Genomic DNA, 72089 nt, shown 5'->3' with positions numbered 1-72089 from the left:
CCATTTGTTCATGGGAGATATGAGTATCTTCATTTTCTACTCTCCCATCTTTTTCATCATCTTGTGGCACACTTGATGAAGAAGGTGGATCAATGACTTGTACATCATCTTTATCATCTTTAGGCTTGATGTCTCCAACTAGAATGTTCTTCATAGCCTTCCTCAATGGTTCATCACCTACATCATCAAGATTCTCATGTTCTCCTTGGGAGCCGTTAGATTCATCAAATTCCACATCATATGTTTCTTCAACCAAGCCGGTGGCATGATTAAATACTCTATATGCTTTGGACTTTGATGGGTAACCAATAAGAAAACCAATATCACAATGTCTTTGGAACTTCCCTAGGTGTTGCCGCTTCTTGTAGATGTAGCATTTGCAACCAAACACCCTAAAGAAGGAGACGTCCGGCTTCTTCCCATTGAGCAACTTATAAGGTGTCTTGCCAATGAACTTTTGAAGGAATAGGTGGTTGGATGCATAGCATGCAGTGTTGATTGCTTCCGCCATAGAGCTTTGGGGGTGTTATACTCATCAAGCATTGTTCTTGCAAGAGTGATCAATGTCTGGTTCTTCCTCTCAACTACACTACTTTGTTGAGGAGTATATGTTGTGGAGACTTCGTGTTTGATTCCAACTTCATCACAACAGGCTTCTATGTTTGTGTTGTCAAACTCTTTTCCATTGTCACTTCTTATCTTCTTGAGCTTCACTTCAAATTCATTTTGTGCTATCTTGGCAAACTTCTTGAAGCAAGATGCAACTTTGGATTTGTCATGAAGGAAGAATACCCATGTATCCCTTGAATAATCATCAACAATCACAAGACAATAAAGATTTCCTCCTAAGCTCTTGTATGTTGTTGGTCCAAATAAATCCATGTGAAGGAGTTCTAGCACTTTTGTGGTTGACATGAAAGCTTTTGTTGGATAGGTATTTGCAACTTGCTTGATGGCTTGACATGCACTACAAAGCTTGTCCTTCTCAAACTTCACATCCTTCAACCCTCTCACCAAATCATTCTTCATAAGCTTCTTGAGTGAGCTCATCCCAACATGAGCAAGTCTTCTATGCCTAGCCACCCAAGTGTTGTTTTGGTAAATAGGCATGTCTTCAAGTTTGCATCTTCAGAGGTGAAGTCCACTAGATATAGGTTGTTGTATCTAAATCCTTTAAATATCACATGATCATCATCCTTCTTGGATACAACAACCTCCTTCTCGGTAAACAAGCATTGGAAGCCAAGATCACATAATTGTCCAATGGATAGCAAGTTGAAACTCAATGAAGCAACATATAACACATTGGAGATGGAATGATCATTTGATATTGCCACTTTGCCCAATACTTTGACCTTGCCCTTTGAGTTATCTCCAAATGTGATTCTTTCTTGCCCATCTACTTCTTCATCTAGTAAGGTGAACATACGAGGATCACCGGTCATATGTTATGTGCAACCACTATCAATAACCCAATGACTTCCACCGGTCTTGTAGTTCACCTACACACAAGAGATCAAGCTTTAGGAACCCAAACTTGTTGAGGGCCCTTTACCTTCTCAACAAGTGACTTTGCAACCCAAATTTTCTTAGGCCTATTATTATTTGGCGGTGCTAAGAACATCACTTTCATCTTTCCACTAGAATCCTTTCTAAGCATGTAGTGAGCATTGAAGGCAAAGGGTCTAGCATGCTTGGGCAAGGGTTGTGGTGGTGGAGTTTGGCACTCATGAGCAAAGTGGCCTTCTTGTCCACACTCAAAGCATCTCTTTGGCTTTGGCTTTGATTGTTGTTGTTGAGCTTGAGCCTTCTTCTATTTGTTTGCCATGTACCCAATGCCACTTCTATCCATCTTCATGACAGTGTTCATTAGGAGCTCACTTTGAAGATATTTGCCTCTAGTGAACTTGCTCAATCCAATCTTGAGATGCTCTTTTTCCAACTTGAGCTTCTTGTTCTCTTCCTTGAGTGCATCACTACTTTTATCTTCCTTGAGTGCAACCTTGTTTCTTTCTTCCTTGAGTTTCTTGTTTTCTTCTTTTAGCTTCTCATTCTCAAGAATCAAGTTGCCATCATGATCAAGAGTTTCTAACACAATGGTGTTGTGGGTTTTGAACTCTTCAAACTCTTTTTTAGCTTTTCATTATCATGCTTGAGCTTGACATACTCATCATAGTCATTGCACTCAACCACTTGCTTGCCTTTGCCACTAGATCCTTGCTCAATGTTCTGATCAATTAGATCATCACATGATGTAGCTATATCAATCTTAACAACATCATTAGTGGCATCATGTGGCTCATTGGGTAAAAATTCTTAAGCAATAACAAGGGTATCATGATTAACCTTAAGAGTGGTATATTCATCTTTTAGCTTGTTATGGTTAGTGATGAGCTCTTTGTGCACCCACTCAAGTTTATCATGTTTATCTTTGAGCTCTTTCTTAGAAGATTTGAGCTCCTTGAGTTTAGATGACATAGCATCATTTGCTTCTCTAAGTTCAACACTAGCCTTTTCGGCTATCTCACATTTAGCTAAAAGAGAATCATTCTTAATCTCAAGCTTTTCATTTTTAGCTCTAGTCTTTATAATGATCTTAGTGTATTTCTTTAGTAATTTAGCAAGATCATCATAAGTGGGTGACTCATATTCATCATCGCTATCACTATCACTATCATCATTATGAGCATGATCATCACCACTACTATCATCATCATGTGATACCTTGCGTTCACCCTTGGCCATAAGGCATAGGTGTGTAGAGGATGATGGCGGTGGAGGCGGTGAAGATGATAAGTCAATAGCAATGGCGACCACCTTCTCATTGTCACTTTTATCATCGGATGATCCACTAGATGAGTCAATGTCTGTGAGCCAATCACCGACGATGTAAGCCTTTCCACTCTTCTTCTTCTTGTGGAAGTCCTTATTCTTGCCATCTCTCTTCTTGTATGTCTTGTTCTTTTTCTTCTCATCTTTATCTTCATTGCTTGAGTCATCTTTCTTGCCCTTGTTCTTGTTCTTGAACTTGTCTTTCTTGGGCTTTATGCATTGGTGAGCTAGATGACCAAGTTCTCCACAATTGTAGCAATCCATCTTGGAGATTGGTTTCCTTCTAGAGCTTGTGAAGAACTTCTTCTTATTGCCATCAAACTTGATGCCACTCTTGTTGAGCTTCTTTAGCATCTTGGCGGTCTTCTTTATCATGAGAGCAAGACTTTCATCATCAACTTCATCTTCACTTGAGCTCTCATACTCAAGTCTTGCTTTGCCCTTCTCTTGGCTAGCCTTGAATGCTAAATCTTTTTCTTTCTTCTTTGTAGAGGATGAGCCATCTTGAGGTGTGATGTGCATATACATCTCATGAGCATTGATCTTCCCCAAGATTTGTGTCGGTGTAGCGGTGGAAAGATCACCTTGGTGTAGCACAGTCACAATATGCCCATATTTTTCAATGGGGAGGACACTCAAGATCTTTCTTACAACATCGGATGGTTGCATTTGAGTAAGTCCAAGCCCATTGACTTCCTCTACAAAAACATTCAAACATGAATACATTTCATTAGCATATTCTTTAGGAAGCATTTCAAAAGAGTTGATCTTTTTTATGACAAGATGATAGCATTCCTCACGCTCACTCTTAGTTCCGTCATGGAGCGCACAAACGTCCGACCATAGTGCATGGGCGTCTTTGTGGTTCCTCACCCGATTGAACACATCTTTGCAAAGGCCTCTAAAGATGGTGTTTCGAGCCTTTGCATTCCACTTTTTGTAATTCACCTCATCGCCTTGTAGGTTAGTAGCATCCTGAGGTTTTGGGAAGCCTTGTGAGGTGGCTCTAAGTATACCAACATCTAGAGCCTCTAGATACGCCTCCATGCGAATTTTCTAATAAGGAAAGTCATCTCCCTCAAAGATAGGAGGAGGTCCATCCCTGTGAGATATCTTGCTCTAGGTGGTTAAGCCAAAATACATGAGCATGAGGCTCTAATACCAATTGAAAGGATCAAGATGCCCAAGAGAGGGGGTGAATTGGGCTAATTCTAAATTTCTTTGCAATAATTAAGTCATATGGTTAGCCCAATTAACCCCTTGTGCCTAGAAAGTGTTCCTAATTGTTCTACCGCACAAAAGACTTGCAACCTAAGTTCCAATCCTACTCTAGCATGGCAATTCTAAGAATGTAAAGACATGAATTGAATTGCTCAAAGTAAATGCTCAAAGTAAATAGAGAGGAAGGAACGTGGCGATGTTTTGCCAAGGTATCGGAGAGTCACCACTCCCCACTAGTCCTCGTTGGAGCACCCACGCAAGGGTGTAGCTCCCCCTTGATCCGCGCAAGGATCAAGTGCTCTTTATGGGTTGATTCTTCGACACTCCATCGTGGTAAATCACCCACAACTGCTCATAACTTGAGTTGGGTCACCCACAAGCTCTGTCGGGTGATCACTGAACTCCCAATCACCACCAAGCCGTCTAGGTGATGGCGATCACCAAGAGTAACAAGCACGAACTCTCACTTGACCATGACAAGCCTAATAAAAAGGTAGATGCACACTTTGCTACTCTTGATCTTCACTAATGAGGGCTCTCTTTGGGATTCTCAAATCTCAATCACCTCACTAGGACCTTGCTCTTCTTGGCACTCTCTAAGGTGTTTCTCAGCTGTTGGAATTGTTGGTGTGGGACCCACAGGATACCCCGCAAGGAAGGAAGAAGATCTAGTCTAACTAGGATTCTTCCCCTATAATCTTAGTAGTAGTATTATTCTGTAATCCTCCTAGGAACTCTCATTGTAAACCGATTAGGATCCTGACCTCCTAACTATATAAAGGAGGGCAGAGTTCCTAGAGACACGACTTTTATGACATGACACAAGACTTTACAATCAATCCAACGCAAAGGCTAACGCCGACTGGACGTAGGGCTATTACTCGATCAAAGATCGAGGGTCCGAACCAGGATAAATCGACTATCTCTTGCGTTTACCGTCAAGTTCTGCATACGCCGAAGCCCGAACATACTACCTCGGGTACCCCCGTGGCAGGCTGTCGGTGGTGAAACATTGATAGCTGGCGCGCTAGGTAGGGGCTTTCGACGACTTTGCATCTGAGAGCTCGATGGACCTTGACAACATGATCTTCTCGACGGGATCAACCTTCATCTTCGGCTCATGGATCTGCGAGGCAGATGACAAGGGCAAGCTCCAAAGCCATCTCCTCGAAGATTCAAATCACCATGAAGACCATTCTATTTCGGCGACTATGACAGGTCAACTCACTAGAAGATTCACACAACTCGCGATGTTCGATTTGATCCAGATCTCAAGACTTTGCACATCCGACTCAAACTCAGGTTCCGCATCCGAAATGGAGTCTTACCCGAATTCTTCTGAGAAATCGAGTTCTTTTCCGAGGGGGCTTAAGAACGTAGCCTAGGTCTATCAAGACTACAACTCAGGGTGCACTCAAAGTCTTTTGAAGAAGTTGGGTTCTCTTTCGTTTGGACTCCACAACATGGCAACATCTTATCAGACACAGCCCGAAGGATCCATAGATCTGGTGCTTAGAATGCCACTGAAAGGAGCCCAGGAAGGTCTCGTGTTAACTATAACATCTCAAGACTGCATCGTCCACTGGCCAGGTTCTGTTCCTGAGGATAGCAGCACCTAACTAGTCGACAATGCGACAACAACAATTCTACCCTACCAAGGAGACTTAATCTGTGACCTTGAAGCCTCAACTAAAGTTATCAACTACTCTGACAGTGTAGAAACCGATGCCGATAGCGGAGCAATTCATGCATGAGAAGTATTCATGGTTCGCCGTCCTCAATCACCACTGGTCCCTCTAGAAGCGCTCGACATCAGGTCATCAGATGAATCTAAGTCCAATATATCACCATTTACTCAGGGGCACGATGGTGAGACCGATAGTCAGAGGCAAGCCAGAGAGAGAAAGAACAAATTGAAACAAGGACATCAACGCCGTGCTAAGCAGCGCAAGGAAGCTTGGATCAGATATGAGTCAGATCTAGTCGAGTACAATAGAAGAAAATTAGAGCGAGAGGTCAAAGAAGGACGAACGGCGAATACACCCTACGATAAGATCCGAGAAGCACTAGAAGAACTCAGAGCGACTTCACATCCCAATGAAAAACAAGAACAGCTCTGGGACTTTCTCTGATCAACAATCCTAAGGACGACAGCCGATAGAAGGGCCTGCTCAGGACTACCTGCCAGGTCAATATCTCATGAGCAGGAAGATCAAAATCAAAGGAAGTTTGTTTTTGATAGACTTGGACCAAGTGGAAGTCACAACAGAGAAAGTAGAAGAAACCATAGTCAAAACGACCGAGTCGAACAACCAAGAAAGGATAGAAGCAAAGCACCTATTCGGACAGCCACATGAAACTACTCTCACCAAGACAACAGTTGGCAAGAAGGGGGTGCTGAATCAAAATACACAGAAGCCAGAACACATGATAGATTCCCCTGTTTTGCAAACAGACTTGCTTCAATATGACTGCCTCACAAGTTCAAGCCGTCCAACCACTCCAAGTATGATGGCAAGACCAAACCAAGGCAGTGGCTTAGGATTTACTCGCAATCGATTGAATTGGCTAGAGGAGACGATGATATCAAGACCTTGTTCTTTCCCATGGCCCTAGAAACCATGCCCTTCAATGGTTTGACAAATTGAATCCAGGATCAATCAGAAATTGAGAGGACTTGCAAAGAGCTTTCTATGAAAATTTCACAGGTATCATTACACACCCAATCACCCATGTAGAGTTAAAAGGACTCAAGCAGAAATGAGGTGAAAGTCTTAGATATTATTATCGATGATTTGGTGAACTATGAGCTCAAGTACATGACATCACCGAACGAGAAGTGATCGAAGCTTTCTCTCATGGAATCATGGCTAGGTGGCAATTTCAAGATTTCTGCAAAGAAAACCCAAGAAACAATGAAGAATTCAGACAAATAGTAGAAAAAATGATTACTACAGAGGAAAAGACACGAGAAAGGTTCCCGGATAGAAACAACCGAGATAACCCGGACAAGCAAAATCATCGAAACAACAGACATTAGGAAAGAAAACATGGACTAGACAACACCGTAGCAGTGACTGACAAATCAAGGAAGTTTTCCAAGCCCAGAAGGTATGATGACATTGAAAACATGCATTGCATCTTGCACCCCAAAGGAAATCACACCATCGGAGATTGCTACACCTTCAAAGATCGATACACAAGAAAAAGATAGTAAGGAGAATACCAAAGAAGGCAATCAGAAAGAAGAAGAAGACAACCACGAAGACAAGGGATTCCAAAAATCCAGAGGGACAGTAGCAGTAATCTTTGCCAGGGTTCCAGATTCAAGAAGCAAACATTAAGAAAAGCTAGCGTTACGAACCATCATGGCAGCAGAACCGGCTACACCAAGATATCTCAATTGGTCACAGTATCCAATCCAATTTTCAAGAGAAGACCAATGGACTAGAGTAGGAAACGCAGGCCATTACCCACTGGTTCTAGATCCAACCATTGCCGGTATGACTATCACAAAAGTACTAATCGATGGGGGAGCCGGACTCAACATCATTTTTTAGAAACTCTAAGGAAGATGGGACTACAACTTGTCAGGATGATTACGCCAATAAGCACGCCTTTTATGGCATAGTACCTGGCAAGGCAGCAATGCCACTTGGACAAATCACTCTATCGGTTACTTTTGGGACTCCCTCGAACTACCGTATAGAGTTCAGTTTGAAGTTGCAGACTTCGATTCATCATATCACGCAATCCTCGGGCGCCTGGCACTAGCAAAATTCATGGCGATACCGCATTATCCGTACCTGTTGCTTAAGATGCCAGGGCCTAATGGTATCCTTTCTCTTTGGAGTGATTTGAAGCGCGCTTTTGACTATGATGTTCAGGCAATCCAAATTGCAGCAAAAGCACAAGCCGCTGATGGAAGAAAAGAAATAGCCACCGTCGCAGCAGAAATGAGCCCAGAAGAGCTAGAGATACCGGCTAAAAAACCCAGCATCCTCGCACCACCAAAAGAAGCCGACGTCAAGCAAATCGACCTAGACACTGGTGATCCCTCCAAAATGGCAACCATCAGCGCCCACCTCTTGGGAAAATAGGAACTCACGCTCACCAACTTTCTTCGAGACAACAAAGATATCTTCGCTTGGAAGCCGGTCGACATGCCAGGTGTCCCAAGAGAGTTGGCTGAGCATAGAATTGATATCAATGAAGGCCCCAAGCATGTGAAGCAACGACTACGACGATTCTCACCCGACAAGAAGGCAGCAATTAAAAAAGAAATCACAAAGCTAATGGCAGCCGGATTCATCAGAGAAATCCTCTATCTAGATTGGCTAGCAAACCCAATTCTAGTACAGAAAAAGAATACGGACGAGTGGTGCATGTGTGTCGACTATACAGATCTCAACAAACATTGCCCGAAAGATCTGTTCGGGCTACCATGCATTGATCAGATAGTTGATTCAACAGCAGGATCTACCCTATTATCCTTCCTTGATTGCTATTCAGGATATCACCAGATCGCATTAAAGGAACAAGACCAGAGCAAGACATCTTTCATCACTCCATTCGGTGCCTACTGCTACAAGACCATGTCATTTGGACTCAAGAATGCTGGTGCCACTTACCAAAGAGCTATCCAAATGTGCCTTGGCGATTAGATTAGCGAAAACATAGAGGCATACGTGGATGACGTAGTAGTAAAGACAAAGAACCCGGATACACTAATTGAAGACTTAAAGCAAACCTTCGAAAACCTAAAAAGATGGAGGTGGAAATTGAACCCAAACAAGTGTGTATTCGGAGTTCCTTCAGGACAACTATTCAGATTCTTGGTCAGACATCGTGGAATCGAGCTAGCGCCAAGCAAATTCGAGCCATCTCAGAGATGGGCCCTCCTCAAAGTGTCAAAGATGTGCAAAAACTAACAGGCTGCATGGCGGCCCTCAATCATTTCATATCAAGACTGGACGAAAAAGGGTTACCTTTCTTTAAACTGCTAAAGAAGATAGACAAGTTCAAGTGGACAGAAGAAGCCAATGAAGCTTTCAAGAAGCTCAAGGCATACCTCACCTCCTCGCCCATTCTCACACCTCCAAAGAAATACGAAGACATGATGTTGTACATTGCGGCAACTTCTACTATGATCAGCACAGCGATTGTCGTAGAAAGAGAAGAAGAAGGGCATGTATATAAAGTACAATGCCCCGTATACTACATCAGTGAAGTACTGTCAGAATAAAAAATCTGGTACCCGCATGTGTAGAAACTACTCTACGCCCTCCTGATCACTTCACGCAAGCTTCGCCACTATTTTGAAAGCCACAAGATTACCGTGGTGATAGATTTCCCATTTGGAGACATCCTACACAACAGAGACGCAACAGGGTGCATATCTAAGTGGGCAGTTGAACTTGGCGCTCTCAATATCGATTTCACCCCATGAAAGGCAATTAAATCTCAAGCTCTAGCCGATTTTGTTGCCGAGTGGACAGAAATTCAACAACCTATGTCAAATACCATCCTTGATCATTGGAAGATGTACTTTGATGGATCACTCAAGCTAGGCAAAGCCGGTGTAGGCGTTCTCCTCATTTCTCTAGATGGAAAACAACTCAAGTATGTCCTTTAGATATTATGGCAAGCTACAAACAATGAAGCAGAATGCGAAGCCCTCATCCACGGGCTATGAGTGGCAATCACCCTCAGAATCAAGTGTTTACTCATGTACGACGATTCGGCAGTAGTCATCAATCAAGTTAACAAAGATTGGGACTGTACCAAAGAAAACATGGGCGCTTACTGTGCTAAAATACGAAAGCTCGAAAAACATTTTCAAGGATTAGAAATTCTACATGTCCTGCGCGATTCTAATATTGCGGCAGACGTCCTCGCTAAGCTTGGATCGGATAGGGCGAAGGTCCCACCCAGTGTATTCATAGAGGAGTTATCAGCTCCTTCTATCAAATAACCTGGTGAGATAACCCCTGAAGTCTCGGCTAAAGGCACCCAGATTTTGGTAATCACCACTTCATGGACCTAGGTTTTTATTAATTACATCAAAGAGAATAAGTTGCTAGCGGATAAAGAGGAAGCTACCCGAGTTGTTCGTAGAAGCAAGAACTACATCCTAGTAGGGGACAAGCTCTACAGAAGAGCCGCGTCATCAGGAGTACTCCTAAAATGTGTCTCATTTAAAGAGGGCAAAGAGATCCTAGACGAAATACACTCAGGGTGCTATGGAAATCATGCCGTCTCAAGAACACTGGTCGGCAAGGCATTCTGCACCGGGTTCTACTGGCCAACCGCTTTGAAAGACGTAGAAGAACTTGTCAAAAATGTAAAAGTTGGGCACAGGACTGCGGCTTCAGCATAGATTACGCATCTGTCGCACATCCAGAGGCCAACGGATAGGTAGAAAGGGCTAATGGACTCATACTAGCCAGATTAAAACCAAGATTGTATGAAGAACTAGTGGACTATGAATCAAAATGGATTGAAGAATTACCCAAGGTCGTATGGGGGCTACGAACTCAAATAAGCAGAGCCGCCGGATACTCACCTTTCTTCCTAGTTTATGGATCAGAAGCCGTACTACCTGCCGACTTGATCTAGATGTCACCAAGGATAGAACAATATGACGAAGGAGAAGCAGAATACACACGAAGACTAGAACTTGATAGTACAAAAGAAGTCAGAGTAAACGCTACCCTTCAATCAGCAAGATACCTCCAAGGATTAAGATGCCACTACAACAAGAATACCCAGCCTCAATCACTACAAGTCAGAGACCTAGTACTAAGAAGAATACAAAAAACTGATGGACACCACAAACTACTCAGTCCATGGGAAGGTCCTTTTATTGTCACAAAAGTCACCAGACCAGGCACATACAAGTTGATAACTGAAGACGGAAAAGAAGTCAACAATACATGGCACATCAGCCAGCTAAGAAGATTCTACGCATGAAAACAACTCAAGGAAGAATATATATACAAGCCACAAGAGATCAATGTTCATGATCAATAAAGGTGGTGCTCCTCGACAACATATGTACTAGTATGGCTTATCAATGTTCATGATCAATAAAGATGGTTCTTTCTCAACAACATATGTCTTATTATGGTTTTCCCCGAGTTGTTTCCAATGAGCATACCGACCGAGAGCAAAAGAGCTGAAAAGATGCTTGAGCCCGCCGATGAGGGTAGCTAATAAGCTAACACTCGAACCAAAAAAGCAAAATGGCTGAAAATACGCCTGAGCATACCGACCGAGAGCAAAACAGCCGAAAAGATGCTTGAGCCCGTCGATGAGGGTAGCTAATAAGATAACACCCAAACCAAAAAGCAAAATGGCTGAAAATACGCCTGAGCATACCGGCCGAGAGCAAAACAGCCGAAAAGATGCTTGAGCCCGCCGATGAGGGTAGCTAATAAGCTAACACCCGAACCAAAAAAGCAAAATGGCTGAAAATACGCCTGAGCATACCGGCCGAGAGCAAAACAGCCAAAAAAATGCTTGAGCCCGCCAATGAGGGTAGCTAATAAGCTAACACTCGAACCAAAAAGCAAAATGACTGAAAATATGCCTGAGCATACCGGCCAAGAGCAAAAGAGCTGAAAAGATGCTTGAGCCCACCGACGAGGGTAGCTAATAAGCTAACACCCGAACCAAAAAACAAAATGGCTGAAAATATGCCTGAGCATATCGACCAAGAGCAAAAGAACTGAAAAGATGCTTGAGCCCGCCGATGAGGGTAGCTAATAAGCTAACACCCGAACCAAAAAGCAAAACGACTGAAACTAAGCCTGAGCATAAATTAGAGCAATTTCAAGACAAGACCCTCCAGCTCCTTGTTCCAAATAGCAAGAGGCTTGAGGGCTACACTCAGAAGATCCCAAGAAGCGCTACATGGTTTTGCTCAAGAAAGCACTCGGACGACGCTTGTTCCTGCTCGGTAGGACCTAAAGGAACAAGACAAGGCTTCCAGAGCTCAACCATGAAGTGCTCAAGGGCTTGTCGATCCTAGGATGTTTTTGCAACTAGGGAAGGGACCAGATGCTGACCACATCCCAAGTTAAGCCGAAAAGAAGAAGCTAAAGATACTCGAGACCGTCCTAAGTCTTTTTAGTACTAACAAGAACACAAAGTTTGTCAAGACAACGATCTATACCGAGTTGTTTACAAGTCACAGATGAAAGCCAGACAAGCACTCGTCAAATCAAGAAAGTCTACCAAGACAACAATCTACATATACCGAGTTGTTTACACGGCACAAACGAAAGCCAAAAAAGCACTCGACAGATCAAGAAAGTTTGTCAAGACAATGATCTACATATACCGAGTTGTTTACACGGCACAAACGAAAGCCAAAAAAGCACTCGACAGATCAAGAAAATTTGTCAAGACAACGATCTACCTAAACTGGGTTGTTTACAAGACGAAGAAATACAGGCAAAGAAGACATCAATAAAAATAAAGAATCTTCATTCAATCTTCATTCAAAAAGAAGTTTAGTGTTCTATCACAGAAGCTAGAGTACAAAGGTCAATTACATCAAACATTGTCATCAAGAGAAGAAATGTCAATGTTAAGATTATCAACAATCCTCCTGGCTAAATCTTCGACCTCAGGCTCCACCTTCTCAACAGCATCCAGGTATTCTTGACTCTCGGCTTCATCAGCAACCTTGGACAAAGGAAACTCTAGAGAAATAACCCGGACCTGGGCAAGAACATTTCTGGTACATAGTTGGGCGCACCTCTTCATGAACTCCTAGAAACGGGTTGGCACTTGGGGAATAAACTGAGCCCAAGATTGACCATCGTCCGCTAAAGTCTGAAGAAGACCGGCTACTAACCGAAAGGATTTCCACAGAGCATTCCAGTTCTCAGTAGCCGTCGCCAACTTGCCAGACAAGACTTCAACAGTTTTTTGGGCCTGCACAAGATCCCTGTCAGCTCCACGCCTAATCAACTTAGCAAGCATGAGTTCTTCTTCAGCTCGAGTAATTACCTCCTCAGCCTTATTATGGTTAGTACGAACAAGTGTCTTCATCTCCTCGATACCCTCTGAGAGCTTCTTCTTTTCAACTCGGAGAGCTAGACCAGGCAACAAAAAACAAGTCAACAGAAAGGCAAATTTGAATACAAAAGGAAACAAAAAAGAACTTGCAATACCAGTGCACTCTTTCTTTATGGCCTCTACATTTTTCAAGGCCTCCTAGGTAGCTATATCCCTCTGCTTTTCTGCCTCAACCACCCAGGCACGGAGAGCCTTCTCCTCCTTCTGATGCGTTTGATGCTTGGTCTCCAACTCGGCTCGACAGAGGTCAAGCTCTGCCTTTAGGGTACTCACCTCAGAAGACAACTTTTTCTCGGTTTCAGACAAGAAAAAGAAGCCGGTATGATCATGAGAAAAAGACTAAGCAAAAAGAGAGAGAAAAAAAATAAGACATAAGGATAGAAGAAAGACGAACATCCAAAGAAACAACTTTAGAAAAACTTACCTAGAGCTTTTCCCCAAAAGAAGTCACAAAGGTAGACAAGTTTCCCTAGGTAGCGGTCAGCTTTGACAACCGATGAGTAGCATCAAATTGATGCAACACATCATCATCCAAACGCGGAGCACCGGTACCAAGAGAGGCAGAAGGAGAAGCCAGCGCAGTCAAAGGAGGCAAAACCAGGGCCATATCCTAGGAAGCCCCGGCTACCTCCTCAGATGGATCCACTCCCATAGCCACGGTCACCCCTATAGTTAGCAGATCTGAAGCAGCATGATCACCAAGGGGCACCATTTCCCTCACAGCCACCTCACCGACGTACTTTCTGAGTCCTTTGACTCAGTACGTGGGGGCGCACCAGAGGACTGACAAGAGGGTGGCTGAGGAATAAGAGAAGGCGAGGGTCTACAAGATGATAAAAAAACTCAACGATAAGAATATGAGTCAGGAAAAAGAAAATAGAAGCAAAGAAGCATAACAAGGAATCACTCACTCAGCTACCCTCTTCTTCAGAAAACCAATAGAGGACCTAAGAGGGGGAACTATAGCGGCAAAAACATCACTGCCACGCTACGACAAGAGTGGCGCGGTCGATACTGGAGCCCTAGAAGAACTCGAACCCGATGACCGCTTACTACAAGAGAACAAAACCAAAGTCAAAACAAAAAGAGGGGTTCAATAATAGGAAAACAAGAAAACAACTCACCGATGAGTAACAAGGGCGACATCATCATCCTCTTCTTCCTCACTCTCGACCAAGGCCACAATAGCACCAGCTGAAAAAAGACAAAAGTACTCGGTCAAAGATAAAAACAAACAACAAAAGGACAGAGCATATTAATATGCTCACCTAAGAGCATGCTAGCTACAACTAGAGTACCTAGATGAGTACTCGACTGGCGAGACTTCTTGGTAGCAGATGGAGCAGAAGAACTATCCGCTCGCCCCCTCTTTCTGACAATACGAGGAGCTCGAGGAACTAGACGAGGAACATACTCTACATATACATCAAGGTTTGCGGAAGAAACGCCAGGAAATATTGTGGTAGTTTGAAACTTACTGGTCAACGATGCCCCAACAAGACTATCCCCAGCCTCCACATTTGCAGGGCAATCATTAAGGGGAATCGGATCAACAAAATTACACCCCAATTCCTATAAAAGAGAAAAACAACAAGACAAGGAAGATTAAGCAAAAAATGGATACAACAAAAGACACAAAAAAGTACCTGTATAAGAAAAGAACAACTCACAGTAGGGGGCGGGTTGTTAGCACTGTACTCAAGGACAGCGAGCGGGACGACGCTTACTCCTTTCAGCATCTTTTGAAGATGCTCGAGCACCTCCTCATCAGTCAACTCAAGGGCAGGGACCATACGAGAAGGGTCCACCGCCCCAGAGTACTCAAAACCGTAATTTTCTCTCTTCTTTAGAGGTTGAACTCGGCGGCGAAGAAAACTAGAAATAATCCCGAAGCCGGTCAAGCCTTGCTGTTTTAGAGTACAAATCCTCTCAAGAAATAGCTTGATTGCTTGGACCTCAGCCGTCGTCATAGGATTCTTTTCCCATCGGTCATTAACCAAGGGACCAGATCAAAAATGAATGGAAAGAGGAGGAATCAAATTGGCGACATAAAACCAGTCGGCACGCCAATCCCTCACAGAATCAACCAGGTCATAGTCAAAGAATTTGCTCTTAAGACCCTAGCAAAACTGAATCCTACAGCCACCAAGAACATTGGTGTTATCGTGGTGGGGTTGTGGCTTCAGACGAAAGAAGTAACGAAAGAGAGAAAGAGAAGGAGGAATTCCAAGGAAAGTTTCACAAAGATGAACGAAAATAGAAAGATGAAGGACATCATTGGGAGCAAGATGGTTAAGGCTAATCCCAAAATAGCCGAGAAACCGGTGAAGAAAAGCAGAAGGAGGAAGGCAGAGTCTGGCATGGATAAAGGAGACAAAAAGAATAATCTCACCAGGACCTGGAGTAGGGACCCGATGCTCGCCTAGAGCTCTCCAATTAGCAATGTCCTTGCTCTGAATCAGACCATCACTAACAAGCTCATGAAGCTGATCTTCAATCATTGTCGGAGCCAGCCAAATCTTCTGAGCAGCCCTCATGGCCATAAACTCTTGATTCTTAATCACGGAAAGTGATGTCTCCTCATCTACAAAGGCTACTTGGGACTTGCTCGCTGATTTCTTCCTACCCATATACTAGTGGAAGCAATAAAGAACTAGGAGGCAATGATGATTCGAATGGCGGCACTTAGAGGATGGCAACAATGGCGGTGGTGGAAGTTTGAAGACTAGGGTTTCAAGGGAAATTTAGGACAGTAAAGAAAAAGAAGAGGAAAGGCCCTTAAATAGATTTTACACCAGTAAAAACGTGGCCCACCAGACCCATTTTAATATGGCATGGGGACACAATGGTCCATTTACTGACACAGCTAAAATGACAGACGACACAAATCCACACAACGGTACAGTTCAATGGGCAGATTTTAGACTTATCCATCCAGCACCATGGTGGAGTTATCATATTGCTACAAAAAGAACTCATCAACCACAAAGCAAAGAAGGGTTACCTCACAAGGAACGCAACAACCCAGTCCTTATAGAAAGAACTCAGGAATCTCATAAACAACCAGGACATTAGGAGAATAAAGAATGACAACTCAGAAGATAAGATTCTTTCCATTATAAATGGTTTCAAAAATAGAAGATTACACATCTTACAAGACCCAATGAACTCGGTACTACGACAAGCAAGGTAGCAAAGAGGAACTCGGACACGGCTAGGCTCTGGAACGACTACATATTCCAAATTGCTACTCGGTAGAACAAACCGCATTTGGCTACACTGTTTTCCTCAAAGGACGGAAGCAGTGCATCCAAGGTGAAAATCAACAGCACGGCGGGACAACATGGAGCAGAGAAGGCCGGTGAACATCTATCTACCCAAGTCCAATGTGATGCTGGATATGGTGTTGATCTGCACCGGACAGTCTCAGGGCAGGCGACGAGGATCAACCCAGAACTACCAGATGAAAGAACGTATCTCACATCACAAGACTCCCTCCGACTACCACCACGTACTTCCAAGTACAATGCTGTTGTGGGATTAGCCTACCTCTAATCCCTATCACAAGACTCCCTCTAGCTATGGCAAGATACACAAGAATTGCAAAATACGCCAGGAGGCTGCTCTTCTTCACAAACTACCATATTCATGACTATGAAGATTTCACACCACGCAACAGAATGCTCGATGAATCAAAACAGCACACAAGGAGGATATTTATAGGCCAAAGAAGCAGTGCACATGGACCGGGAGCACCAATGGAACAAACCTAACAAAGGACACAGTGAAAAGATAGAATTCAATGAAAGAGGACTCAGGCATGAAGGAGCAGTACTCAAGAACGAGCATATCCAGAAGAATATACCAACACTGTACAACTCATGAACGAACATTATTTACTATCAACCACCACCATACAACTACATCTGACAACAACAGACTACCAGAGAACATGCCAAGAACCTATATCTAAGTTCTTTTTGGATAAAAGAACCCAGCAAGAGGCTCGGGGCACATCACTCAGAGAGTGCACTTTTTCTTTCAAAAAAGCGCATATCACTCAGAAGACTTCCTCAAGACAGCAATTTTTCAAACAAACATAAGATTCAAGACCCTCCAACTTTTTGTTCCAAATAGCAAGAGGCTTGGGGCTGCACTCAGTGAGTGCACTTTTTTCTTCAAAAAAGCGCATATCACTCAGAAGACTTCTTCAAGACAGACCACTTCAAGGCCACACGACAAAAGAACCCGGACATATCTATATCCGAGCTCTTTTTGACAAAGAACCTGGGTATATGCTTAGGAGCCCTTCGACAAAGAATCAGAGCGATTTCAAGAGAAGACCCTCCAGCTCCTTGTGCCAAACAGCAAGAGGCTCAGGGGCTACACCCAAATGGGAGTACTTTTTTCTTCAAAAAGGTACACACCACGTGAAGATCTCACGAAGCGCTACATGGTTTTGCTCAAGAAAGCACTCGAATGATGCTTGTTCCTGCTCGACAAGACCTAAAGGAACAAGACGAGGCTTCCAGAGCTCAACCATGAAGTGCTCAGGGGCTTGTCAGTGCGGGACCCACGGGATATCCCGCAAGGAAGGGAGAAGATCTAGTCTAACTAGGATTCTTCCCCTGTAATCTTAGTAGTAGTATTATTCTGTAATCCTACTAGGAACTCTCATTATAAACCGACTAGGATCCTGACCTCCTGACTATATAAAGGAGGGCAGGGTTCCTAGAGACACAACTTTTACGACACGACACAACACTTTACAATCAATCCAACGCAAAGGCTAACGCCGACTGGACGTAGGGCTATTACTCGATCAAAGATCAAGGGTCCGAACCAGGATAAATCGACTGTCTTTTGGGTTTACCGTCGTGTTCTACATACGCCGAAGCTCGAACATACTATCTTGGGTACCCCCATGGTAGGCTATCGGTGGTGAAACATCGACAGGAATGAGCAAAAGTACCCCCACACACGAGTGGAGGTGGTATTTATAACACCAGCTAAAAAACGAACCGTTATGTGCCTCTACGGGGTGATCGGACGCTCCGGTCATATTGACCGGATGCTCTGGTCAGTATACCCTGAACTCTAGTGTTTACAGTGTGATCGGACGCTGGCCAGCGTCCGGTCAGCACTGACCGAACGCGTCCGGTCATGATTTTCCCTCTCTGGAACCTTACTGGAGTCGACCGAACACTGGCCCTCAGTGTCCAGTACCATGACCTAGCAGCGTCCGGTCACTTCTAGATGCTTTCACCTTGGTCAAATGAACTAACCGGACCCTGAGCTAGCGTCCGGTCACACCGAAGCCAGCGTCCAGTCAGTATTTGACCCTCCATTCACTTCCAACTCTCGAACATATATGAATGAAGTTTGCTCCATTGGATCAAAGGGCTGTTATGGAGCTACCTAGTGCTAGTTTTAACAAGTATGCACCACACCTAACTCACTAGACTCACCTAGGTCAAGCTACCCGTTCATACCCCCCTTAATAGTACAGCCAAAGGAAAAAACAAAGTCCTAAACTACTCTAAGTGTCTCTCCAACTCCAATCAACACTTAGAACTAGTCCATCCTTAACCTTGTCGTCCATCCTTTGAAAACCGAAATGATTTCCATCGTAGGGGCATGACAACCATGATTGCCCAATCGATCTCCATTACCGTGACCTAACTCAATTATTTCTGCAAAACACACGTTAGTCACAGTAATCACATATTGTCATTAATCACCAAAACACAACTAGGGGCCTAGATGCTTTGATGCCCCCTATAGATATAGTCTACCATTGCTTCACAGAGCCTTTTGGCAAGGGCCGAGGGGTCTAGCAGGACACCCAGTGACCTCACTCCTACAGCTAGAGTACTAGATGCTATTATGAGGAGGACCTTGTTTTTGAGGATGGGGTATCATGAGGGCTTGACTCGCATACAGTTATGGCTACTGAACTCTCTGATGCAGTAGACAGTGTTTGACATTTGGGATCTCCTTCTATCAGAGATGGAGGATACTATTGCAGAGGGGGTCAAGGGTCACAGGCAGCTACCATATGCTCACTAGATTACATTCTTGATCCACAGGGCAGTTACTATGAGGCCACCTAAGATGCTGGCAGAGTACAGTGGTGCTACTATAGAGGTTCCTACATAGAACATGACTCAGATGATCCGCCATAGTGCAGTGAGGACACCTAGCCAGTCACACCGTTGTCTAGAGGTACCAGAGACCGTAGCCCAGCAGGATAAGACCATCAGGGGCATAGCAGCTACAGAGGAGGAGGAGCTTGATGCTTAGCAAGAGGGGATGGTTGAGAGCGATCCCAGCAATAGCTTAGATGATGACTACCGAGATATTCCTCAGATGCCTTCTTGATGACATGACCATGAGGTCGGTAGCTCTAGTTCAGCTCCACTTGCACCACAGAAAGATCCTGCTCTACTTGCTATACTTGAGCGGATCAGGCAGGATCAGGCTCGCCAGGCTTAGGAGACCGCTGCTACATTTGCATAGTTTCAGACTCGGCAGGATGAGTTCTAGCGACAACAGCAGGCGATCCAGCAGCAGCAGCAGGCTATACAACAGCAACAGTAGGCCATGCATCAGTAGCAACTTCTCATGCAACAGTAGCTACTTGGGTTTATGTAGCATCTTGTGATAGCTATTGGGGCTCCACCGCCACAGTCTTTGCCCCAGCTTGGTTAGCCTACCACCACTTCTATGACTCCAGCTTTACAGCCTAGTGGGCTTTAGCGTCAGAGATTGCTAGCGTCATAGTTTCCTTCACCTATAGAGCAGGTGTTCTCGTGGGTTGCCGCGCAAGTGCTAGCCCCGTAGTTCACACCTCTTCATACGGGCTTTACTCTGCCTTAGAGTTTGTCAATGCTCACCTCAGTTTCTAGGAGCCTTGGTGCTACATTCAATGAGTTGATAGAGCAGCCTACTTCGCTAGAGCTACATGTCCTAGGTCCTTCCATAGTTACACCTATTATCGGGACTACAGAGACACTCCCTTCGTCAGTTGCATCATCAGAGCAGGCAGCGCCAGTTCTAGATCTAACCCAGACCGCTTCAGCATCGCTTCCAGCTATAGAGGGTCAGATAGCTCAGAGCTCAGGTTCAGATGATGATGGCACACAGTTCTAGCTCGCTCCTCATACCTCAGCTCCCGACTTGTCTACTGTAGCTCCGCCGACTGACTCTTAGGTTTTGGTGTTTAACATCAAAGGGGGAGAGGGATCGAGTATGTTAGTCTAAGGGGGAGCAATACATTTAGGGGGAGTCTATCTATTAGCTTATCTATTACATTTGGAGTTTTATGTGTGATACATTATGCATTCATGTTTACTATTATGCATTGAACTACTTAAGTGTGATCGTAATCGTGATATTAATGTGATCATGATATTTATGTGATATGTGACATGTGTGATCTCTACTTTCAATTATTTATATGTCATATCACTTGTGTTATGCTCATTTGCTTTGCTTCTGTGTTTAACTCCAATGCAAATGAGTTTTATTACTTGTACTCATGCTTATTTCATATCTTTGGAGTATATTATGTTGGCTTAGGTCATATAAGCTTGCCTAAATCTTTTGTTCTTATTGACAAAAGCTTATATGAACCAAGCATGTTAAAAACCTCAACTCTTTCACATACTTGAGGTGGTATTGTCATCAATCACCAAAAAGGGAGAGATTGAAAGCATCTAGGCCCCTAGTTGGGTTTTGGTGATTAATGACAATACGTGATTACTATGACTAACGTGTATTTTGCAGAAACAATTAAGTTAGGTCATGGTAATAGAGATCAATTGGGCAATCATGGTGGTCATGCCCCTACGATGGAAATTGTTTTGGTTTTCAAAGGATGGATGACAAGGTTAAGGATGTAGTAGTTCTAAGTGTTGTTTGGTGTTGAAGAGACACTTAGAGTAGTTTAGGACTTTGTTTTCCTTTGGACGTACTATTAAGGGGGCTATGAACGGGTAGCTTGACCTAGGTGAGTCTAGTGGGTTAGGTGTGGTGCACACTTGCTAAATCTAACACTAGGTAGCTCCTAAAAAGCTCTTAGATCCATTGGAGCAAACTTTATTCATGTATGATTGAGACTTGAAAGTGAATGGAGGGTCAAATACTGACCGGACGCTGGTTTCGGTGTGACCGGACGCTGGCGCAGAGCCTAGTCAGTTCATTTGACCAAGGTGATTTCGTCTGGTGCAACCGGACATTGAGAGGTGAGCGACCGGACGCTGGGTGCCAGCATCCGGTCGACTCTAGTAAGGTTCTAGAGAGGGAAAATCATGACCAGACGTGTCCGGTCACAACTTAAACACTGGATTTCGGGGAGAACTGACCGGAGTGTCCAGTCAACATGACCGGAGCGTCCGGTCACCCCGCAGAGGTACATAATGATTCATTTTTTAGCCATGTGTATAAATACTTCCTCCATTCGTGTGTGGGGGTACTTTTGCTCATTGCAATAGCTGAGAAACACCTTTGAGAGTGCCAAGAAGAGTAAGGTCCTAGTGAGGTGATTGAGATTTGAGAATCCCAAAGAGAGCCCTCATTAGTGAAAGCAAGAGTAGCAAAGTGTGCATCAACCCTTCTCATTAGGCTTGTTGTGGTCAAGTGAGAGTTTGTGCTTATTACTCTTGGTGATCACATCACCTAGATGGCTTGGTGGTGATTGGGAGCTTAGTGATCATCCGGCGGAACTTGTGGATGACCCAACTCAAGTTGTGAGCGGTTGTGGGTGATTCACCATGACAGAGTGTCAAAGAATTAGCCTGTAGAGAGCACTTAATCCTTGCGCGGATCAAGGGGGAGCTACACCCTTGTGCGGGTGCTCCAACGAGGACTAGTGGGGAGTGGCGACTCTCCAATACCTCGGCAAAACATCGCCGCGTTCCTCCTTCTCTCTTTACTTTGAGCGATTCCATTCTTGTCATTTACATTCATAGAATTGCCATGCTAGAGTAGGATTGGAACATAGGTTGCTAAACTTTTGTGCGGTAGATTAATAGAAACACTTTCTAGGTACAAGGGGTTAATTGGGCTAACCGTAGGGTTTAATTATTGCAAAGAAATTTAGAATTAGCTCAATTCACCCCCCTCTTAGGCATCTTTATCCTTTCATCCATGATGGCACAACTAATGTCTGTGAGCAAAAACATTGTCTAGTTTAACAAAATTATGATTGCTTTAAAATGAATGATGATGAGCTTGTTTGTGATATGTATTCACGTTTGAATCTAATTATCAATGAGCTCCATTCAATAGGATTAACGAAGCTAGATGATGCGAACATCGTGAGGAAGATCATCTCTGTGCTACCACAAAAGAAATATGTAAGCATCATCATCATCTTTCACAACATGGAGGACTTGAGCACCATGACCCTAGCCATAGTCATTGGTAAGATAGTGGCATTTGAAATGTCACACAAGATAGGTTAAGAAAAAGCCTCTTCATCAAGCAAAGACAAAGCTCTCACATGTAGTGAGAAAAAGAAGATGAAGGGCAAGCAAGTTGAGACAAGCTTAAGATCAAGCTCCTCAAGTTAAGATGAAGAAAAAGAAGAAGAAGAAGAAGATGACGATGATGAAGAAGATTCAAGTGATGATGATCAATCTTCCTCCTTCACCTCTCACCTTGACGAATAATCAATCAAACTTATCAACAAGGTGGAGAAGATGATCCAAAGACTCAATGTCAAGGGTGTGCCTATCTAAATTCAAGATTTCATCTTCGCAAATCAAAGAAATGAGCAAAGAAAGAGAGTATGCCATGGATACAATGAGTTGGGGCACTTTGTGGAAGTTTGTCCAAACAAGCCCACACCCAAGACAAATAAAAAGGCATGCGGATAAAGCCCTCACATCAATAAAGTCATGTGATGATTCTTCAAGTGAAGAAGAAGACCATCACAAGAGACGAGGGCACAAGCACTCATCATCAAGCACCTCACATGTGTGCCTTATGGCACGAGGTAACAAAAAGTCTATCCCTAGTGATAGTGACAATATTAGTGATAGTGATGGTGAGCTACCTTCTTATGATGAAATTGTGTAAGAAAATCTTAACTTTGCTAAAGTTTGTACTAGTCAACAAAAGAAGCTTGAAAAATTAAAAGAAAAACTAGATAGCGCACAACAAGCTTATGCTACTTTGCTTGAACAATATGAAACTTTTTTCAATCTTAATATGGAGCTATCTACTAAAATTGAGCAACTTGAGACTAGTGCAAACACAAATAATTACACAATCAATGATGAGCAACTTGTAAAGAAAAATGAAAAATTAAAGAAAAAGTTAGCTAGCTCACAAGATGCCTATAAAAGTTTGCTTGCTAAAATGGAAACTATGTGCAAACATTGTGATGAGCTAACTAATAAAGTTGCTAATCTTGAAGCCATCGGTACTACATGTAACACCCTCAATGTTACACTATACAATCTTTTGCTAAAACACTGCATGTGCATCAAATTTACATGATAATGTATGAAATATAATGTGTAAATAAATTCCTGTGACTTGAAACGTTTATCAAAAATGCGAAACGAATGTTATATTTCATGTCGTGTTTTATCGCTTAGAGTTCTAAACGAATTTTTATTGAACAAGAATGCTATAGAACACATATATGAAACTTTAATAAAGTTTGTAGCGCAAACTCGTAGGTGGCGATGAAATACTTGCGGTTGAGAATGGGATTCGCTAGATAGCGGAAATCAAAGTTGACACGAATCCGAACAAAAACTTAGTCATTTTCTTAAGTTAGAGAATGGGTCGATGAAGCTAAGATCGGTAATTTTCGTAGAAGAATCGAGCTAAGTAGTGGCACGGTTTTAGGGTTTGTTTTAGTAGCTTGACATGCCATCTCGAGCGTAAAATAGCTGGTTTAGCAATTGAAGCATTGAGGTGGGTTTTTGGGAAGCGTGCAAGACACGTTGTTGATCGGTGCTAGCGTCTGGCAGCGGTCACCGGGTTTCGGCTTGGCTTGGCGCGTTGCACTAGCCTGCCCCTGGCATGCACGCGTGCACCGCCGGGCGGGTCTGCACCACTGTTGCCATGCCCTGGCACACGCTCGCGCACGCATGCACACCGCGCTAGCGAGCCTGGCTGCTCTGCCCACTGTCGCATCCGCCTGAGCCACGCTGCTCGCCGTCACATCGAGCTGCGCACCCGGTCGCTCTACGCTCTGACTGTCACTGCTGCGCGGTCACTGTTGTCGTTGACCTTTCATGGCTACATGCGCATGCCCTGCCCGCCTGTCCTCACCATCATGTCCGCGCGCGATGCGTCGCCATGCTACTGCCTCCTTGAACTAGCGTCAGTCTCTGTGGCGCGCTATGCCGAGCCGTCGTCGTCTTGCGAGTCATGGCACTATGGTCGCACGTCGTTGTGCTAGACTCGTACGCGCACATGGAGCCATCACCGTCGCGCTGCCGTCCTCTCCCAATTAGAAAATGCACCACGCCAAGCTTCCTGTCCCGTTGCCTTGAATCACGCCGGCCAAGCCGTGCCAGGGCAAACCCACAGAGCTGGCCCATCTCCGTAATTGCGCACGTCTGGAGGTCAAGTTGGAGTCCAGCTTTGCCCTAAGCTTACCACAGTTGCAGCCGTATGGTGTTGGGGCTTCAATTGGAGTTTTCGCCCATCGTCAACCCCTTAAGTCCGAACACCGTCGTCCATCAAATTAGCTTGGCATAGTCCACCTCTTTCAAATTAACTGCGCACCTAGCTAGCTATATTAGTTAGCCAGTGATTGGAGTCATCCCGGTGAGCTTCCATCCTACAGTGAGGTAATGCGGGGCATTCTCCTCGCGGTGGTCTGCCATGGCCATCGAGGCAGGTGCTCGGCTAGTGCGTCGCTCCATGCTCTGTTGTTTCAATTGAGTGGTGCCTTTATGTCGTGTTGACTTGGTTGCCTCGCCTGTGTAACAGTTTTGTAGGTGGAGCAGCAGGTCACCGGGGACGCCATCGCCGCGCTTGCCATGAACCAGAGTCACCCCACGCTCGTGGGCAACCACCTTGCCGAGCCCCACGACTTCGTCCAGTCTACCCTGCACATCTCTGGTGAGGCCCTCTTACTCCTAGGGTAGGTGGTTGAACCGTTTGGGGTCAGAGGTGGACCCAGGATTTCAAAGTTGGGTATGCCCATAGGAAGATTTTTACAATTGACAATTTGACATTTGACAGAACATAACAAAGACAAAAGGGCAAAGCGGGATTTGATTACCTCTGATTCTCTGAAAGGAACAAATCAAATCGGTGATGGCGAGGATGAGCTCGAGCTGCCAGGATTGGTTAGGATGGATGGAGCCATGGAGGCCGTCAGCCTTGGCCGAGGCGGTGAGTGGGCGAGGCCAGACACCGGTGATGCGCCGAGGCGACCGAGAGCAGGCCGGTAGGGGCAGGGGTGCGGGTCCGGCGGAGCCATGCCACCGCGATGGCCGGGGTTCGTGGCAAGGGTGCAGCCATGGCTGCTGCGTAGGGCGAGGCATGGGGGATGGGGCGGAGCGACGCTGCTAGCGGGCTGCCCTAGGGTGTGGCTCGGCCCTCGGATTCGGAGATTCGCTCGCTTCGTCTCCCATTTTCGTGTCTGGAGGAGTCGAGATGAGGTGAAGCCATGAGGGAAACTTGGGGAGTGGGCCATGGGGAGTGGAAACACCAAATGGGCCGTTGGGTGTGGGCTGCTTTGTGTTTGAAATCAAATAAGAAGCAGAGAATAACATAGAGTATCAATTTGAGACTTTAACTGTATTATACATGTATATACATCTACAAACTACTATTTTTTCCCAAAATGTTGGGTATGCCTGGGAATACCCAAGCACAACAGTGGGTCCACCACTGTTTGGGGTCTAGGTCGCCCGAGACACGTTTGCTGCCGTCGGCAAACTATGTTGGAGGCTGCTCCCATGGCCGACGCGCTTGAGTGTAGTAGCGATTCAAATGGTACTTCTACATTGTTGCCCGCAGTCTATAGATGGTTAAAGAGTAGCGGTAGAGGCGTTGGGCTAGGTAAATTCGCCGACAACGGTGTTGCCGCGGCCTAACCCCGCCGCGGCGCATGGCCACATCTACGCGCTGCACCATTTTTAGTGCTTGAGACCTCAATCGATTGAGCTTCGCTCGTAGAGTGCTAGGGAGGTGTTGGTTGAGGCTGAGGAGGCCCGTGCTCGCCGATGTTTGGCCGAAGATGCTATGGCCTTATTTAGTTTCGGCCGGGAATTCAGGTAAGAACAGGGTGCTAGGTGCAAAGGTCGTGACTTAATTAAATAGTGTTTGAGTGAGCTTCGCGAATAGAAAAGAGAACGGAGGCTCTTTAGCAAAAGCATCAGCTCACACACAGGCTCCGCCATGGGCCGCATTGCGTGGGCCACGTTCGCTCGCCGCGTGCGTGGGGCGCGCCGGTGGCTCGCGTTTGTGCGCTGTGGGAGTGGGCCGAGCTGCGAGTAGTGGGTCACGCGGTGAAGTTTAGTTTCTTTCTTTTCCAGTGAATTAACAAATATTTATTCAATTTAGTTTTGCGCTGATCTTGGTAAAATTATAGTAAATTCTATAGGTACCCAAAAATAGCAAAACAAAATTTGTTAGGTTCACAAAAATACTATCTATCTGTTGGTGTAGTTAGTTTACGGTTAGCTGTGATAATAATATGTTTATAAATTCAATTTAGAAAGCTTAGTATTATTTAGCTTAATAGTTGTAGGAATATTTGTGGCAAATTGATGATAGCTTTAGCCATTAAATTTTTATAGTAAGATCATTAGATTATTATATACTCAATGTAATTTTTGTAGCCCTAGAGTAGGTTGATAAATAGAGCAGCTAGTACCCCTTGTTTTATCATATATAGAGTAAATCTATATTAAGAGTAAGAATACCTTTAGTTGCTAAGATAATATATGTCATGCTTCATGCTTGTTAGTGGTAACAATAGATAACTTAGCACCTTAGCCGGTAGGACTAGCTTAGTAGCTTGATAGATGTATTTTATTTTAAGAGCTGCCGTTGCCGTATTACTAAGTGTTGTATCATCATTCCATGCATGTAGATCATGAGTTGATAGAGTTCTTGCCTATGGACGAACAAGACTACGAGGAGGTCATCGAGGAGTACGAGGAGGAGATCCTCGTGCAGGAGGGAGCCTCAGAGCCGTTCGGTGCTGACTTTGTTGACCCACCGCCTGCCCAAGGCAAGCCCCAGTGAATAACCCATATTTTTAATGATCACTGAATATATATATGATGTGCATTTATGTTACAGGCATTTTATGAAAATTATATGTATAAATATACTTACCTAAGAGTCCTACTAGTATAGGTCGATTAGCTGCTATGCTTAGGGTAACGGTAGCGTGAGTAACCTGCCGTTACTCATAATAGGTGATAATTATAATCACTCATGATAAGATGGTGGAAAGGAAAAATGGTGAACGGGCAGGGATATGGTTTAGGTATTGGTGGGTGTAAGAGGTTGTGTCCTGCGGCCAACAGGGCATAGCTTGGTTACACTTTTTCCTGTCTGTGTCGGTTAAGGACCGACCATTGCATAAGTCTCAAGGCACGTCATAGATTTATTAACCTGAGCACATACTTGGGTATGGACGCAGGAAAGACTTGTTGCTCTCTTATCGTGGGCTTCGGCTCTTTCCAGACCAACTGATTGGAGGCAGGGATGGTGGAGGTCCTTGCACCGCACTAAGTCCGAGACTCAGGAGCGGGGGCTTGGAGTCCAAGTTTAGATGGGGACCTGGACCCCGTGATAGGAGGGTGATGGGTTGATCTTGCTTATGCCTGGGGTACAAGCAGAGCGTGTGTTTTTAGGGTACCCAGCTGGGAGCATTGATTCATGAATCGCCGGGCGATCCAGTACGGCTTATTTTGGGTCTAGCACCGTACTAGGAACTGAAAGATGAAAGGTGAGGAAATGGAACTGATTACTCAACTCTTGCTTGAAAGTAGAACATGTGCTTACATAGAATGGCTAGAGAATAAATTAATCATGGTTGCTAATAATAACATAAATAAGGACTCACTATTAGTATTGCTTTCAGCAAAAAGGAAACCAATAAACCATAAAGCTTATCATATTTCTTGGAGTCGAGAAATTATTCCCACTAGTCGGATAAGTCTTGCGAGTACATTGTGTACTCAGGGTTTATTTGCCCCTGTTGTAGGTAATGCTTGAGGAGCATCGTTGTGTGAAGGATTTTTTTAGTGGGCATAGACGGATCCTTGTTCATTATCGCTATATGTTTATTTTTATTTCTGCTGTTAAATATTCCGTACTCTGACTTTGGAAATGTAATAATGTACTTTTTACCAACTCTAGATGTATGAAATGGATTAAGTATTGTAACTCATTCTCATTATTGGATCCTTGGGGGAAAATGTGGATCTTTCGGGCTCTCCCTTGGGGGTGTGCTCGACTGATACCGCCCGTTGTAGCTTGTTTTCGGGGTGCTTGGTGTCTGGTGGAAGACGAGCGTCTCCGTAAGTGTGTTTTTTCGGGTGGTTCTACTACACTACCCCCACCGAGGCATCTAAAAAGGAAGGTTCTATTTTTGACATGTCTAAAAAGGATGCATCTACTTCTTGTAATGATCTATGTTTAGACTCACTCTTATGCAACCAAGTTTGTGTTGAGAAAATTATTGTAGAAACATGCACACAAGAGGTCACAAAGAAGAATGAGCAACTCAAGCAAGAAGTGGCTCGCCTCACTAAGGACTTGACTCAAGTGAAAGGCAAGATGGAGCAAGCCCAACTTTACGAAGATAACACCGTCAAGGGAGTGAAGAAGCTTGATGAAGGACAAACCGTGGTTTGTTACGTATGCCACAAGGAAGGCCACAAGTCCTATAAGTGCAAGGTGAAGAATGGGAGAGGAGCAAAGAAGAAAGAGAAAAAGCAAACAAGTAAGTTCTCCAACACCTACACCAACAAGGTTGACAAGAAGGCCTCCACACCATACTTGTTGAAGAAGAAGAAAAATAACAAGGTAGTGGCCATCAAGGTGAACAAGCAAGCCAACAATGGGGTCAAACGTTTTTGGGTGCCAAAAGAGATCATTTCAAACATGAAGAGCACCAAGAAGGTTTAGATCCCAAAAGGAAAGTGAGAAGTCCGATGGACTTTGGGGAATTTAGAGACTTGGCAAAGTATGGGTGCATTTCATAGGGTGCACCACATTGGATCATGTCAATTGCTAAGTGGGTTAGTGAACACTATGTACTCAAATTCCCCTTCCCATGGTAGGTAACTAGATTTAATTTCTTGCAAATTTCAATAAGCATCTAGTTCCTTTTCATGCCTAGGTTTGCATTTGCATGCTTAAATCCTTTGTAATGCATACACTAGGTATATCTTATGGTAGGCTTGCTCGGTTTCACTCTTAACCCTTGGAGCAAACCTACATGGTTTAAATTATTTAGAAGCACGGCACATGGCTTGTTTTATAATTGTTCATCTAATATGTGCCAAAGTCTAAATTGTAGATAATTTCTCCTAAATTTCATATTCGAAAATGATTCTCACATTCATGTGATGTCATCTTTCAAGTGGTATCTTTGATTTTAAAATCAATGTGCATGTCTCCTACAAGTATTTCATACTTGTGTGCACAAATTTAGGGGGAGGTTACTCTATAAGTTGGATGCTTTGAGACTAACACCTTTTCAAGCTTATCATGTGTGTAGTAGTCTTATTGCAAGGAAAATGGAGTCCCCGGAGTTAAGCATCATACTTCAAATATCCACCACCTATTACGAGTGGTATAAATCAAATTGGTTTCCACATGTGATATTTCTAAACCAATTTCATCATGTTGATTTCACTTTGGTATTTATATGCTTTCTCTATGCATTATATAGATTAAACTCCCTTGAGCATTAATTTGTCAATTATGCATAAACCACATTCTCCAACATATGTATACATATACTTAGGGGGAGCTTAGTCTATATAATGTGAGAGTCAAATTTTGTGATCTATTCCACTCCACATACAACGGATCACAAAGTTTGACCCTTCCTTGTGCTACTAATGTTTTCCCTTTCGGTATTTGATTTCAAAGGGAGAGAATTTGTAGGACCAAAAGCAAGCTCAATTATAATAATTTATAAGTTGTAATAGTAATAGTTTTCAATTGGTAATGGTCCGAGAAAGGGAGGATAGTGGATTATGGAGTTAGGGGGAGGCTTAAATCTATAATGCCACATGGGGACATTTGCAAGGGCAAGATAAGTTTCCAAAGATGTTTACATGTGGTATCTTTTAGCATCATATAACCTTGCCCTTTGCATTACATCCTAGCAAGTAAATAGTTTTTAAATTCTAAATTTTTTATTATTTGCTTGTTTTGGTCGTGTTGTCATCAATCACAAAAAATGGGGAGATTGTAAGGAAAATGGACCCTAGACCCATTTACTTTGGATTTTGGTGTTTGACGACCAACACAACCAAATTGGACTAATAAATTTACAAGTGGTTGTTTTGTAGTTCAATAGGGTGCAAGACGTGACTTAGACGAAGGCGACGTGATGATTCGATGATCAACACCTCAAAAAAGACATGTGAAGATACATAAAAGACGTACAAGGTCAAGTAAAGTCCAAGCACGAAGATTGGAATCAAGCCGTACGCAAGATCGCAAAAAACCAGCCTAGCAGAGGTGACCGGACGTGACTTTATGAGTGACTAGATGCATCGGTGCTCGGCAACACCAGGTGTCGGTAGCTATGACCGGACGCTGAGCAGCAGTGACCAGACACTGAGCGAAGCAGTGACCGAACGCACCGGTGACACTGTTCGTCGTCATGGTAATGTTTTCAGTGTGACCGGACACAGCACACTGGACGATCGGACGCACGAAGTGCAACGTCTGATTATTTTCAGAGAGGTTCCAGAGTGGCGCCAACACGACCGAACGCGTCCGGTCAATGATGACCGAACTCAGCCCAGAGTCCGATCAACGCGTGCGCTCCAACGGCCGGGACGATCGGACGCATCCGATCAGGACGTGATTAGCGTCCGGTCAGTAGCAGAAAAGCGGGTTTCATCCCCAATGGTTACTTTCTCAGTGGGGCTTATAAATAGACTCTCCAGCCAGCCATTTGAGTAGAGTGGAGCTGAGTAAACATACCAAGGGTGTTGATACACCATTTTAATGATCTCCACTTGTATAGTACTTAGTGATTCATTAGGTGATTAGCGTAGGTGCTTTGCGAAGTGCTTAGATTGATTAAACCACCGCTTATACGCTTGCTCTAGGTTTAGGCCTAGTGTTTAGTGAGGTTTGCATACCTCTTACCACTTGGTGCTTACGCGCACCATTGTTGTACATCGGAGGGGCCTGTAGTCTTACGAGATTACACCAACCACGTTTGTGGTCTGGCCGCAACCGTGTATCGGAGGGAACAAGGCCCGCGGCGTTTCGGCCGGAAGCTTAATAGTGAAGACAGCGGGGAGCATCTGGGAGAGGCTTGCCGGAAGGCACGTCGGAGACCCACTTGCGCGTGGGGAAGGTCCGAGACTATCCACAGAGATACCCGACCGGGAGCTTGGTCCTTGCGAGGGATTCCTTGCGAGGGTCTCCAACGAGTACGAGGAGGAAGCTTGCGCGCTTCTCGATATCTCGGTAAAAATACCGGAGTCATCGACGGGAGTTTGCATTTCTTTATCTTACTCTTTAGCTTCTGCATTTACATTGTTTGCATAACTCCTTTTGCGGTATAGATAGCAACACACTAGCAAAATCATAGTTGCACATTTAGATAGTTTATCTTTTACATAAATTTTGCTAAGGTTATAAAAAAAGACCATAGTTTATAGTTAGAATTTTAAGTTGCCTAATTCATCCCCTCCTCTTAGGCGTCACGGTCCTCTTTCACTAGCAACTCTCTACTATCACAACAAGAAGATGGTAGAAAGAGCCAACATCTGGAGGTGGTTCTTTTATATGGTTTACAAATTATGAGTTTGAATTATACTGGTGATACGAAGGATAAAAATAGATATCTTCTCTATCTCTATCTCTATCCATCTATACATAAAAAGACTCTAACGTCATCATCTATCTAGTGATACCAAATCTCGATCCTTGCTCACACGTTCGTGTCCGGTACGAATCATCCTCTACTCGGAGATCGGAGTTTATACATCGTGTCCTACCCGGTTTCAATATGAAAACTATATCTAAGGGTCCGCGTCTGATATGAAGTCCTCAGAACTTACACGTTCGCATCCGATTGCTGAGATTTCTCCTGGTGCAACGCCGGACATATATCTAGTATTATATTAAAAACAAGAGAGGGAGCCCGAGAACGTAAAGCTCCATTACAAGGGAGCCATTAACGGAGATGGTCTTAGAAAACCCTTCATATATTGTGATTCAAGCGTCTTATTTTTTCATAACCAGTTACAAGATTTTTAAAAATAAAATATCCATATCCATCGAGAAAAAAGACGGCCAATCTCTCTCGTTTTGTTGACACCGATTTGGACGGCCAGGTGGTCCAGCAGCAACCACCCACCCATCCACCCAGCCATAAAAAAATAAGTAAAAGTGTGTCAACCGCCCTCCTCCTGGCCACCACCAGTAACGCAGACGTGCCAGCCAGAACCAAACGCCTTTGCCGCGCAGGCGCAAAAGAAAATAGAATGAAAAACGCAAAAACATATATAAATTTGTAATAATTACCAGGCGATAATACCAACGAACCAGCCTATCCGCCGGCACCGTCTGTCCCGTGCGCCGTGCCCCTCCCCAGTCCCCCGCCACCTGCCAAAATAAATAAATCCATCTGCTCTCCAGCTCGATGCCGCAATCCGATCAAAGGCTAGGGTTTCGAGCCTCTCCCAACGACCCCTCCCTCCCTCTTCCCTTCCCCCACCACAACGCGGCCGCCATAGACACGGTAGCGCACGAACTCCTCCCCTAGATTTGAGCAAGCCACACCCTGCGAATCCTCACCTGACGCACCAAATCTGGTCAGAGACGGTGAAGAATTCGAACACGATCTTAAGCATCGTTGATTTAAGACCACACAAACACATCTGCCTGCCTTTCCCCCTACCTGTTTCCTGTGTTTTTTTTTTCTCTGTTTCGGACGATTCATAAGAACAGATCTGCAAGGATTGCAGATCTACCTGGTCGAGAACCAGGGCCCTTGTTTTGGACGCCCAGAACGAACCCTTGACCCTGCGGATCTGCTCGATCCGTTTTGGATCTGCTTGTTGTTTTTGCTGGATCTAGAGAGAATGTTCAAGTCGATGGTTTATTACGGGAACACCTCAATCGGAGAGGTGGAGGTGTGGCCCAAGGGCGAGGCGAGCGAGGGCCTGGCCGTGGCGGCGTGGGCGCGAGAAATCCGCGTTGACCGCCTTTCCCCGCCCAGCGAGCGGTGCCCTCCGCTGGCGGTCATGCACACCGTGGCCGTCGGCGCCCGATGCCTCGTCATGGAGTCCAGGCCGCCCGTCGCCGCCGACGTGGCGCCGATGCCTCTCGTCGCCATGCACGCCGCTTGCCTCAGGGACAACAAGGTATATACAGATTATTCCTGACGTAAAAAGAGGTTCACATCCTCCGTAAGAAAAAGAGAACAATATGAACATATTAAAGGATACCACGAATTTTACGTGGGGGACGCTTTAATGGAAGGAATATCTTTTATTCTTATTACGTGGACAAGCTTACCGGGACATAGTTAATTCTTACATTTAGGGTGGGAATAATTTTGTTAATTTTACTTGAACGATCACTGGACAAGGATTTTTTGGCAGGATGTGAACGGATGACTAAGAATGAACTGATATTTTTCAGTGATGACACCGACTTGAACTTGCATGATCCTTCACTATCTTTGATGTTCCTGTGGACTTGAACTTGCATGATCCTTCACTATCTTTGATGTTCCTGTGGACTTGAACTCGTTCCTAACTCTGTATCATCAACCAAACTACATAACTTTTAACTTTGAGGCTAGTTGGAAGGACTTCAGATCAGAGATTTAAGCTTCACAATCAGGCAATCAGCCACTGGATGTCTGAGTGCCATGTATTGGTCCTCTGGAATTGGGACACAAATCTGATGACTTGTGAAAAATTGGCATTTATTTGATACCCGTTGACTTTGAATCACTGGATGTAGCGATAGTTGGCAATTGATAAAGTTGTACATCACACTAATTGAATTTGAATTTTGATTCCTGATTCCTGATAACAAGTTGAACATTAAAATATATAATATGGAATGCCTGGGCCTGTCACGTTAAGTTACTGTTACTCAAGTGCTTCTCTATTCAGTTTGACTAAATATACAAACCTGTGCAAATATTTTTTTTTTCATGGCAATCCTGTAAGTTCAAGTCTCTTTGCTTTGGTATCGACATTTCCATATTCCATATTAAACTTTGCCTGATTTTAGAATTCAGGATATACACTTATGAAATGACAGCCAATTCAGATTTTGCAATTTTGGACCTAAGATTTTGCCTTCAGCTGGTTCTCCATGCCTTGATGTCCCCTATTTTCTTAAATATCACTGAGAATTTAAGATCTATAGCTCTGGCATGCATTATTAGAGTTAAATACATGTATTATTTACCTCTTAGAGATTTCAACATCCATCTTCACCTTCCACTTACTTTCATTTCCCTCATATTCATTTGGAAACTGCATTTATGGTTCTATACTGTATATATCATATTGAATGTGTTAATTCCTTGTGCTTTCAGACTGCGGTTGTTCCACTTGGAGATGGAGAATTGCATTTAGTTGCGATGACATCCAGAAGAAACTTGACAAATCATGCATGTTTCTGGGGCTATAAATTGCCATTTGGTTTGTATAATTCTTGCTTGACCATGTTAAATCTTCGGTGCCTGGGTATCGTGTTTGACCTTGATGAGACATTGATTGTCGCCAATACATCACGGTCTTTTGAGGACAGAATCGATGGACTTCAAAGAAAGCTGAGTAATGAGACTGATCCACAGCGTAGGAATGGTATGCTATCAGAGATCAAAAGGTACCAAGATGATAAGTCCATCCTAAAGCAATATATAGAAGGTGATCAGGTCTATGATGATGGAAAAGTGTATAAAGCACAACCTGAGATTGTTCCACCATTGTCTGATAACCAGCAACCAATGACACGTCCAGTTATAAGATTACAAGATAAAAACATTATCCTGACAAGAATAGATCCTCTGGTATGTGCTAAATTGCTTGAACTTGCTTTGGGCCTGTCCATGGTAGCATTTCTTTACTGGCACATAGATATGTTATGTTATAACTACACAGTATGCCGTTGCTAAATTTGGGTTTTCCTTGCACACCAGTACCCCTAAGGGAATGTCATAAAGTAGAAGTTCCCAAGTCCTGGAGCCAAGCAAAAGCTCTAAGATTCAAGGATGTAGGTCTGCATATAATCAAGGATGTCCAACAATAATTATTCGAATTATTGATTTTTCTGTTAGACCAATGGATGAATGTATGAGCAAATAGTCCATCCTTGTGTAGTAATAGCATGGATGGATCAGGAACTTTGATTCCTCGTTGTTGCATGCATTTTCCAACCTTGTTTGGACTTTCTGATTTGGTTGCACAAAAATTGTCAATCAGCCATCTGATTTTATTCTGCTTTCCGCAGATTAGGGATACCAGCGTGCTTGTACGTTTAAGGCCAGCCTGGGAGGATCTTCGCAGCTACTTAATTGCAAGAGGTCGCAAGCGTTTTGAGGTCTATGTGTGTACGATGGCTGAAAGAGACTATGCTTTAGAAATGTGGAGATTGCTTGATCCAGATTCAAGATTGATTAATTCTGTTCAACTTCATGATCGGATGGTGTGTGTAAAATCTGGTATGTAATTCGTCTTGTTTTTGAACAAGTACAAAAAGAGCATAGTGTAGTGTGATCTTCTAAATGTTGTCATACTATCTGACAAACTATGAAAAATAAAACTCAAATTTTCTTTTTTAGTTTCATTCTACTGAAATTAATGCGAAATTTACCATTTATAGGTTTAAAGAAGTCCTTGCTAAATGTCTTCCATGATGGTTCTTGCCATCCTGGTATGGCATTAGTAATTGATGATCGTCTGAAAGTTTGGGATGAGAAGGATCAATTACGAGTTCATGTGGTTCCTGCATTTACTCCATATTATGCTCCTCAGGCAGAGGTGATGTTCATGGCCTGTATACCAATACAAAGATATTATATTGTCACTAACAGGATCCCTCCTTTCCACCTTCTAGGCAAATTGTTCTATCCCGGTTCTGTGTGTAGCCAGAAACGTTGCATGCAATGTTAGGGGTGGTTTCTTCAAGTAAGATTATCTTATTTTTTTAATCTGATTGTAGTGTCCATTTGTTTGCATTTTTGTCGTTCATCCTAATACTTTTCTAGACTGCTCTGCTCTCTATAACTTATACCTCAGTAAAGTCTAGCCCAATGCTGACATAGAATTTCATGGCTCAATCCACAGAGACTTCGATGAAGGGCTCTTACCAAGGATTAGCAATGTTCACTATGAGGATGAAGTAAATGATATCTCATCTGCGCCAGATGTTGGCAAATATTTGATAACAGAGGTAAATTTTGGAGAACCTGTTGCTTTCTGTGCTCACTTTTCACTAAGCAATAACAAATTTTTTTTCATGTTCAAAGGATGAGAATGCCGCATTAGTGAATGGAAATAGAGATTCATTGCCTTTTGATGGTATGGCAGATGCAGAGGTTGAGAGGAGAATGAAGGTTTGTGCCTTTTGACACTATCTTGATTTTTTCCCCTAAATTGGCCAACCATCACACACAAAAAACACTTCCAGTAACAATCCAGGGGCCTATTAGCACAGTTTCTGGAAAAAAAAATTGTTTCACTATATTACTAAGTAACAACGAGGGTATAAATTACGTTAAGGTTCTAAAATTTCAGAAATTTTAGTTTTCTCAGCACCTAATATTGTAGCAGCACGAATCACCTGTCCATAGCAAATAGTGTTATACAATGAAAACTCAAAAAAACTTCATAACTACAGTGTATTTATTATTCCATAACTAAACAGTACAAATGTCAATGTATTAATGAGTTTGATGTCTGTCGCAAACAATTTTGTTTATTTGTGGTTTATGACACTATGACAGTACAAATATTTTTTCTTGTGAGCTGCTGCCATTTTTGTAGGCATTTTTTATAGTTCAAAATTAACTCCCACTTGTATTTATGCCCCCACCTTTTACGGAGTTGTGCACCATTTGTTTCTCTTATATTTGTTGGAACCACTTTCAGGAAGCCAATGCTCAAGCATTCCATCAAACAGCGGGGAACTTTGTCATGCCAGTAGCCCCTGCTCAGAATTTTGTTTCGTCTTCAGTTGCACCATTAGCCCTACCTCTTGGCATGATGCCACCTCCATTCAGCCAGCCAGTTGTTCAACCAGGTTTTTCAGATTCACTGCAAGGTTCTCCAGCTAGAGAAGAGGGCGAAGTTCCTGAGTCTGAGTTAGATCCGGACACAAGGAGAAGGCTTCTCATATTACAGCATGGTCAAGACACAAGAGATCCTACACCTCCACTCCCAGCAATACCACCAGTGCAGGTTCCAGTTCCTCCAGTGCAACCTCATGGGAATTGGTTTCCCACAGAGGATGGGCTAAACCCAAGTAACCTGAATAGAGGTTCAGCAGGTTTCACTGTAGAATCCGATTCTATGCTCTACGAGAAAAAACAACCACCTCATCCTTCATTCTTTCATGGTGGGGATAGTCCTATGTCGTCTGATAGATTTGGCTATCAGAACCAGAGGTTTCCCTCTCAGGTACATGATTTGTAAAACTTTTAATTGTCTTCATTTGCTAAGTAGCCATGTAGACACTAGGTGACAGCTGACAAGCTTATGCTTGGTGCAGCTACCACACACCGAGGATCACCATATCCTTCAGAACCATGCACCTCCAAAATACAGATCCTTTTCTGGTATGTTTTATCAATTTCTTTCTGCCTTTTAGTTTTAAAAATGTTCACCTTGAGGGCCACTTTCCATGCGCTCCCTTGCCATGTGTTGCCACTCATATACTAGGTGCATTTACAACCCCATTACATATGGTCTGGCTATGCTTAGAGATAAGCCAAATAAGCTTTTCTTTATTCCAAGTTAGATGGAGAGAAGTTAGATATAAGTTGCTCAGTAGTAGTTGTTTAGTTTGTTTGATTAGATGAATTGTTTTGGGCCTATCCATCTACTACAAATTGTGATAATGCAACATGCAATTCATATGTTATGAAAACCATAAAGAAGGTCCCTTCCACTCCTCTGGCCCGTGCTCACTCCTCGCTCCTGCTTCATATTGTCGGCCTCTCTTTTTCTTTAATTCTCCCATATTGTTGTTTCTGCAACACATGCCTTTTGGCTTCGTAGAATATTGTAGCACAAACCTGTGCATTATTGGTGAACAAGGTCCTCATTCTGTTATTCACAGTTTTAGGAATTTCTTTCTATCTATTATTTTAATGATCCTGCAGCTGTATGTGACCAGAAATATCCACATGAGTTTGTGATGAGATAATGTGTTGATGGTGAATAACTATTTATTTCACATGCTTTCACAAATGGTGGCACAATTATGAAACTGTGCAATTTAATAGCCCTAGATTTTGCTTTTGTGAAGTGCAGCTTGGTGTACATGTGGTGTTTTATAGGATGGTTATGCTTAACTTTGTTTATGCCATGAAGGTGAGGAGCTAGCAGCTCGGCATGTTCCCTCAAGCCAGAGAAACAACCAGATAGAATCAGGAAGACACTTTGCACAATATGCTGGGACCTCTGCTGGCATATTAGAGGGGATTGCTCTGAAATGTGGATCTAAGGTACTGTGTAGCATTCAATGCTAGTGGACCAGAAGACTTGTTCTTCTAGTCAATCTTTGTTGACATTTCCTTTTGTGTTTAGGTGGAGTACAGGTCAACATTATGTGATACTGCAGAACTACAATTCTCTATTGAGGTAGATTAATTTCTTCATATTAGCAATTTCATCAAACATGGAAGTCCAGAATAATAGGAACTAGGAAGTTGTGGAAACATATGAATTTCGGAGGAGATTAATGAATCTGATCAAGAACTGAAATGTACTTTAGTATCTGATTTTCAGTTGACTGTTTGATGGAAAACTTCTGATGAACTATCATGTGCTTACAATAATGTTATTGTGCTTATATTATGTCTCCTTGTTATTATTTTTTCTTGCATCTCGTTCAGGTTTGGATTGTTGGGGAAAAGGTTGGTGAAGGAATTGGTAGGACAAGGAGAGAAGCACAGCGCCAAGCTGCAGAAATGTCTTTAAGAAACTTGGCCAGTAAGTTTGTGCTACTTCACCTTACAGTATAACACTATATATGTCATCAGTGTCATGTGAACCAATTGTTTTTTTATCTCCATATGAGTGGCTGTGTTATTTAGGTTAGCTAACCAAACCTATCACATCCTTCCCCCTTTTGGGTGAGGCCGTGAGGGACGCCTCAGAACACAGGCTACCCCAACTTGCTTGGGACTAACAGGCTTTGGTTTTCATGGCGGTGATGGTGGCAGTGTTCTGGCAACCGATAAAACTTTGCTCATAATTTTGTTTTTGGTAGCATACCGTGCCCTGATGATTGGTATTGAATTTTCTCCTAGGGCATCATCAAACATCCTGTAATATTTCATCCTGAGCATGTTTCAGCAATAGCCACTTCATGCTGCTTAATAGTTCTAGTAACATGCTTGCCCATTTGTTTGAGCTTTAATTTCTTTGATGACAACCTCTACCTCTTGGTTGAGGTAGAGCTTTGTATCATTTGTGCATTGCTGGAACATTTTGTGTAATAGTCTGTTTTATTGAGTTTGACATAGTAAATTTACTTGCAGATAAATACTTGTCATCTGATCCAAATAGGTTGACTGATATGAAAGAAAATGGTTTCAGTAGCAACAGAAATGTGTTTGGTTACTCTGGAAATACCAGGGATGATATGTTGCCTTTTTCAAGTACTTCTGAGGAATCTCGCTTTATGAAAATGGAGGAGAACAATTCCAGGAAAACAGGAGGTTCTGTTGCTGCTCTCAAGGAACTTGTAAGTCTAGCTAGCTGTGTTGATTATTAGTAGTTTGACTTTATACTCTTTCATGAAGTAGACCTTATGGTATATATATATAAACACACTGCAGTGCATGGTTGAGGGATACAACTTAGTTTTTCAAGAGCGTCCATCTCCAGCAGATGGTTTAGTTGGGAAAGAATCTTATGCTCAGGTAGAAGTTGGTGGACAAATTCTAGGCAAAGGAGTTGGATTAACATGGGAAGAGGCCAAGCTCCAGGTAATAAGCAGTCTAATACTGACTCAATTGTTACTTTAGTCTGAAGGGCGGGCCTGGTGCAAGCGGTAGAGTCTTACCGCCTGTGACTGGAAGGTCCCGGGTTCGAGTCGCGGTCTCCTCGCATTGCACAGGCGAGGGTAAGGCTCGCCACCGACACCCTTCCCCAGACCCCGCACAGAGCGGGAGCTCTCTGCACTGGGTACGCCCTTTTATTGTTACTTTAGTCTCCTTGCCTTAAGAAAATCTGGATTCATTTAGTAAACCCAGAGGATACCTAAGTTTGCGTTTAAAATAGCATCAAGGATGGTCATGCTTTGTTTTTGTGTTCTTATGTGAGTTCAAATTTCAATAGGTAAACTGGACTTATGTACTATTTCCTTCAACGAGTATGTTTTGCTCGGATCAGCCGTTGTTTTCTTTTTGTTGCTAAACACTCAAACTATCCAGAAGGTCTAGTCAAAGCCCTCATGTTAGTCTCATTGACTGCACTATGATTTTAGTCATGTAGATAATAATTTTGTTCCACCGAAAAATGAAGCAAGAAACTGAATTTGTTCCACCGAAAAATGAAGCAAGAAACTGAATTTATGGCACAGCCGCAGCGGTGGTAGTGTGGCACCATGCCGGTGGTAGAGGGAGGCAACTAAGGATTGAGGATGATGGTCATGGGAGTAGGAGTTGAGATAAAGTTAAACTGCTGACAATATGACATAGATCATGTTGGCAGATGACACTATGACAGTAGCAGGTGCTCAAATTAAATGGCTTAGGAGAATTCAGGTGCCCTCCTGTAATTTGTTTTTTCAACCAAACCATCTTCTTTATTTTTCAGAAAGCCAATGTCTGAAGCATTGCATTTGTCGCAGTGCTCACTCTAGATAATCATATTAGATTTGAGGTTTTGAGCTGTTACTAGTTAACAAAGCGTGCATAAATGGAAATTTTAAACATGCAATGGGCTTTCCTTGATTGGGTTGCTTTAGTTGATAATTTCCCAACTTGAATTTTCACATGTTATTTATTTATTTATTTACTTTGTAGGCTGCTGATGAGGCTCTTGGAACTTTAAGATCCATGCTAGGTCAACTTGGTCATAAGCGATCTGGCTCTCCAAGGTGATTATTTGTCTTTTGGTGATGCATAACTGCTGCTTTTTTGTTTATACGAAAAACTACCTTACATGCTGCACATGATTTCTATTGAATGGAACTGCAAGATGTTTCTTGGTTCCAGTCCCCCCCCCCCTATAATCTGAGTTCTAAGTCCATTTCTACAGTGTTTCCATGTAGCAGAGTAGTAGTCAAATTTGATAGGGAAGGAAATAGGAGTGTTTGTTCGTGTGCTTGGTAATAGGGTCTTGACTCTTGACTAAACTAGTTCTCAGTTACTATTGTGGATTACGCTTAAGAGGTGACCAAGGAAAAGTTATAGTGCCTTAGCTGTGTTTTGGGTCATGTATGTAGAATAAACATTTCATGTTCCAGTCATTTTTTTTTTGTAAATTGTTATTTTGCAGCTTTTATTATGTTTGTATCCATGTGTGGACTAGATTCCCATCACAGTATTTTATGTGTATATTATAGCTTATACGTATTTCATATGATTTGAATGACTATAAATACTGTTTACCCCAGGTCATTGGCACCAAATTTTAACAAGCGGTTCAAGCCAGATTTTCCAAGGACCGTACAAAGAGTTCCTTATGGAACATATTCTAGGATCGAAGGTCATGTTCCTTAGATGTCTGCATAAATGATGTGCCTGGGCACTAAACTTTTAAAACTGGATGAAGCATTGAACTGTCAGGTCTCCACACATTGAATGCAAGCCCTAGATTTCTGGCTTCTGGTGGGCTTCCAAGGCTCTCACAGGCCGCCACTGGCCATGAGAGTACCGACGAAAGGCCAAGTAACTATAAAGTATTAATGGTGACCATAACTTCATGCAGAATTTCATTGCCATGATATGACCAGTCACGAGTGTTACCACATGTTGTCTACTTATAATCCTTGACCTGGAAGTTTAATGGCTAAACCAGGGGTTGATGCAGGCACGCAGCTCCATTTCATTCCATGGATCAAAGAGCGGCGCTGTAGCTGGACAATTTTTTCTTCCCTTGCTCTGGTTCAGGTTAAAGTTAAACCCCCTGTAGCTCGGGGTCTTAGCAGGTAGCCAGTTTTATTACCTTCACTCCAAGTTATTTAGGCAAGTTGTAAATTGTAGCACAGAATTGAGTACTTGACTGTATTACCAGTACGTTGATATAGTAATCTTTGTAGCTGTAGCCTAGGCAGGCAATCTCCATGGAGGTTGCACGAATCCAGTAGGGGACAGCATTCATTTGTATGTTGTAGTCATCTTGTAATATATGGCCCCATTTCTTTACAAGGTTGGGAATTTGCCTCTCTAATTCTGTTGCCCCTTTTCTGATCGTATCCCCTTCACTCTGATTGTGCATGGACTTGTCACATAGGTAGCTTCAGTGAAATGTGTGCTTTAGGTCGTCCCCAACGGGATCAAATAGCTAGTCTAGATGAAATCCTATTGGTAAAAGGAAGACTCCTATTGGTAAAAGAAAGACCCAGCAGTGCGCTAGCGTGTACCTTCTAGCTAGTCTTGCATGTTCCCAAGATTTGTTCTAATAGCAGATGCCTGTGCGTTGCAACGGATGTAACACTCTCCAATTGAGACTTTCTTTCAACATATATTTCTTAACTTGGCAACATTACAGGATTCTATCTTAAATTGAATTACTACAGCAGAAAAGCCATCTCTGACTTTTTTTTTACTTCTGTACTTTGTGAATTTACTTGTCTACTACTTCCTTAAAAACCAATTTAAGTTGAATAGTACAGCAGAAAAGTCATTTATTCATCACTGAATGCAAAAGAAGGCACACTGTCCATTAAACATGTAAATATGCTGTGACCATCGGAGAAGGCTGACATCGATGAGAAATCAGTGCTACAAAAAGTGACTTAGTGAAATATACACTGAAATATGCTGAAAAATAACCATAGTTCTGCATTAACATATTGAAATATATATGGATTAACCGGAGAAGCCTACCTTCATGAGGAAACAACCAATAATTCCATAAGTTTTAATGCTTCCCTTCGTTGATGTAACAGGGAATTAATAGGTCACTTAAATTTGGAGTTCAATGGACATTAAACAATGTTCCTGTTTGCTTCTCTTATAATCTGTATTTTTCAGCTTGTTTTTTCAGTCGGAACAGTGTTTTTCTCTCACAACAAATCAACCGGAACAGTGTTTTGACTTGGTTTTTTTCAGCGAAGCGAACAGGGCCAACAGGAGGATCAGTGCTTTGTGCTCAGTTACATATCTCCTGTTCCTACAAGACTGCATACAAACTGGATGGATCAACCCAGAGAAAAAAAAGGAGGCACCTTACAAATTTTGAGAACACAGAATAACGATAAGTTGTAAATACAAGCAGGTCATGCTTCGTACACACATGACATATTGTAGATAATTAGTGATAGTGTTAGAGATGAAACCCGAAAGAAAATCGTTGGAGCGTAACCCTCTTAACAACGCGCCATATTGGAACCTGGGTACGGTGTTAAATGGGCAAGGGCCGGGTCGGCACCCCCTTGGTGATGCGGCGTGTCGTGATCTGGGCATAGTGTCAAGTGAGCAATGATCGGGTTGTCGCTTCTTTAGTGGCGCGCTACATCGGCGCTCGGGTATAGTGAAAAATGAGCAAGGGTCTTCACATCTGAGTCGACGGGTGCGAAGGGTAAGAAAGCTAGTTGAACCAACTAGGATCCGTTTAGTTAGTTGGAATGTAGGGTTGCTTACAGGTAAATTAAGATAATTAGTTGATACCGCGACTAGGAGTCGTGTAAATATATTATGCGTTCAAGAGGCTAAATGGAAGGGTCAGAAGGCGAAGGAGGTGGACAATACATGTTTCAAGCTTTGGTACACACGGACAGTCACGAATAGAAATGGAGTAGAGATTTTGATTGATAAGAGCCTCAAGAATGGTGTGGTGGGAGTGAGAAGGCAAGTAGATAGGATTATCTTAGTCAAACTTGTCGTTGGTGATATGGTCTTGAACGTAATTAGTACGTATGCCCCCCAAGTAGGCCTCGACGAGAGTGTTAAGAAACAGTTCTAGGAAGACTTAGATGACCTGATTAGAGCCGTATCTAGTAGTGAGAAGCTTTTTATAGGAGGAGATCTTAATGGGCATGTAGATACTACAAGCGCAGGTTTTGAGGCAGATCATGGAGGTTTTGGGTATGGTAGTAGGAATCAGGAGGGGAGGAAGTTCTAGACTTCGCAGTAGCTTTTGACCTGATGATAGCCAACACTTTCTTTAGAAAGAAAGAATCTCATCTAGTGACCTTCAGTAGCGGACAACACTCTAGCCAGATTGACTTTGTCCTCGCAAGAAGAAAGGACAAACGAGCATGCTTGGGTTGTAAGGTGATACCAGGGGAGTGTGTTGTTTCTCAACATAAGCTTTTGGTGGCAGACTGAAAGCATCTAGGCCCCTAGTTGGATTTCGGTGATTAATGTCAATACAAGATTACTATGACTAACGTGTGTTTTGCAGAGGCAATTAAGTTAGGTCATGGTAATGGAGATCGATTGGGCAATCGAGGTTGTCATGCCCCTACGATGGAAATCGTTTCGGTTTTCAAAGGATGGACGACAAGGTTAAGGATGACTAGTTCTAAGTGTCGATTGGAGTTGGAAAGACACTTAGAGTAGTTTAGGACTTTGTTTTTCCTTTGGCCGTACTATGAAGGGGGGTATGAACGGGTAGCTTGACCTAGTTGAGTCTAGTGAGTTAGGTGTGGTGCACACTTGTTAAAACTAGCTCTAGGTAGCTCCTATGAATGCCTAAGATCCTTTGGAGCAATCTTCATTCACATATGTTCGAAAGTTGGAAGTGAATGGAGGGTCAAACACTGACCGGACGCTGGCTCCGGTGCGACCGGACGCTGGCCGCAGGGTCCGGTCAGTTCGTTTGACTGAGGTGATTAAGTCTGGTGTGACCGGACGCTGGAAGGTCATGTGACCGGACGCTGAGGGCCAGCGTCCGGTCGACTCCAGTAAGGGTCCAGACTTGGAAAAGAATGACCGGACGCGTCCGGTCAGTGCTGACCGGACCCTGAGGGTTCAGCGTCCGGTCGAGTCCAGTAAGGTTCCAGTAAGGGTTTTATGCGACCGGACGCGTCCGGTCAGTGATGACCGGACCCTGGCGGCGTCCGGTCGACTCGTTACTACTGGTTCGCGGGTTGAACTGACCGGAGCGTCCGGTCATCACGACCGGAGCGTCCGGTCATCCCGCAGAAGCTCATAACGGTTCGTTTTTCAGGCTGGCTTATAAATAGAAGCTCCACTCGTGAGTGGAGTATCCTTTGCTCATTCCAACAGCTGAGAAACACGTTTGTGAGTGCCAAGAAGAGCAAGATCCTAGTGAGGTGTTTGTGATTTGAGAATCCAAGAGAGCAGCCTCATTAGCAAATCAAGAGTAGCAAAGTGTGCATCCATCTTCTCATTAGGCTTCGCGTGGTCAAGTGAGAGTTCGTGCTTGTTACTCCTGGTGATCGCCATCACCTAGACGGCTTGGTGGTGATTGGGAGTTTGGTGCTCACCCGGCGGAGCTTGTGGGTGACCCAACTCAAGTTGTGAGCGGCTTTGGGTGATTCGCCGCGACGGAATGTCGAAGAATCAACCCGTAGAGAGCACTTGATCCTTGCGCGGATCAAGGGGGAGCTACACCCTTGCGCGGGTGCTCCAACGAGGACTAGTGGGGAGTGGCGACTCTCCGATACCTCGGCAAAACATCGCCGCGTTCCTTTCTCTCTCTATTTACTTTGAGCACTTACTTTGAGTATTTACTTTGAGCAATTCAATACTTGTTTTTACATCCATAGAATTGCTTGCTAGAGTAAGTTTGGAACTTAGGTTGCGAGGTTGTTGTGCTTTGGTTTGATATAAACACTTTTCTAGGCACAAGGGGTTAATTGGGCTATCCGTAGGATTTGATTATTGAAAGAAAATTTAGAATTAGCCCAATTCACCCCCCCCTCTTGGACATCTTGATCCTTTCAATTGGTATCAGAGCCTCGTGCTCACGTTTTTAAGCTTAATCGCTTAGAGCAAGACGTCTCACGGGGATGGACCTCCTCCTATCTTTGAGGGAGATGATTTTCCATATTGGAAAATCCGCATGGAGGCATACTTAGAAGCTCTAGATGTTGGAATTCTTAGAGCCGCCTCTCAAGGGTTCCCCGCACCGAGGAATGCCGCACAACTTCAAGGCGATGAAGTGAATTATGAGAAATGGAATGCAAAGGCTCGCAACACCATTTTTAGAGGCCTTTGCAAAGAGGTGTTCAATCGTGTAAGGAACCACAAAGACGCCCATGCTCTATGGTCGGACGTTTGTGCGCTCCATGAGGGAACCAAGAGTGAGCGTGAGGAACGCTATCATCTTGTGATTAAAAAGCTAAATTCTTTTGAGATGCTTCCCAAAGAAAGTGCTAATGAGATGTATTCTCGATTGAATGTTCTTGTAGAGGAAGTCAATGGGCTTGGACTCACTCAAATGTCACCATCCGATGTTGTGAGAAAAATTTTGAGTGTCCTCCCCATTGACAAATATGGGCACATTGTGACCGTGCTACATCAAGGTGATCTTTCCGCCGCTACACCGACACAAATCTTGGGAAAGATCAATGCTCATGAGATGTACATGCACATCACACCACAAGATGGCTCATCCTCTACAAAGAAGAAAGAGAAGGACTTAGCATTCAAAGCTAGCCAAGACAAGGGCAAAGCAAGACTTGAGTATGAGAGCTCAAGTGATGAAGATGATGAAGAAAGCCTTGCCCTCATGGTGAAGAAGACCACCAAGATGCTAAAAAGGCTAAACAAGAGTGGCATCAAGTTTGATGGCAAGAAGAAGAAATTCTTCACTAGCTCAAGAAGAAAGCCAATCTCCGAGATGGATTGCTACAATTGTGGCGAAATTGGTCATCTAGCTCATCAATGCACAAAGCCCAAGAAAGACAAGTTCAAGAACAAGGGCAAGAAAGATGATTCAAGTGATGAAGATGAAAAGAAGAAGAACAAGCCATACAAGAAGAGAGATGGCAAAAAGAGGGAGTTCTACAAGAAGAAGAAGAGTGGCAAGGCCTATATTGTCGGTGATTGGCTCACGGACATTGATTCATCAAGTGGATCATCCGATGATGATAGTGACAATGAAAAGGTGGCCGCCATTGCTATTGATCTTGCATCTTCACCACCACCATCGCCATCATCCTCTACACACCTATGCCTTATGGCCAAAGGTGAACGCAAGGTAACTAAGAGTGATGATAGTAGTGATGATGAACATGCTAGTGATGATGATAGTGATAGCGATGATGATGACTCACCTACTTATGATGATCTTGTTAAAATACTAAGAAAATACACTAAGATCATTAGAAAGAGTAGAGCTACAAATGAAAAACTTGATGCTAAAAATGATTCACTCTTAGCTAAATGTGACACATTAGAAAAGGCTAATGATGAGCTCAAAGAAACAAATGATTCTATATCATCCAAACTCAAGGAGCTCAAATCTTCTAAAAAAGAGCTTAAAGATAAAAATGATAAACTTGAGAGGGTGCACAATGAGCTTATCACTAGTCACAATAAGCTAAAAGATGAATATGCAACTCTAAAGATCAATTATGATACCCTTATTATTGCACAAGAATTCTTACCAAATGAGCCACATGATGCTACTAACCATGTTGTTAAGATTGATATAGCTACCTCATGTGATGATTTAATTGATGAAAGCATTGAGCATGGATCTAGTAGCAAGGGCAAGCAAGTGGTTGAGTGCCATGACCATGATGAGTATGTCAAGCTCAAGAGTAACAATGAGAAGCTCATGAAAGATCTTGAAGAAATGAAAAGTCACAACACCATTGTGCTAGAAACTCTTGATCATGGCAAAGAGGTGATCCTTGAGAATGAGAAGTTAAAAGAAGAAGTCAAGAAACTCAAGGAGGAGAAGAACAATGATCTTCTCAAGGAAGAGAACAAGAAGCTCAAGATGGAGAAAGAGCATCTCAAGGTGGGATTGAGCAAGTTTGCTAGAGGCAAGCATCTCCAAAGTGAGCTACTCATGAATACCGTCATGAAGATGGATAGAAGTGGCATTGGATATATGGCAAGTGTAGAGAAGAAGAAGGCTCAAGCTCAACACCAACAATCAAAGCCAAAGCCAAAGCCAAAGAGATGTTTTGAATGTGGACAAGAAGGCCACTTTGCTCATGAGTGTCAAACTCCACCACAACCCTTGCCCAAGCATGCTAGACCTTTTGCTTTCAATGCTCACTACATGCTTAGAAAAGATTCGAGTGGAAAGATGAAAGTCATGTTCTTAGGTCCCCCAAATAAGAGTAGGCCTAAGAAAATTTGGGTGGCTAAGTCACTTGTTGAGAAGGTGAAGGGCTCTCAACAAGCTTGGATCCCTAAAGCTTGAATCGCTTGTGTGTAGGTGAACTACAAGACCGGTGGAAGTCATTGGGTTATTGATAGTGGTTGCACTCAACATATGACCGGTGATCCTCGTATGTTCACCTCACTAGATGAAGAGGTAGATGGACAAGAGAAAATAACATTTGGAGATAATTCAAAGGGCAAGGTCAAAGGATTGGGCAAAGTGGCAATATCAAATGATCATTCCATCTCCAATGTGCTCTATGTTGCTTCATTGAGCTTCAACTTGCTATCCGTTGGGCAATTGTGTGATCTTGGCTTTCAATGCTTATTCACCGAGAAGGAGGTTGTTGTATCCAAGGTAGATGACAATCAAGTGATATTCAATGGATTTAGATACAATAACTTATATCTAGTTGACTTCACCTCCGAAGATGCAAACTTGAAGACTTGCCTATTCACCAAAACAACACTTGGGTGGCTATGGCATAGAAGACTTGCTCATGTTGGGATGAGCTCACTCAAGAAGCTTATGAAAAATGATTTGGTGAGAGGGTTGAAGGATGTGAAGTTTGAGAAGGACAAGCTTTGTAGTGCATGTCAAGCCGGCAAACAAGTTGCAAACACTCATCCAACCAAAGCTTTCATGTCAACCACAAGAGTGCTAGAACTCCTACACATGGATTTATTTGGACCAACAACATACAAGAGTTTGGGAGGAAATCTCTATTGTCTTGTGATTGTGGATGACTATTCAAGATATACATGGGTGTTCTTTCTTCATGACAAATCCGAAGTTGCATCTTGTTTCAAGAAATTTGCCAAGAGAGCTCAAAATGAATTTGAAGTGAAGCTCAAGAAGATAAGAAGTGACAATGGCAAAGAATTTGACAACACAAACATAGAAGCTTATTGTGATGAAGTTGGAATCAAACATAAAGTCTCCGCAACCTATACTCCTCAACAAAATGTTGTAGTTGAGAGGAAGAACCGGACTTTGATCACTCTTGCAAGGACAATGCTAGATGAGTACAACACCCCCGAAGCTCTATGGGCGGAAGCAATCAACACCGCATGTTATGCATCCAACCGCCTATTTCTTCAAAAGTTCCTTGTCAAGACACCATATGAGTTGCTCAATGGGAAGAAGCCGTACGTCTCCTTCTTTAGGGTGTTTGGTTGCAAGTGCTACATCTACAAGAAGCGGCAACACCTAGGGAAGTTTCAAAGGCATTGTGATATAGGTTTTCTTGTTGGTTACTCATTGAAGTCCAAAGCATATAGAGTATTTAATCATGCCACCGGCTTGGTTGAAGAAACATATGATGTGGAATTTGATGAATCTAACGGCTCCCAAGGAGCACATGAGAATCTTGATGATGTAGGTGATGAACCATTGAGGGAGGCTATGAAGAATATTCCGGTGGGAGACATCAAGCCTAAAGATGATGAAGATGACGTACAAGTCATTAACCAACCTTCTTCATCAAATGTACCACAAGATGGTGATAAAGTTGGGAAAGTAGAAAATGAAGATACTCATATCTCCCATGAGCAAATGGTGGTACAAGCACAAGATGTTGATGCTCCACAACCTCCTCGTCAAGTGGTCAATAGAAGAAATACACCTCTCCTACAAGATCATCCACAAGATCTCATCATAGGGAGTCCAACGAAGGGGGTGATGACTAGATCTCAAAAACTTACTTCATTTATTGCTCATCACTCTTTTGTCTCTTGCTATGAGCCTACCAAGGTAGAAGATGCTCTTAAAGATCCGGATTGGATCAATGCCATGCATGAAGAGTTGAACAACTTCACTCGCAATGAAGTTTGGAATCTTGAAGAGCGACCAAAAGATGCAAGAGTCATTGGAACCAAGTGGGTGTTCCGCAACAAGCAAGATGATCAAGGTGTTGTTGTGAGGAACAAGGCAAGACTAGTAGCAAAAGGGTTCTCTCAAGTTGAAGGTTTGGATTTTGGAGAGACTTTTGCACCGGTTGCAAGATTAGAAGCCATCCGTATCCTTCTTGCATATGCATCACATCATGAAATGAAACTATATCAAATGGATGTGAAAAGTGCATTCTTAAATGGCTTTATTAATGAACTAGTCTATGTTGATCAACCTCCTGGGTTTGAAGACCCTAGATATCCTAATCATGTTTATAGGTTGTCCAAGGCACTATATGGGCTTAAGCAAGCCCCAAGAGCTTGGTATGAGCGCCTTCGGGACTTCCTTATTAAGAAGGGCTTCACCATTAGGAAGGTGGACACCACACTATTCACCAAGAAGCTTGATGGGCATATCTTCATTTGTCAAGTGTATGTTGATGATATCATCTTTGGATCATCAAATGAAGACTCATGCAAAGAATTTGGTGAATTGATGTCTAAGGAGTTCGAGATGTCAATGATTGGTGAGCTTACATTCTTTCTTGGTTTTCAAGTCAAGCAAATGAAAGAAGGCATCTTCATCTCTCAAGAGAAATACACTAAAGATCTTCTCAAGAGATTCAAGATGGATGAATGTAAGTCAATCAAGACCCCAATGCCTACCAATGGACATCTCGACCTAGATGAGGGAGGTAACTCGGTTGATCAAACTCTCTACCGTTCTATGATTGGTAGCTTGTTATACTTAACCGCATCTAGGCCCGACATCATGTTTAGTGTGTGTATGTGTGCTAGATTTCAAGCTAGTCCTAAGGAAACACATTTAATTGCCGTAAAAAGAATCCTTAGGTATCTTAAGCACACACCAAGCATTGGCCTTTGGTATCCCAAAGGAGCTTTATTTGAATTAATTGGCTATTCCGATTCGGACTACGCCGGATGTAAAGTTGATAGAAAGAGCACATCCGGAGGGTGCCATTTGCTTGGTAGATCACTTGTGTCTTGGTCCTCCAAGAAGCAAAATAGTGTGGCTTTGTCCACCGCCGAAGCGGAATACATTGCCGCGGGTGCTTGTTGTGCACAAATATTATACATGAAACAAACTTTACTAGACTATGGAGTAGTTCTAGAGAAAGTACCTCTTTTGTGCGACAATGAAAGTGCGGTAAAACTTGCAAATAATCTGGTTCAACACTCTTGCACCAAGCATATAGATATCCGCCATCACTTTCTAAGAGATCATGTAGCTAAAAATGACATATCACTAGAAGGTGTAAGATCCGAAGATCAATTAGCGGATATCTTCACTAAACCGCTTGATGAGGCTACATTTTGTAGATTGCGGAACGAGCTCAATGTACTTGATTTTAGTAACTTCACTAAAAATTGAGCTTGTGTTGTCCCTTGCATTCATTGTAATATACAATATGTTTAACTTTTGGCAATGCATATAGGGCTTGTCTAACATGGTTAAGATAACCGCCAAAAAGCGTGTGAAGAAGCTTAACCTTGGATCAAACTTGACAAGCAACTAGATTTACTTACAAGTATTACATATGCATGAATGTTGTTTTGTCGTTTTGTTCCATTTGCCCTCTTGTTGCCTATTTTCTTAAAAAGAATTATAGCCTAAGGCAAAATATTTTGAAAAATATGAGGGTTTGAGAGAGGTCACTCACATCAGTCCCAATTGGTGTTTATTTGGATCTTATTCAAGTTGGGACTTGATTGGGAACAGGCAGCGCAAAGGAAGGTTGAAGGTTTGCTGGAAAAAGGGCACCGGACGCTGCACCGGACGCTGCTGTCCAGCGTCCGGTCAGTTCACAGGAGGTGAACTGCTGTTGAAGGTGTGACTGGACGCTGCGTCTGTGCGTCCGGTCAGGAAAGGTTCAGCGTCCGATCGATCGAAGGGTGATCAAGTTGTTCTGACCGGACCCTGCCTGCATCCGGTCATGGACCACCGGACGCGTCCGGTCGCGATTCCAGAGGATTTGGACCTCTCTGGAATCGACCGGACGCTGGGTGGTAGCGTCCGGTCGCTACCACCGGAGCGTCCGGTCAGCGGATCTCGCGCGTCTTGAGGACTCTTTTCGGTTTCCTTTTCTGTCGCGTTTGGGGGATTATTTATCCAGATTTTTCCGCCGCTGTGACCTAGCCCAAGCCGCCGCCGTGCCCTAGCCCGAGCTGCCGCATCATTGCGCCGCCGCCTCCTCGCGTCTCACCACGCGCCCGCGCCTGCGTGCCCCTGCCCAGCCGCGCCGCCGCAGCAGAGCCCGCAGCCGCGCCCCGCGCCCCGGCCTCGCGCGCCACCGAGCCCCGCGCCTCCACGCTCAGCCGCCATCGCCTAGCCGCGCCGCCGTGCCCAAGCCAGCAGCCGAGCCACCACGTCTGTTCAGCACTTCGCCGCCCCTCCGTTGCAAGGCTGCCGGTCTTCGCCAAGTGCTCTTGCCCTTTTTCTCCCATCGATTGGTATGGCAAGTTTTGTGTTTCAATCTTGATCTCCAATTGTGACCTAGATCAAATTCTAAACGCACTGATTCCCATTGCTTTCAGGGCATTTGACCTAACCCTAGCCCGGTTCCGAGGATCCCCCGCGTGACATCTTATCTCTTCTCGGTTCGCTGATCGTCAGGTAGAAAGCCACTCGATTCAATTTTGCATCTACATTGCTTTCTCTATTAGGATTTCGCATCTATTAGATATATGGTATTTATTTGTATATCCATCTATTCTATCGCGCAGCGAGTCGGTTCCGTTGTGTTTCGTCTGGCAGTTGACAGTTAACTCGGAGCCAAGCTCGCGAGTAAGGATTGAGGCCAAGCCTCAAAAGCGGCAGGTTGACAGTTGATCTTCATCAGCGTCAGTTCACCATCTTGTCAGTTCAGATGGCTCGCACCAAGAATGTTGGTGGTGGCCCAGGTGATGATGATCGGAGGCCCCCGCCTCGCCAGCCAGCCGGATCTAAAGGCAAGTCAACCAAGCAGGTAACATCCAAGAAGCGGAAGTACCCCGACGTAGAGACAGCGAGAGCAGCAGCTGTTGCAGAGGCCGCAGAGCGTGCCGAGAGAGGTGGTACCCACAGCGGAGTTGTCATTGCAGATCAGCCGGTTTCACCAGCAGTCAGAGCTGCGATTGAGGAGGTTGAGCGTCGTCACGGTAGTCCAGCTGGGACTGCCACGTTTGCAGGACGACGGGTCACCATTGAGGAGGGTCCGTCAGCACAGCAGTAGCTCCCACCAGCAGAGCCTCAGCCTGCCCAGGAGACTCAGGAGAGTCAGGAGACCGAGCCGGCACCTCAGTTACGCCGCTCGAGTCGTACCGGTGCTGCAGTTCCACCGAGGCCAGTTACACAGCGCAGGGGTTCACGCCCTCCGCCTAGACCACAGGGTCCGCCTCCAGTGGTTCACCTCGACTTGAGGGCCGCTATAGCTAGGCAGGTTCAGCAGCTGCGGTTTGTTGAGTTTGAGGTTTGGTTTCCTCCCAGGAGGGATGAGAGAGCAGCTGAGGGGTTCTACACGCCACTGCATGAGGATTTCTACAATGCATATCTTAACAGTGGGGCAGTGTTCAGATCACAGAGGGTCTATCAGATAGAGTCCATTGTGGTAGCAGCCGGAGAGGGCATTCGGCAATACTTGTCATATTTGCCAGGACTGACAGATTTGATTGGACGGATGGGCATATATGTACCTTCTTGGGTCCGTCAGTTTTATGCCTCGCTCTACATTGATCCTCATCACAGATTCATTCACTTTGCTTTCAAAGGCAAAGACTACAGAGTGACTAGTGGCAGAGTCAGGGAGATACTGAGACTACAGGAGCAGCCTGTAAAGATGCATGAGGTTTGCTATGGACATCAGGGGCCTCCTAGGCGTCCTCATGGAGGACAGGTACCCCCTACAGATTTAGTGCGGCATTGCTTCAAGGAGCCATTTGGGGAGGGGTCGAGCAGAAACCCCAGTGACTTGACTCCTACAGCGAGGATACTAGAGGCCATCATCAGGAGGACACTGCTTCCCAGGTTGGGATACAGGGAGGGCCTGACTCGCTTACAGCTCTGGCTTCTCAATGCCATCATGCAGATGATAGTGTTTGACATCTGGGACCTCCTTCTTTCAGAAATGGAGGATACTATAGCTGAGGGATTCAAGGGTCGCAGGCAGCTTCCCTATGCTCACTGGATCACGTTCCTCATCCGCAGGGTTGTGCTTGATAAGCCCCCTGGCATGATGGATGAGTATACAGGTGCCACTACAGAGTTCCCGGCTTACAACCTGTCACAGAGGATCAGACACGCCACTCCTCAGGCACCTAGTCAGCCTAGTCGTCGCCCCGACGTGCCAGAGTCTGCAGCTCAGCAGGACGAGATCATCAGAGGGATTGCAGCCACTGAGGAGGAGGAGCTAGAGGCACAGCAGGGAGTGAGTGAGTACAGTGATAGCTCTGACGATGACTACCAGCCTATACCTCAGATGCCTCCACGCAGACACGATGCAGAGGCCGGTAGCTCCAGTTCTGCTCCACCTGCTCCACAGACAGACCCCGCTCTCATTGCTATTCTTGAGCGGATGCAGCAGGACCAGACACGACAGGCACAGGAGACAGCTACAAACTTCGCACAGTTTCAGGCTCGTCAGGACGAGTTTCAGCAGCAGCAGCAGCTCCTTCAGCACCAGCAGTTACTTATGTAGCAGCAGCTCATGGGATTCATGCAGCATGTAGTGACAGCCATTGGGATCCCACTGCCACAGACTTCGCCCCAGCTTGCACAGCCACCTACCACTTCGACGACTCCAGCAGTACAGCCCATCGGGCTTCAGAGTCAGGGACAGCCTCCAGCTCAGTTCACGTCACCTCCAGTACAGGTGTCCCAGTGGTTAGCTTCACCTGGTGTAGCCCCGCAGTTCACTCCTTATCACACGGGTTTCTCACCAGAGCAGACGTCTTCGCTATTCGTGCCTGAGTCGTCAGTCTCCAGGAGTCTTGGAGCATCATTCAGCGAGTTGACCGGCATGCCTACTCCGCCTCACATGCATTCTGCCGGTCCGTCTACAGCAGCTCCAGCTATTATGACCACTCAGAGGCTCCCCTCGTCTGTCGCCTCGTCAGATCCTACGACAGACATACTTGCAGCGTCACAGGCAGCACCAGCCCTAGCTCAGACCCAGACCGCTTCAGCGACACTTCCTGCTTCAGAGGGTCAGTCAGTTCAGAGCTCAGGGTCAGATGATGATGGCGCCCAGTTCCATCTTGCTCCACGTACTTCAGCGCCCGACTCGTCCGCTGCAGCCCCGCCGACCGACCCTTAGTTTTTGGTGTTTGACGCCAAAGGGGGAGAGGGTTTTGAGTATGTAGACTCAGGGGGAGCGAGCTTTAGGGGGAGCTAGTTATCTAGTATTAGCTTATTATATACATTTGGAGTTTTATTTGTGTGATACACTATTACTTATGCATTCGTGTGTTTACTTTCATGCATACTACTATATATATGTGATAGTGCTATCTACGTGATTGTGATATTTGACATGTGTGATTTCTATTTTGCATCATCTATATGTCATATCACTTGTGTAATGCTCATTTGTTTTTGCTTCCGCATTTATACTTCGAAGCAAATGAGCTTTGTTAATTGTACTCATGCTTAATTCATATCCTTTGAGTACATTGTGTTGGCTTAGGTCATATAAGCTTGACTAACTCTTTTGTTCTTATTGACAAAAGCTTATATGAACCAAGCCCGTCAAAAACCTCACTCCATAACATACTCGAGGTGGTATTGTCATCAATCACCAAAAAGGGGGAGATTGAAAGCATCTAGGCCCCTAGTTGGATTTCGGTGATTAATGTCAATACAAGATTACTATGACTAACGTGTGTTTTGCAGAGGCAATTAAGTTAGGTCATGGTAATGGAGATCGATTGGGCAATCGAGGTTGTCATGCCCCTACGATGGAAATCGTTTCGGTTTTCAAAGGATGGACGACAAGGTTAAGGATGACTAGTTCTAAGTGTCGATTGGAGTTGGAAAGACACTTAGAGTAGTTTAGGACTTTGTTTTTCCTTTGGCCGTACTATGAAGGGGGGTATGAACGGGTAGCTTGACCTAGTTGAGTCTAGTGAGTTAGGTGTGGTGCACACTTGTTAAAACTAGCTCTAGGTAGCTCCTATGAATGCCTAAGATCCTTTGGAGCAATCTTCATTCACATATGTTCGAAAGTTGGAAGTGAATGGAGGGTCAAACACTGACCGGACGCTGGCTCCGGTGCGACCGGACGCTGGCCGCAGGGTCCGGTCAGTTCGTTTGACTGAGGTGATTAAGTCTGGTGTGACCGGACGCTGGAAGGTCATGTGACCGGACGCTGAGGGCCAGCGTCCGGTCGACTCCAGTAAGGGTCCAGACTTGGAAAAGAATGACCGGACGCGTCCGGTCAGTGCTGACCGGACCCTGAGGGTTCAGCGTCCGGTCGAGTCCAGTAAGGTTCCAGTAAGGGTTTTATGCGACCGGACGCGTCCGGTCAGTGATGACCGGACCCTGGCGGCGTCCGGTCGACTCGTTACTACTGGTTCGCGGGTTGAACTGACCGGAGCGTCCGATCATCACGACCGGAGCGTCCGGTCATCCCGCAGAAGCTCATAACGGTTCGTTTTTCAGGCTGGCTTATAAATAGAAGCTCCACTCGTGAGTGGAGTATCCTTTGCTCATTCCAACAGCTGAGAAACACGTTTGTGAGTGCCAAGAAGAGCAAGATCCTAGTGAGGTGTTTGTGATTTGAGAATCCAAGAGAGCAGCCTCATTAGCAAATCAAGAGTAGCAAAGTGTGCATCCATCTTCTCATTAGGCTTCACGTGGTCAAGTGAGAGTTCGTGCTTGTTACTCTTGGTGATCGCCATCACCTAGATGGCTTGGTGGTGATTGGGAGTTTGGTGCTCACCCGGCGGAGCTTGTGGGTGACCCAACTCAAGTTGTGAGCGGCTTTGGGTGATTCGCCGCGACGGAGTGTCGAAGAATCAACCCGTAGAGAACACTTGATCCTTGCGCGGATCAAGGGGGAGCTACACCCTTGCGCGGGTGCTCCAACGAGGACTAGTGGGGAGTGGCGACTCTCCGATACCTCGGCAAAACATCGCCGCGTTCCTTTCTCTCTCTATTTACTTTGAGCACTTACTTTGAGTATTTACTTTGAGCAATTCAATACTTGTTTTTACATCCATAGAATTGCTTACTAGAGTAAGTTTGGAACTTAGGTTGCGAGGTTGTTGTGCTTTGGTTTGATATAAACACTTTTCTAGGCACAAGGGGTTAATTGGGCTATCCGTAGGATTTGATTATTGAAAGAAAATTTAGAATTAGCCCAATTCACCCCCCCCCTCTTGGGCATCTTGATCCTTTCACAGACTTTCATTTTCAGGTGCGTGCCCGCAGGGATAAACAAGCTAAGATTGAAAGAACAAAATGGTGGAAATTGAAAGAGGAGACATCAGAGGTATTCAGGGAAAGGGTTACCAAAGAGGGCTCTTGGAAGGAAGAAGAGGACATAAACAACATGTGGGAGAAGATGGCAACCAACATTCGGAAGGTGGCTTCAGAGGTGTGTGGAGTAACCAAAGGAAATGGAGGCGAGGCTAAAGATACTTGGTGGTGGAACGAGGAAGTTCAAAGGGCTATTAAGGAGAAGAAAGAATGCTATAGACACTTGTACCATGATAGGAGTGTGGACAACATAGAGAAGTACAACGTGGCAAAGAAGACTACAAAGCGAGCTGTAAGTGTGGCAAAGGGTAGAGCGTACGAGGATCTTTACCAACATTTGAGTGCGAAGGAAGGAGAGAATGACATTTATAGGATGGCTAGGGTTCGTGAGAGAAAGACAAGGGACTTCAACCAAGTTAAGTGCATTAAGGATGAAAGGGAGCATCTCTTGGTGAAGGAGGATGAGATCCGACATCGATGGTAAGAGTATTTTGACAAATTGTTCAATGATGAAAATACGGACACAACCTTTTAGTTGGATGACCCTTTTGATGACATCAATAGACGCTTTGTGCGGAGAATTCAAGAATCTGAGGTCAGAGAGGTGTTGCAAAGGATAAAAGGAGGTAAGACGATGGGACCGGATGGTATCCCAATCGAGGTGTGGAGATGCCTCCGGGACATAGCTATAGTATGGCTAACCAAACTGTTCAACCATATTTTTCGATCAAACAAGATGCCTGACGAGTGGAGGAGAAGAATATTGGTACCGATCTACAAGAATAAAAGGAGATATTCAAAGTTGTACTAATTACCGAAGAATTAAGTTGATGAGCCATACTATGAAGCTATGGGAGAGAGTTATCGAGCATCGCTTGAGAGCAATAACGCGGGTCTTTATGAACCAATTTGGTTTCATGCCCGGAAGGTCAACCATGGAGGCTATTTTCTTAATAAGACAAGTTATGGAGCAGTATAGGGAAAATGACCTACACATGGTTTTTATTGACTTGGAGAAGGCTTATGATAAAATAGCAAGAAATGTTATGTGGTGGGCTTTGGACAAACATAAAGTCCCAATGAAGTACGTCGGGCTAATTAAGGACATGTACAATAATGTTGTGACTAGTGTTCGAACAAATCATGGAGGCACGAATGACTTCCCAATTAGGATAGAACTACATCAAGGATTAGCTTTGAGCCCTTATCTGTTTGCCTTAGTGATGGATGATGCCACAAGGGACATACAAGGGGACATCCCTTGGTGTATGTTTTTCGTGGACGATGTAGTGCTAGTTGATGAAAGCCAGACAGGAGTGAATCAGAAACTGGAGTTATGACGGGAGACTTTAGAGTCCAAAGGTTTTAGACTCAGTAGAACTAAAACTGAGTATATGAGATGTGACTTCGGTACTACTACTCGGAAGGAGGAAGATATTACTTTGAAAGGTTAAGTAGTACCTAGGAAGGATACCTTTCGATATTTAGGATCAATGCTACAGAGAGGCGGGGATATTGATGAAGATGTTAGCCATAGAATCAAAGCAGGGTGGATGAAGTGGCGTCAAGCATCTGGTGTCCTATGTGACAAAAGGGTATCATAGAAGCTAAAAAGCAGGTTATATAGGACGGCGATTAGACCTACTATGTTGTATGGTGCAGAATATTGGTCTACGAAAAGACGACATGTTCAACAGATAAGTGTCGCGGAAAGGCGTATGTTGCGTTGGATTTACGGTCATACAAGAAGGGATCGAGTTCGGAACGATGATATACATGATAGATTAGGGGTAGCATCAATTGAAGAAAAGTTTGTTCAACACTAGTTGAGATGGTTTGGACATATCCAACAGAGACCTCTAGAGGTACCGGTGCGAAGTAGAATCCTAAGCTCGGATAGTAACGTGAAGAGAGACAGAGGAAGACCGAAGTTGACTTAGGTAGAGGCAATAAAAGGAGACTTGAAAGGATGGAATATACCCAAAGACTTAGCCTTAGATAGGAGTGCTTGGAAAACAGCTATTCACGTGCCTGAACCTTGATTGCTTTTGCTGGGTTTCGACTCTAGCCTACCCCAACTTATTTGGGACTTAAAGACTTTGTTGTTGTTAAACCAATTCATTAATCTCGACTCATCAAACATAGCATTCAGGTAACATGGCAAAGCTGGCCATAGCTTCAAATGATAAAATGCTACAACATAACCTAACAAATAGTACAACTATACAAACAAATCTTGCAATTAGATCCAGTTTGGCTTCACAAAGAGCCTCTTCAGTAAGTGATGGGGTGTTGCAAAAATATTTCTGTCTCCTTCCTTGTCTCAGTTGACAGGCTGGGGGTTCACAAATTTACTTCAACAATAACAGCCTCTTAAAAAGCTAAGAAAATAAATGTCTATATTCAGCTAATGACCAAGTTTGCCTAACCTCACCTTAGTACATATGAGATGTCCTTTGCATGTGAACTGCATATTGCATGAATTGCTTGCTGCATCCATCAGTTTGAGTGCTATCTTGGACTATGGGAGGCTGCAGGAAAATGAAGCACTGGTGTCACCTATCAATAAATGACGAGCTGACAATTTTTTTGCACTGACCTCTAAAGAATTGAAGACAGGAAGGATAACATCTGCTCTCACTGGAAAACCAGAGCTGCACAAAGGCATATACAAACACCCATATTATCTGCTCTCAAGGCTTGCAAGTAACAGATCAGAACAGAGCTTGTAAATGGCAGCAAATTTATTTATAGTGGTCAATATTAGACCATGTAGTTTGATTTTACCATGGAATGCGTCCTATAGTGACAAATTACAATAATCCAGAAATGGTCTTGAGCAAATCAGAAAGCCCAAATTTGACATTCTGTAGGTTAGAAATATCACATATATACATGTGTTTTGTCTCCAACAAATGGTATCTAGAGTCTAGTTCTTCCTGGTTCTATCTTAACCCTACCCATCCCAATCCCGTCACCATGTCTTACCCCCCCCTCGCTCCCATCCCACTGCTGTCTACACCCAGCGTGGCTGGTAGGCTGGCGCTGGCGAGTTCGCAGAGCCTTCACGGGCGGCAGCAGAGCGCGCAGAAGGCCAGGCCGCGGCAGATCGGCAAGAGGACGCGGCGGTGCGGGCTCAGGTGGTTGCTCGGGTGGCGCGGCTGCCAGCGGCAGAACTCGCGGCGGCGGCTGCTGAGGCAGCAGCAGAAGAAGCTGCTGCCTTGCGCGGTGGCAAGGATGGGAGCGGCTTGGGCGGAGGCGACCGCGGGCTGGAAAAGCGCGAGCGGGAGCGGCTGGGCGGGGACGCGTGCCTGGGCGCTGGCGCGGCTTGTGCGGGCGCAGCGGACGCGGAGCGAGCCGCAACGCTCGAGCGGGCGCGGGATGCGCGTCCGGGCCTGCACGCGGGCGGCTTCGGCAGACCTAGCGGGAGTGACGCGAAGGCCTGGCTCGAGGATTTTTTTAATTTTAACCCTTTTTTTAATATAATTTTAAATCTAACACTGTCGTTTTTTTAAACTAACACTTTTGGTCGCGCCTATTGCCCTGGCGCGGCCAAATGCCTATGCCGCGCCATGCATGGTGGCGTGGCACAGGGCTGACGTGGCGCGGGCCGGCCGGGGGGGGGGGCGCTGATGTGGCGGGTACTGACGCGCCACCGACCCTGGCGCGGTAGTGCCGCGCCCTGTTGCGTGGCGCGGCTAGACCGACCATACCGCGCGAGCAGCCACACCACCTGGCCGTTGCGCCTGCCGCCGACCCGGGCTACCTGGATGGTAGAATCGAAACGCGTCGCGCCCGTATTTTGTTGAGTTTTTTTCATGGCCGAATAGAGAATTTGATAAGCCAATGATTAGTTTTTCGTCTTTCATAATACGGTTATGCACCATTTTAACTAATCAATTACGAAAAATTGCCACTGGTATCCAGATACGTCGGGACTGTCGGTTCCCGAACGTAGGGTACTTAATCTCGCCGGCATTGCTGCCACAACTCAACGAAACGAATAAGAAGCAAGTTGACAAGCTATCACATAACATATTCATTGTTTTGACATAAGTTTGACATAACATAACCAAATAACTTTGCAAGTTTCGGATGCCAATATTCGTTTGACCTAAACAAACTAAGACCCAGGAGTGTAAGGATCCCTCGGACGCCTCTATCTCTTCGGATTTGTTGGCAACACATTGGGAGTGTAGCCAACGTCGGTATGGTCACGTCGATGGTGCGTACGGCTCGTACCCTGCAGGTATATGATACGCACGATTACTTATAATTCTTTATGATCGTTAGTTCATGAAGCCTACGTATTGAAACAAACTATCTTTTGTTGACACCGTTTTTTGCACGTGTCAAAATGATCGGAGTGGACTAATCGGCAAGAGGAAAATTACTGTATACTTTGATAGCCAATGAAAGCCAGCTTGTAAAGATGGTTGCCGATAGCTGGTGATGGTCGATGGAAATGTTGATTTAGACTCGGGCGTTGCCGATGAGGTTGAAGGTGTCATTGTCGATGCCGATGAGGGAAGACTTGAGGGCTACTGCCGATGAAATAAGGAGTATGCTGATGAGGGAAGACTTGAAGACTATTGCCGATGAAACAGGGGGTATGCCGATGGGAAGGAGGACGGTGAGATTTCCATCGTAATTGAGGCGGACAGGGAAATAGATAGGAGTTGATTTCCTTTTCTATATTTGTTAGAGTATGATTCATGTAAGAGTCACGTGTTTCCTTAGATATGGGCTTGGTGTCCTAGTCGTGTTTGGTTGTGTCTCTTTAGATCAGGGTATAAATATGGAGTGAGGGGCAATGTAATGAGATATCAATCAATATCAAAACCAATTTTTACTCCCATTTGCATCTACTTACTTTTCGGCGACTTCGTCAATTTGCATTATTTTCTCTTTACGAGTTCTCATTGATTCGGCGAGCTGCATTGCTTCAGTGCGATCTTCGGCGATCCTTGAGTTCCACGTGGGTACCTCTTGGCCGTGACTTCCGGGCGTATCGCTGTTGTTAGGACCAAAGTGCTCGTATCTTCATCCTTGTCGATTAACAGGTCAAATCGACTGGCACGCCTTGGATATCGATTCGGGTATTAGCCCTTTGTGTTTGCAGATCCACTTTTGCATCAACACATCTTTTGGCACGCCCGGTGGGACAAATCAATCCGATCAATATGTTCAATTCCGAGATCGATGCGGGGAACATTATCGCGGTATTAGAAGAAGATCTTAAGGAAGAGCAGAGGCAGGCTATGGAAAAGGCCGTAGAAGAATACAGGCAGCTTTGTCTAAAATCGTTTAGCCTGAACAAGAGTGGACAAGTCATCCAGAAGCAAGATTTGTCGTTGCCTCGGCAGGTTACCTTTGACTCCAATCCTGGTAAACTCCAAGAGATGGTTAATTCTGCAGTAAATCATGCTTTGATTAATTATTCCAATGTGTTGTCCAATACTGTTCATAATGCTGTGGTTCGAACTCTTAAAGAAGGACAAGCGTCACCGCATTATGTTGGGCCTGCCTATCACCAACCAGAGCCGGCATCTGTCAATACTCCATCGGCTCCCTCGGCCGTTGTGGGTACAGAAGTTACTTCTTCTCCAGTATCGGCAGGCTTACCTAATATTCAATCTACACCGATACGATCAGATCCGGTACTACCAGGAGGATGAATTCAGCTTAGTACAGATCTATCGGCATCAGCTATGTCAGGCCCTGTGTCTCAGAATAGCCAGATTCCTACTAATTGGTGGGGATATGGTATGCCTCCGGAGTCATCTGCTTTCAATCCTGGAAAACCTCAAGTGTTTGACGCAGTAGGTAAAGCTCCTATACCATCGGCTGTTTCGCCGATGGCCCAAGTGCCTCAATATGCCACAACAACTACTGTGCAACCAACTCCAGGGGGTTTCCAGATGCCTTTGGTTCAAACGCCCAGTTCAAATCCATCGGCAAGCTTACTGCCAATGCAGTAGAAAGCCCCTGTTATGAGTCAAACTGGGGTTCAGTTTATGCCTCAAGCTGGTTATAATTATCCAACAATATCAGCAAATTACCAGCCATCGGTAAGTTTTGTACCGATGGGTTCTAATAATGGTTGGTCAGGACAGTTACCTGTTCAACATACAGTTCAGCAAAATCAACAGATTGCAGGGATTCAACAAGGTTATATGCAAGCTGGTGTCCAGAATCAAGCATCGGCAGCTCAACCGATGAATCTTTTCCAACAGGTTAATGGACCACAAGTAACGGCAAATATGCCGATTGCTAGAGATCGTGGGCCATAAAGATATGTGGAAGGATATCAGCAGGTACCTCCTATAGAAATTTAGCCAGTTCGTCAGCAGGAAGCTGATGCTTTTTGGGTCGATAGGATAGCAGAAATTATGAAGGATCAGTTTGGGATAAAGCCCAAGGTCAATACTTATTCTTATCGGACTCCATATCCTCCTGCATATGATTTAATTCCTCTCCCAAATCGGTACAAGGTACCAGATTTCACTAAATTCTCCGGGCAGGATGATACATCAATAATGGAACACGTCAATCGCTTTATTATTCAATGTGGAGAGGCAGCTAGTAGAGATGAATTAAGAGTTCGATTATTTTCATCATCTTTGTCTGGATCGGCGTTTACGTGGTTCATTTCATTACCACCAAATTCTATTATTACTTGGGCTGATCTAGAAAAACAATTTCATAAGTATTTCTTTGCTGGAATTCACGAGAAGAAGCTTACCGATTTAGTAAGATTGAGACAGCGCAATGATGAATCGGTAGAGAGCTTTGTGCAAAGACTACGAGATGTAAAAAATAAGTGCTACAGTCTGGTGCTGGATGATCGGCAGCTTGCCGATCTGGCTTTCCAAGGGTTATTGCCACATCTTAAGGACAGATATGCTTCTCAGGAATTTGAAAGCCTCAGTCATCTTGTGCAAAGGATCTCTGATCAAGATACTAGGGTTTTTGAACCTAAAAAGAATTGGAGTAAAAAGGTATCATTTGTTGAAGAAGTAGGAGATTCTAATTCTGATGAAGAACTAGTTATCGGCTTAGCTGAGTGGGTTAAGAATAAAAAGCCGATATCTTGTCCCTTTGGTCAAAAAGAGCCAGAAAAGTTTACCTTTGATATCACCAAGGCTGACAAAATATTTGATCTTCTGCTTCAAGAGGGCCAAATTAAGATGTCACCTAATCATGTGATCCCATCAACAGAAGAGTTGAAGAAGATCTTGTACTGCAAATGGCACAATGCAACTTTACACAGTACAAATGAGTGCAAGGTATTCAGGCAACAGTTACAATCGGCTATTGAATCTGGGAGAATTAAGTTTGGTACTTCCAATGCCCAGAGGCCGATGAAAATTGATCAACACCCTTTTCCAGCAAATACGTTGGAGGCCAAAGGGAAGACCCAGGTATTGACGTCCGAGGCTGCTGAGAAAAACGCATCAGTGGATCCCCAACATCGGATAACTACCAATGATGCAAAAAGTAAGAGTTTACTAGGAGAAAGCAGTAGTTCCAAAAAACCTCCTCGACCTGGCATTGTGATTACTCATCGAAGGCAGCAGGAGGGTTGGCGTCAGCGTAATGATCGATATCGACAACAGCAAGAAGAAAGACGTTGGGAAGAATGGCATCGGCATAAAGATCATTGGAGGTGCCCGTTTTTTATCCATTGCTGGGAAGAAGGTATTAAATTGCCAACTGTTGAAAATTGCCCTGAGTGCAATGGTTATTATGGGATCAATCGGTCAGAAAGAAGATTTCAACCTGGCAATCAGGGTTTATTTATCAATGAGCCGATCAGAAGCAGAGCATCAGTGCATGATCGGCTGGGGGGCAGACTTAGTGTACATGAAAGGCTTGGTAAATGCGCTGGATATTTTCCAAGGAATCAAGAGGAGCTTGAGGAAATGGCAAATGCAAGAGTTCCCGATGAGGAAATATTCTACAGGGACCCTAATATACGCCATGTAGAATCAACTAGGACCTGTTATCAGCCGGTTTGGAAAACCAAGTTTCCTCGATGGTGCCCGGAGGGTCTAACAAAGACACAGAGAAGGAGGATGCAACGTGAGTGTCAGGAGGATTTATACCAAGAGGAAAATTCCTCCAATGAGAGGTCCGGTCATCAGCAGTGGCGGGTAAAACACAAAAATAAGGGTCCATCGGTAGATGTTAATATGGTATTTATGTTGCCAATGGAATTTTTGGCACTATCTGATAATGAGGAAGAAGTTGTTCTCTCTGATCAAGTAACTCAGTTGACACTAGATCCAATGATGGCTGTTTTTGAGAAACCTACCGATGACGAGAGACAACATCTTAAGGCTTTGTTTGTGAAGGGCAGAGTTGATGGGCAGCCTGTGTCTAAGGTACTTATTGATGGAGGGGCTGCGATTAATATTATGCCTTATGTGATGTATCGGAAACTTGGTAAGGGAGATCAAGACTTGACCAAAACCGATATGATGCTGAAAGATTTTGAAGGCAATGTGTCACCGGCTAAAGGGGCAGTATGCGTTGAATTGACCATCGGCAGCAAAACCTTGCCGACGACGTTCTTTGTTATTAACGGCAAGGGTACATATAATCTGCTTCTAGGGAGGGATTGGATTCATGCTAATTGTTGTGTTCCTTCTACAATGCATCAATGCCTCATACAGTGGATTGGGGATAAGATTGAGGTTGTCCCTGGTGATTCTTCTTATATCATCGCATCGGCAGAGTCAGATACTTATGAGCGAACTAAATGCATATCAGGAGAAGCTTGGGAAAAAGAGTTCCTTAGAGTTGCTGATTATGAAGTTCCACCGATCCAAGCAGTTAGTTCTGAAGAAGAGTTTTAATGGATTGGTTTGCCGATGATGGAAAATTAGGTCAAGGGTTTACATCGGCAGATGATTTAGTAGAAGTAGATATCGGTGATGGCGATAGGCCAAGACCTACTTTTATTAGTGCTAAGTTAGATTCCAAGTGTAAGCAGCAAATATTTGATGTGTTAAAAGAGTATAAAGATTGTTTTGCTTGGGATTATACTGAGATGCCTGGGTTAGACCGATCGGTAGTTGAACATCGGTTACCTATCAAATCTGGATTTCGGCCACATTAGCAGCCAGCGCGCCGATGCAACCCTAATATACTTCCTGATATTAAGGCCGAAATAACTAAATTAATTGAGGCAAAGTTTATTCGGCAGTGTCGATATGCAGAATGGATCTCTAATGTGGTTCCTGTTTATAAGAAAAATGGAAAACTTCGTGTTTGTATTGATTTCAGGAATCTCAACAGAGCCACACCGATGGATGGCTATCCAATGCCGATTGCTGATTTATTGATTAATGCTGCAGCCAGACATCAAATTATCAGCTTTATGGATGGTGATGCAGGCTACAATCAAATATTCATGGCTGAAGAAGATATTCCTAAGACTGTTTTCAGATGTCCAGGTCATGTAGGGTTGTTTGAGTGGGTAGTCATGACGTTTGGCTTGAAAAATGCCGGTGCTACTTATCAAAGAGCTATGAACTTTATTTTTCATAAATACATCGGCACATTGGTGGAGATCTACATTGATGATGTGGTGATTAAGTCTGAAGATATCACAAAACATCTAGCCGATCTACGAAAGATATTGGAGTGCACAAGGAAGCATGGATTGAAGATGAATCCTAATAAATGTGCATTTGGTGTATCGGCAGGTCAATTCTTGGGTTTTATGGTGCATCAGCGGGGCATCGAAATCAGTAGGAAGTCTATTGATGCAATTAGCAAGGTGGTTACTCCTACCAATAAGATTGAATTACAATCGTTGATCGGTAAGATTAATTTCATTAGAAGATTCATATCTAATCTGTCGGGTAAGATCAAGGCTTTCAGTCCATTACTTAAATTGAAAGCCGATCAGGAATTTGTGTGGGGAGCTGAGCAGCAGTTAGCCCTTGATGAAATTAAGAAATATTTAACAAATCCTCCAGTGCTAGTTCCACCTCAACACGGGAAGCCTTTCAGGTTATATTTATCAACTGATGATACAATTATCGGTTCAGCTCTTATTCAAGAATTTGAAGGGAAAGAACATGTTATTTATTATTTGAGCAGAAGACTAGTGGATGCTGAGACGAGGTATTCGGCCATCGAAAAGTTATATCTATGTTTATACTTTTCGTGTGTCAAATTAAGGCATTATTTGTTATCTGCTGAATGTACGGTCATATGCAAAGACGATGTAGTCAAGTATATGCTGTCGATGCCGATATTAAGTGGTAGAATCGGCAAGTGGATTTTAGCATTATCAGAATTTGAACTACGTTACGAATCAACTAAGGCAATTAAAGGGCAAGTGATGGCTGATTTTGTTACTCAGCATTATGATTCAGTGGACTCTTTGGAGGTTGCTCCCTGGACACTTTTCTTCGATGGGTCCACATGTGGTGAAGGAGCAGGTATCGGCATTGTGTTAATTTCACCTCAAGGAAGGAAGTATGAGTTTTCATTGCCGATTGTTGCTACGTCGACGAATAATCAGGCTGAATACCAAGCCTTGGTAAAAGGGTTAGAATTACTGAAGGAGATACGTGCCGATGCTGTTGAAATCTTTGGTGATTCTATGCTAGTTATAAATCAATTGGCTGGACTTTACGAATGCCGAAGTGAAGCTTTGATTTCGTATTATGAAAAATGTTTGCAATTGTTGAAAGGATTTAGAGATTTTCGTCTTGAACATATCTCTCGCTTGCATAATGAGGAAGCTAATCGACTAGCTCAGCATGCTTTAGGGTATCAACTTATTCAAGAAGTGCTAACATCGGCAGTTAATACCGATGACTGGAGAAAGGAGATTGTCGATTATTTAAAGGATCCATATAAAAAGGTTGAAAGACGTATAAGGTTCCAAGCTACCAAGTATGTGCTCCTCGATGATGAATTATATTATCGAACTATAGATGGGGTTTTACTCAGATGTGTTGGCAGTGATGAATCGAAAACTTTGATGGGTGAAATTCATGAAGGAGTGTGTGGTGCGCATCAATCGGCTTTCAAGATGAAGTGGATGATCAGAAGGAATGGATACTATTGGCCGACTATTCTTGAAGATTGTTTTAAATATTTTAAAGGATGTCAGGGATGTCAGAGGTTTGGTAATATTCAAAGAGCGCCTGCATCGGCTATGAACCCTATAATCAAACCGTGGCCGTTCCGGGGATGGGCTATTGATCTCATTGGTTAGATTTATCCGCCATCGAGTAAGAGACATAAATTTATTCTGGTTGCTACCGATTATTTCACAAAATGGGTTGAGGCAATTCCTTTGAGAAAGGTGACATCGGTTAATATGATTGATTTTGTGAAAGAGCATATTGTTTACCGATTTGGTATTCCTCAGACTATCACTACCGATCAGGGCACTATGTTTACATCAGGAGAATTTGATGAGTTTGCTATAGGTATGGGAATTAAAGTTTTAAATTCTTCTCCATATTATGCTCAAGCTAATGGTCAAGCTCAGGCTTCTAACAAATGGATCATCAAACTCATTAAGCGCAAAATTGAAGAAAATCCTAGGAGGTGGCATACAGTATTAAATGAAGCCTTGTGGTCATATCGGATGTCATGTCATGGTGCAACCAAAGTAACGCCTTATCAGTTAGTATATGGACACGATGCAGTATTGCCTTGGGAAATTAAAGTTGGATCTAGGCGAATGCGTTTTCAAGATCAGCTGATAGCCGATGATTATAATACTCTTATGAAGGATGAGTTGGAAGATGTGGCGGGTCATCGGTTAAGGGCTTTAGTTAGCATCGAAGAAAATAAGAAAAGAGTAGCCAGATGGTATGACAAGAAGGTGAAGATAAAGGAGTTTGCTGATGGAGATCTGGTCTGGAAATTGGTTTTACCGATTGGGACTAAAAGTTCAAAGTTTGGAAAGTGGTCTCCTAATTGGGAAGGTCCATATCGGATAAATCAGTCTGTTCCTGGTAACGCATATATTCTAGAAACCCTCGAAGGGGTTGTGTTTCCTAGAGCATTAAATGGAAAATATTTAAAGAAATATTACCCTAGTATCTGGATGGATGCATAAAAGTATAAGTGCCGATAACAGTCCTATCGGCTGGAATTATGCAAGGATGTCAATGTCTCGTAAAGTGCCGATACAATAAACAAGATTACAAGTTCAACAAGGATTGGATAGCTAATATCGCACGCAGGCGAATCTGCTCGGCTTCCTCCATTTCTTTGATATCATCATCGGCAGTACCCTCCATAGGCTTGAGTTTTTTCTTCATGGCTAAAGCTTTGCGAGCCTGCATATCTCTTTCTTGCTGAAGGGTTTTCATGGCATTGGGTAGCTGGCTTTCTTCTTGTTGAGCATGAGTTAAGGCTGCATCGATTTCCTTCAATTCAGCCAATAGAGCCATCTTCCTTGCTGATAAATCCAAGATTTTCTGCTTAAGTTCAGCACCCGAGGTCTGCAAATTACCGATGCCCTTGTGCTTCTCATCGGCAATTTGTTTCAGTTGTAGCATCTCTTCTTTAAGTTGAGCCTGAGCTGCTCTATCGGCAATACGTTAAGCAGCCCGTTGATATTGTAGTTGGCGACTCTCTAAATGGGCTGCTGGGAAGAGTACTTCTTCAACATCGGCAGGGACCTGGCCACGAATTGTTTTGAAAATTGCCTTTGCGGGGTCCGAGTCATCTACCAGTTGGGCGGTATCCTGCTGTAGCAAGTTCAGGAGAGCTTCCAACCTGGACTTAGTTTCTGCCGATATTGTTCCCAGTGCAAGGGAAGAACTTGTTTCCTCTCCATCATCGTCAGAGATGTCAATAGCGAAGGAGAATAGGCTATTTGGGGAGTCTTGTTCCTGAGAAAAAGGAAAGGAGGTCAGTTAAGGATAAGTATGAGTATTGTAAATCAGCTAGGTTCATCGGTTTACCTGTTTCAAGGCAATTTCCTGTGCTTGACTGGAAGAAACAACCTGAAGTGTGCCGTGTGAGGGATCGGCTGAGCTTGCCGATGGGATGTCCTCTGTGACTTCATCAGTGGTTGGCTCTTGAGGTATGATGACCGATGGCATTGGGGCAAATGTAGGGATCGGCGTGGACCTTTGTCGTTTTGGCTGTGCCTCGGCATCTATTAAAGCTTTGCGCTTTGCTTGGGCATCGGCAACAATTGGCTAGGGGGCATCGGCACTTGTTGGTTGTGAAGCTTGGACGTCTGGTATGCTTGCCGATGTACCCAATTGTTGCTGCAAGACAAGTGTAAGGTATGATATTTAACTGATAAAATGAGAAGTCAAGAGAATACCTCTGAAGGTTTGTCAAAAGAAGTGGTGCTTGATATCGGAGGAATTGCCGATGAAGATCCAGTAGCAGCTCTTACCCCCTGATGATTAATGTTAGTACAGTTTGTAATCGGTATAAGTAGAAATAAACAAGGTTGTTACCTTGAATGCCTTGACCAAGGTTGTAGCAGCAGCCGATGGAGTGGCCCTAGCTGTAGCCAATTTGGATTTAGAGGTGATGGTCTTGGTACGGATCTTCTGGTGGGTCAAAGCAGTTAAGGTGGGGGTGTTGTAGCCGATCGGTGATATCAGGGAAACAGGCTGAAGATCGAAGGGTTTCCCACTTTTGCTCACCGATGGTGCTGGGTTGTTGACCTGTCATAAGAGAGTCAGTTACTGATATATGTAGGAAAAA

The 72089-nt window shown here is 44.0% G+C and overlaps 1 protein-coding gene across 2 annotated transcripts; it reads left to right on the top strand.

Moving 5' to 3' along the window:
• The first annotated feature begins 32908 nt into the window (after window positions 1-32908).
• Window positions 32909-42929, top strand: LOC136477826 (RNA polymerase II C-terminal domain phosphatase-like 1). Of its 2 annotated transcripts, XM_066476085.1 has the most exons (16): window positions 32911-33704; window positions 34898-35374; window positions 35815-36025; window positions 36187-36344; window positions 36421-36491; window positions 36651-36756; window positions 36833-36919; window positions 37455-37982; window positions 38074-38140; window positions 38898-39031; window positions 39114-39167; window positions 39422-39518; window positions 40070-40275; window positions 40370-40519; window positions 41561-41634; window positions 42154-42929. In XM_066476085.1, the coding sequence occupies exons 1-16, from the start codon at window positions 33423-33425 to the stop codon at window positions 42257-42259; spliced, it is 2808 nt and encodes a 935-aa protein (XP_066332182.1). In that variant the 5' UTR covers window positions 32911-33422; the 3' UTR covers window positions 42260-42929. The 2 variants fall into 2 exon arrangements, with proteins under 2 accessions (XP_066332183.1, XP_066332182.1); XM_066476086.1 differs by lacking the exon at window positions 40370-40519 and having other exon boundaries at window positions 32909-33704.
• The last annotated feature ends 29160 nt before the right edge of the window (window positions 42930-72089 follow it).

The sequence above is a fragment of the Miscanthus floridulus genome, chromosome 8, assembly GCF_019320115.1.
Source record: "Miscanthus floridulus cultivar M001 chromosome 8, ASM1932011v1, whole genome shotgun sequence".
Classification (NCBI taxonomy): Eukaryota; Viridiplantae; Streptophyta; class Magnoliopsida; order Poales; family Poaceae; genus Miscanthus; species Miscanthus floridulus.
The sequence above is the reverse complement of the archived record's forward strand: the minus strand, read 5'-3'. Positions and strand labels throughout refer to the sequence as shown.

Coding starts and splice junctions, on each gene's coding strand:
- LOC136477826 (XM_066476085.1), top strand. CDS start 33,423: ATGTTCAAGTCGATGGTTTATTACGGGAACACCTCAATCGGAGAGGTG. Junction 36,026..36,186: donor GATGGTGTGTGTAAAATCTG/GTATGTAATTCG, acceptor TACCATTTATAG/GTTTAAAGAAGTCCTTGCTA. Junction 39,519..40,069: donor GTCTTTAAGAAACTTGGCCA/GTAAGTTTGTGC, acceptor ATTTACTTGCAG/ATAAATACTTGTCATCTGAT.